Genomic DNA, 72,089 nt, shown 5'->3' with positions numbered 1-72,089 from the left:
GTGGACACTTTGCCAGGGGCCAAAGGTCTTGTCCGGAGCGTCATGGTTAAGACTAAGACTAATATCTTACAGAGACCTATCAATAAACTCTGTCTGCTCCTTGAGGCGACGAAGTGAAACACACGCGCGCGCACACACACACACACACACAGTGCTCCATCTTAGAATCACGTGCACCTCTGATTCGTTGATGTCGTACTCTTACATTCTTTGATGTCATACATTTTTGGACGTCAAACTCTTGACATTTTTCAACTCAGACTGAGATCTATGGACTATTTTCCTACATGGCACCTTGTATATTTGTATATAGCTGTGAACTGTAATAGTGCTCTGGTATAGAATGTTTTGTGTATTGGCTCTATGTTTGAATATTAAGTAATTGTTGTGCATTCATTGCAGTCAACAATTAGGGGCCGGTATGTTAGAGCCGATTTGGACATATTTGTATAAAAGACTGAACATACGGAGCTCCATGTATATTTGTGTAAATATATTAAATATGAATGTAAATGATGAAATATTAGGTACGTACCTTTTTATGATTTATATTTACCTGATTGAGTTACACTAACAACAAATGAATATAACTCAGTTTTTGCCCCCCCCCCTCTTGCCTATTCATTGTATTGTGGTAGGTGTGTTAGGATAAAGGCAGGAAGTTGGGCCTTCGGGAGAGGGAGTCCTTGCTAGATGCGGGAGCGGTATAGTTTTTTGACCATACAGACATACAGACCGGTCATAATATGTATTTTCCATATCAAGTATTCTATGCTTTAAGTTGATTGGAGAATCATTTATTTGTTAGATATAAGAAGAATAAACATTTTTGTTGCACCATATCCCTGGATGTCATTGAATGTTTGGAAACCTTGAGTGTGGACTGTATGCGTACCAAACAACCCCGCTTCAGGCTTGGGCAGTGGCTGTGGTAAAGACGAAAGGAAGCCACTACAACTGTATTTTTACCTGATCTACCTGTAACCTACCACCACAGTCCGATGCTGGCACCTTAACCTCACTCAACGAGCTGTATTCCGCTATAAGCAAACAGGAAAACGCTCATCCAGAGGCGGTGCTCCTAGTGGCCGGGGACTTTAATGCAGGGAAACTTAAATCAGTTCTACCTAATTTCTATCAGCATGTTAAATGTGCAACCAGAGGGAAAACAATTCTAGACCACCTTTACTCACAGAGACACATACAAATCTAACCCTCGCTCTCAATTTCGTAAATCTGACCATAATTATGTCCTCCTGATACCTGCTTACAAGCAAAAATTTAAGCAGGAAGCACCAGTGACTCGGTCTATAACAAAGTGGTCATATGAATCAGATGCTAAACTGTTTTGCTAGCACAGACTGGAATATGTTCCGGGATTCTTCCGATGGCAATGAGGATTACACCACATCAGTCACTGGCTTTATCAATGAGTGCATCGACGAAGTCATCCCCACAGTGACTGTACATACATACCCGAACCAGAAGCCATGGATTACAGGCAACATTCGCACTGAGCTAAAGGGTAGAGCTGCCACTTTCAAGGAGCGGGACTCTAACCCGGAAGCTTATAAGAAATCCCGCTATGCAATCCAAACCATCAAACAGGCAAAGCGTCAATACAGGACTAAAATCGTACAATACCGGCTCCGACGCTTGTCGGAGGTGGCAGTGCTTGCAAGCTATTACAGACTACAAAGGGATGCACAGCCAAGAGCTGCCCAGTGACACGAGTCTACCAGATGAGCTAAATAACTGCTATGCTCGCTTAGAGGCAAGTAACACTAAAACATGCATGAGAGCATCAGCTGTTCCGGACGACTGTGTGATCACACTCCGCAGCCGATATGAGTAAGACCTTTAAACAGGTCTCCATTCACAAGGCTGCAGGGACGGAGCGGAGCATAGGTTTGTATTACTAAAAGCACCATTAGACATACACCTGCATTAGGAGTGTGTGTGTCTGTTTCTTTTTGTGTCATTGCTATTGTTGGTGTTATTGTTACATATAGAGACAGATATGACACTATTGAGCAAAGAAAGGTGTACATTAGACCACAAGAGGAAGATACACTTAGTGCATTTGCCAATCTGGTAAAAACAGGAAACCAAGAAATAACAGACGTAATGGCCAAAGCCATAAAATGCATTATGTTTAGGGTAAAATGCATTGTCTATTGTATAGGACAGGACACCAAAGTAATGCCATGAGAGCATAGGACAGCTGGACATACCAAGGTCAGAGGGACACACAAAGGAGGGGGTCAGCCAAATGACCAACGGATGGACTATAGACATAGGACATATATTTTTAGGACAGGAAAAGACACATAGTCTACTAGTCCTAATAAGGACAGACATACCAAAGAACACACCAAGCTAAACATAAGGGGCCCATAGGTTAAGATGGGCATGTATTATTTTTGGGACATGAAGAGGTCCTGTCACCATTATAACGTGACTGAAAGCAGATTTGGGCGTGAACAAGCAGGAAGCACAGATTGAAAGATAATGGTGGCAGATGGACTGAGGGAAGTAACTTCATTTGCATGTGGGATGGACTCATCTGTTGTATGTGTATAAATACAGAGCCAGTGTTCTGGAAAAGGGTGTGTTCTGCGGACCATCTAGGTTTCTGATATGTTTGTATTAAAAGCCTATATTGAATTCACAAAGTTCTTGTAAGTGTTATATTTTGTAACGATCCTCCACGGCACTATGGTTACCTCACAAATAGAATCTATGCCCTAAGGTCTGTGCAAATAATCGCTTCTCGGCCTTTTTGCTCAGATCCTCATTTTTATTTCTACTTTGCACATTCTTCTTCCACTGCAAATCTACCATTCCAGTGTTTTACTTGCTATATTGTATGTACTTTGCCACCATGGCCTTTTTTTGCCTTTACCTCCCTTATCTCACCTCATTTGCTCACATCGTATATAAATTTGTTTATACTGTATTATTGACTGTATGTTTGTTTTACTCCATGTGTAACTCTGTCGTTGTATGTGTCGAACTGCTTTGCTTTATCTTGGCCAGGTCGCAATTGTAAATGAGAACTTGTTCTCAACTTGCCTACCTGGTTAAATTAAATAAAGGTGAAATAAATAAAAAGATTAAGCTCGGTACTGAGGTGCCCCAGAGCCCGCTGAGTCAAAGGTCGAAGACCGGAGGGCGTTGAGAGTTTTTTGAAATTTGCCGAAAATTTCTTAAAACAAATTTAGACTACAGCCATACAGATATGGCGGGTAGTGGGAACACAGGGTCGGCTCCGAGGGCCGGACTAAAGAACACGATAAGATTTGCATCGAAGCAAGTAGGAGAAGTAAGGATGCCGAGGGACACCTTCGCCAGGACCGTGTTGATGGGGGCGCTATCTCTGAAGGTCCCAGAGGTGATGTGCCTGCAGGGGAACTCAATGGAAGAGGCGTACGACGTAACTTTCTACACTGAAAGTAAGAGTGATGGAGTAATGGAGAAGGTAAAGGAGGCAAAGGGGGAAAGACCTTAGTCCTTTTTCAACATTGTGTGCCTGGCAAGAAGGAATTTCAGAACAATAAATATACATATGTATAATCCACACGTGACAGATATGGCGGTGGCGGCCTTTTTGGGTCGCTACTGCGGATGTAACATCGGGAGCCAGGTACGTAAAGGACTCGCTGGGCTTCTGGAACGGCCGCCGCCAATTCCGGGTGCTCCTAAGGGAAGATCCGGGTGGGTTCTCCGGTCCTTTCAGTAGGGGCGGTTAGAGGCATGCTGTTCTATGCACGTCAGCCACCTTTCTGCAGGAAATGCAGGGAGTACGGGCATGGAACAGCCTCATGTGGGCTGGTAAAATGCAGGTTTTGCATGTCGGAGGAGCATGAGGCCAAAAATTATACGGCACCAAAAGAATGTTACGGATGTGGCAGTAAACAGCACCTGTTTCGCGAGTGGGGTTGTGGATGTGGGTAAAAGGGAAGTCTGTGTGGAGTGTGCGGGGTGTCCACTCATCAGGGGTTGGGATTTTGTTTGGGACACGGGAGGTGAGGGTGGAAGGCACGTACGTTGCGATGCAGGGGAGGGTTTTGGGGGTGGACATAGCGTTAGGGGATTTTAGACTTAGGATTGTAGGGGTATACGGGCCACAGACGGTGCCAGAGAGAAGGAAGATGGTGGAGAGTCTGGCACCTCTGTGTGCCACAAACAGAGTTTTGGTAGTGGGAGGGGATTTTAATGTAGATTTAGGAGGGGTGGGAGATAGTAGCGCGGGGTCCTCCTTCGGCTCAAGGCGCCTGTCTGCCTTTTCGGTAGGGGGTACTGGAAGCTCGACCGGGACATCCTGGAGGAGCGGGCTTTTGTCAATGCTTTCTCTTTTTTTTCGGGGGCTTGAGGTTCTCCGGCCTATGTGCGGAGGGGTTTTGGAATAGTGGGAGGTAGTTAAAGTAAGAATTAGGGTATTTATTATTTATTTTTGTAAGAGGAAGGGGAGAGAGGAGAGAAGGGAGGTGGAGCAGCTCCAACGTTTACTCGATCTCGAGTACGAGGCAGGCAACCTCAGTACTTCGATGGACGTTGAGCGTGCTACTAGCCTCAAGGCTCAACTCGGGCCTTCCGCTCATGCACCTCCCTGTGCCTTCCTGCAGCGTGCACACTGAGTTTATAGAGCAGAATGAGACCTGCTCTGCAGTGTTCTTCAAATCAGTTAGGGAAAAGCAGATAAGACAGGTTTTTTATGGGGTGAGGGATGGACAGGGTAGGGTAGTTAGGGAGCCGGAGCAGATGGTCAGGGTGGCAACTGACCATTTCCGGGGGGTTTTCCAGGAGAGGGTAGTAGAAGAAGAACAGGGTACCGTGTTCTTAGAACACTTGTCCCGGCGTGTGCCGGAGGACATTAGAAAGGCGATGGATGCCCGATAACACTAGAGGAGGTGGAGAGCGCCCTCAAGAGGATGGGGTAAGGGAAGGTGCCTGGGATGGATGGGCTGCCAGCTGAGTTTTACCTCAAGTTTTGGGGTATGCTTGGACCGGTGGTCCTCGAAGTCCTGACGGCCGTTCTCGAGACTGGAGTCCCGGGCAGGTCAATGGCTGTAGGCGGGCTGTCCCTCTACAAGAAGGGAGACACTGTCGACCTTAGCAACTGGCGGCCGCTGACCATGCTGTGCGTAGATTATAAGATACTAGCTAAGGTCATGGCAGACCGTGTGCGCACAGCCCTTCCCTACGTTGTCCATGAGGATCAAACGTGTTAGGTGGAAGGCCGCTCCATTAGGTGGAACCTCCAACTGATCAGGGACTCCCTCACCTGGGTTGAGGATAGAAGTCTACCTCTGATGGTAGCGGCGCTTGATCAGGCCAAGGCTTTTGATCGCGTCAGTAGGGTTTTTCTTTTCAGAGTGTTGGGTAGATTTTGTATGTGGGAGTGGGGTGCCGGGTGAGCATAAACAGCCATCTGGGCAACGTGTTTAGCCTCTCCTCAGGGGTCAGGCAGGGATGCCCGCTCTCGGCACTCCTTTTCGTGCTCTATATGGAGCCCCTGGCGGCTGCCATTAGGGCTGACGCAGGGGTGGAGGGCTTGCTGGTCCCTGGTAGTGGCAGTTTGCGTGTTAAGGTGACACAGTACGCCGATGACACCACCTTGCTTTTGTGCAAGGACTCGTGCCTGCTAAGGTCTCTGGCCATAATTGGAGACTTTACAGGCGCGTCGGGAGTGGTCCTTAACCTCGCCAAGTCGTCTGTTAAGTATTTCTGCAGATGGCGGGGCAGGACGGACGTGCCCGGAGGACTATCTCTCTGTAATGGGGCCCTGGGGATTCTTGGGGTCCACTTTGAGACCTCCAGCTCCGCGACACTGAACTGGAACATGAGGGTTGCTGTGGTTCAGAGGAAGCTGGCAATGTGGAAGGTCAGATCCTTGTCTTTGTTGGGCAAGGTCCTGGTCCTAAAGGTGGATGTACTGCCTTCCCTTCTGTATTTGGCCTATATCTATCCATTGCCAGCGAGCATGAGGAGGGGGCTGGTAAGGCTCGTGTTTCAGTTCATGTGGGGGGGCAGGTATGAGTATGTCGCCAGGGCTCGCATGCTCTCAACCATCAGGGAGGGTGGGAGGGGAGTTCCACACTTCCCACTCAAGCTGGATTCGATATTTGTTTCGTTTTTGTTGAATGAGCTCGCTAATCCAGTGATTCATCCCTCCGGTTATTTACTGCGGGTGTCTTTCTCGTACCAGGCGAGAAGCATAATGGTGTGGTCCAACACGGGTCCTCGGGCTGAACAGCTGCCGTGGCACTTCAGCCATGCACATGTTTCGCGAGTGCCCGGCGAGGCAACAAATATATCCGGCAGCGGCTGTTGGGGGAAGAATGGACGGAAGAAAAGGCGTGGAGGAGAAGTGGGGAACTGGAGAAGCAAGCCTGTTCCTTGACCGCTCCAAACGTGAGAGCGATTGGGAACAGTGCCACAGAGGTGGCCCCCCCAGTCACCGCGAGTATCATCTCTCCCACTAATCCCAATGGACATAGATCTGGTGGCCCCTGCGCTGTGTATGCCCGATGGAGATGGGGTGTCTCAGGCTTTTTCTGGGACGCCGGGACCCACCATCCACAACCCCAACCCCTTCCCTGCATCTTGGGCTTCTCAGAAGGGGGATGCAGTGGATGGGGAGGCCTTAGAGGTTGGGGGTCAAGAGCCCTTGTCCGTGGATGTACGAGGGGTTGGGGAGATGGTCAGTACTACCGAGGTGTCTCCCCTGTCCTCACGGGGTCCATCTCTCCAGCTCTTCCAGATGGACAAGAACATGTCGTCCCCGGGGCTGTTTTTCCCAGATGGGGATGGGGTATCTCAGGCTAGTTCTGGGACGCCGGGACCCCCCCATCCCCAACCCCTTCCCCGCATCTTGGGGTTCTCAGGAGGGCAGTATGGGGGGTGGGAAGGTTGGGGGGGCCTCGGAGGCTGCTGGTCAAGTGTCCAAGTTCGATGAGGACCTTTATCCACCGGACAGAGTGAGTACTTATTTTTAAGTGTGCAACCATGGCAGAGATAAGGGACACTGTAAAAATAACTGCTGTCTTTAGTTGTTTATCAAACATGTTTTACCTTTTGTTTCTTGCAGGAGGTACATTTAAGGGATGGGGGGGACGTAGAGCAGTTTAAAAAAGAGTGGGTAAAAGGGACCACAGACGCCTGTACGAGGAGGTCAGACGGACCGTTTGTGCGCCCCCTGTGGTGGGTACCCCTGCTGTGGTCTGGGAGACCATACAGGCGCTGGGCCTAGACAATCGTCTTAAGGATCTAAATTGGTTAAGCCTCCACAAGTGCCTGCCGGTACCGGCATAGCTTGGCACGGTCCCCCCAGTGCCCGAGACCAACTTGTGGTGAGGAGGAGATGATACGCCACATGTACTGGGACTGTCCTTTCACAGGAGTAGTGTGGGTCAGGGCTCAGGGTTTGCTAGGGAGAGTGAAGGGAGATTTTGTTTTAACATGGGCGAGGGTGGAGAGAGGGGTAGGGAGAGCAGGGCGGGTAAGTAGGGACCGTTTTCTGTTGTGGCTCCTCCCCCACCGTCTTTTTAAGAAAGGGCTCTGGGATGCCAGGTATGGACTGGTTAAGTCGGGGGCAGACATGGGGGTGGAGGGCATAGTGAGGAGAGTGGAGGGAGATTTGAGGGTGAGGATAAGGAGGAAGTGGGGCCACCATGCCGCCTTAGAGCGGTGGAAAGGGGGATTGGGGCTTGTCAGGTAGGTAAGGTTTAGAAGGTAGGTTGGTAGGTTTTGTGGGATTTGGAATGCTTATGTTTATTAATGGCTTGTGATTTTTGTTAGTTTGCAGCAGCCCCCTGGAAAAGATTGGGTTGGTTGCCTATCTCTTACCAGAGAGAAAGGTGTTCAGTGTTTTTTGAAAACCGATGGGTTGTTTTTTGTGAAATGTTCACCGTGTAAATGTATGAAAAGTTAGAATAAAGGCTTTGAATCATCTGTTCTTGTCAGTTTAATATCTGATAGGTCCCCTATCTGGGGACCATATATTAAATAGATTTTTGGAACAGAGAGATGGAATAGGGACTTGCTCCGTCCACTCCACGCATCGAACTGGTATTGTAGTACCTCCAGGATCGGTGCACCCCCTATTCAACTTCCGGCGCCGACAGAGATGGCCGCCTCGCTTCGCGTTCCTAGGAAACTATGCAGTATTTTATTTTTTTACGTGTTATTTATTACATTGGTACTCCAGGTAATCTTAGGTTTTATTACATACAGTCGGGAGGAACTACTGGATATAAAAGCAAACATCAACTCACCATCATTACGAACAGGAATACGACTTTCCCGAATCGAATCCTGTGTTTTGCCCACCAGCCGGGACAATGGATCGGTTCCCAGCCGGCGAACCAAAACAAACGCGCCGTAAAAGGGGCAGACGAAGGGGTCTTCTGGTCAGGCTCCGTAGACGGTCACATCGTGCACCGCTCCCGGGTATACTACTCGCCATTGTCCAGTCTCTTGACAACAAGGTTGATGAAATCCGAGCAAGGGTAGCATTCCAGAGAGACATCAGAGACTGTAACGTTCTTTGCTTCAAGGAAACATGGCTCACTCGAGACACTCTATCAGAGTCGGTAGAGCCAGCTGGTTTCTTCACGCATCGAGCCGACAGAAACAAACATCTTTCTGGTAAGAAGAGGGGCGGGGGGGGGTATGCTTTATGATTAACGAGACGTGGTGTGATCATAACAACATACAGGAACTCAAGTCCTTCTGTTCACCTGACTTAGAATTCCTCACAATCAAATGTCGACCGCATTATCTACCAAGAGAAATCTCTTCGATTATAATCACAGCTGCATATATTCCCCCCCAAGCAGACACATCGATGGCCCTGAACAAACTTTATTTGACTCTATATAAACTGGAAACCACATATCTTGAGGCTGCATTCATTGAAGCTGGGGATTTTAACAAGGCTAATCTGAAAACAAGACTCCCTAAATTCTATCAGCATATCGATTGTGCTACCAGGGCTTGTAAAACCCTGGATCATGTTATTCTAACTTCCACGACGCATATAAGGCCCTCCCCCGCCCTCCTTTCGGAAAAGCTGACCACGACTCCATTTTGTTGCTTCCAACCTATAGACAGAAAAAACAGGAAGCTCTCACGCTCAGGTCTGTTCATCGCTGGTCCGATCAATCTGACTCCACGCTTCAAGATTGCTTCGATCACGTGGATTAGGATATGTTCCGCATTGCGTCAAATAACAGCATTGACGAATACGCTGATTCTGTGAGCGAGTTTATTCGCAAGTGCATTGGCGACGTCGTACCCACAGCAACTATTAAAACATTCCCAAAGCAGAAACCGCGGATTGATGGCAGTGTATAAGCGAAACTGAAAGCGCGAACCACTGCTTTTAACCAGCGCAAGGTGACTGGAAACATGACCGAATACAAACAGTGTAGCTATTCCCTCTGCAAGAAAATCAAACAAGCTAAGCGTCAGTATAGAGACAAAGTAGTGTCGCAATTCAACGGCTCAGACACACGAGGTATGTGGCAGGGTCTACAGTCAACCACGGATTACAAAAAGAAACCAGCCCAGTCGCGGACCAGGATGTCTTGCTCCCGGACAGACTAAACAACTTCTTTGCTCGCTTTGAGGACAATACAGTGCCACTGACACGGTCCGCTGCCAAAAACCTGCGGACTCTCCTTCACTGCAGCCGACGTGAGTAAAACATTTAATCGTGTTAAATCAAGGACCATATCACCTCCACCAATTTGCTTACCGCCCCAGTAGGTCCCCAGACGACGCAGTCGCAACCACACTGCACACTGCCCTAACCCATCTGGACAAGAGGAATACCTATGTGAGAATGCTGTTCATCGATTACAGCTCAGCATTTAATACCATAGTACCCTCCAAACTCGAGACCCTGGGTCTCGACCCTGCCCTGTGCAACTGGGTCCTGGACTTCCTGACGGGCCGCCCCCAGGTGGAGAGGGTAGGAAACAACATCGCCACCCCTCTGATCCTCAACACTGGGGCCCCACAAGGGTACGTTCTCAGCCCTCTCCTGTACCCCCTGTTCACCCATGACTGCGTGGCCATGCACGCCTCCAACTCAAACGTCAAGTTTGCAGACGACACTACAGTGGTAGGCTTGATTACCAACAATGACGAGACGGCCAACAGGGAGGAGGTGAGGGCCCTCGGAGTGTGGTGTCAGGAAAATAACCTCACACTCAACGTCAACAAAACAAGGAGATGATCGTGGACTTCAGGAAACAGCAGAGGGAGCACCCCCCTATCCACATCGACGGGAACAGCAGTGGAGAGGGTAGAAAGTTTTAAGTTCCTCGGCCTACACATCATGGACAAACTGAATTGGACCACCCACACAGACAGCGTGGTGAAGAAGGCACAGCAGCGCTTCTTCAACCTCAGGAGGCTGAAGAAATTCGGCTTGTCACCAAAAGCACTCACAAACTTTTACAGATGCACCTTCGAGAGCATCCTGTTGGGCTCACCGCCTGGTATGGCAACTGCTCCGCCCACAACCGTAAGGCTCTCCAGAAGGTAGTGAGGACTGCACAACGCATCACCGGGAGCAAACTACCTGCCCTCCAGGACACCTACACCCCCCGATGTCACAGGAAGGCCATAAAGATCATCAAGGACAACAACCACCCGAGCCACTGCCTATTCACCCCGTTATCATCCAGAAGGCGAGGTCAGTACAGGTGCATCAAAGCAGGGACCAAGAGACTGAAAAACAGCTTCTATCTCAAGGCCATCAGACTGTTAAACAGTGGCTGCTGCCAACATACTGACTCAACTCCAGCCACTTTAATAATGGAAAAATTGATGTAATTTTTTTTATCACTAGCCACTTTAAACAATGCCACTTAATATTTTTACACACCCTACATTACTCATCTCATATGTATATACTGTACTCAATACCATCTACTGCATCTTGCCTATGCCGTTCTGTACCATCACTCATTAATAGATCTTTATGAACATATTCTTCATCCCTTTACACTTGTGTGTATAAGGTAGCTGTTGTGAAATTGTTAGGTTAGTTGGTTATTACTGCATTGTCGGAATTAGAAGCACAAGCATTTCGCTACACTCGCATTAACATCTGCTAACCATGTGTATGTAGTTCTACCAATATGTTTCACGGCCTTTGCATATGATACATCATGACTGATCCTATATCTCTGAGCTTCTCTAGCCTCTCTCTTTACCTGGCATCCACCAAAAGCTGCACTGGGTTCTCCACCACAATTACAGCACTTCACATTGCTTCCACATTCACCCGTAATCATGTGCCCCTCCACACTTTGCACATCTTTTATTTCCTTTACACTGAGCAGGTACATGCCCCATTCTTTGTCATTTAAAACACTGGACAAATACTTTAACATTGAAACTAAGGAATCCTATCTGTACTTTTCCCAGCAAGAGTTTTGTCGAACTTCAGCATCACTGATACGCTTTCACTTATTTGACCCTCTTTCCTAATGATAAACCTTTTGTCACTCTGTCTCCCTTGACATTTTCTTTAATGTCATCAGTGGACATAGCTATTGGGACCTCAGTGATGGCTCCCTTCAATCTAACATAAGCACCAGTGACATGACTTTTAATCTTCTTCCCATTAAGCTTTTCCATTTTCAGAATCTTCTCTTGCTGAGCTTGGCAACCACACCATATTAACAATCTACCATTTCCAATGAACAAAGTTAATTTCACTTCACCTACCTCTTTCTCTATGGCATTAGTTAGTCGGATAGGGTGAAAGTGAGGCCCTGTGGTCTCATCAAAACTATCACCACTTTCCAATCGAACACATCATTACTCTTGCTTCCTACCTTGGCCCTCTTTATGCTTTCTTTACTAGATACTCCACTGCTTTCTGTATCATGATCTCTCTTCTTCCTATGTCTACCACTACCGACCTCCCGCTCCATACCATCAGAACTGACACCCATATTGTTCGCATTCCAGCACAGCTGTTGCTTCACAAACTTTTTATCCATTTCTTCCATTTCGTCCGCACTGCCAGCCGCCATTTCCAACCTCCAATCTTTTGTTTTGTTCCCCCTAGCAATACACAGCTGATTCAAATCTCCAAATCATCATCAAAATGTGCCCCAAGATCGAGTTTGGGACACCCTGTTCTAGACGGGTCATTCCTAGTTTGCCGTGCCTTTTGGACCTCATAACGTTTGGGGGGAAAAGTATATATATTTTTATTATTCTATCAGAAAAAGGACATGTTTGACTTTCAGACAAACATATTGGTCAAACTCAGGCACTATTGTTTTTTTAGGTGCATTTTTCAACCTGTTAGGTGCATAATCCTAACAGAGTGGCAATTCTGAGACCGAATTAGCCATAGCAAGATTTAGCTAGCATAATAATGAACACTTGACATGATTTTAACTTCTCTATCAAACAGGTAGAGGTGCTAAAGGAGCTCCTTAAACTTGACCCCCCAAAAAACATCTGGGTCAGATGGTTTAGACCCTTTCTTCTTTAAGGTTGCTTCCCCTATCATCGCCAATCCTATCTCCAACCTTTTTAACCTGTCTCTCATTTCTGGGGAGGAGCCCATTGATTGGAAGGCAGCCACGGTTCATCCTTTAATTAAAGGGGAGATCAAGCTGATCCTAACTGTTATAGACCTATTTATATTTTGCCCTGTTTATCAAAAGTGTTGGAAAAAACTTGTCAGTAATCAACTGACTGGCTGTCTTGATGTCTATAGTTTTCTCCCTGGTACGCAATCTGGTTTCCGCTCAGGTTATTGATGTGTCACTGTAACCTTAGATCCTCAATGATGTCACCATTGCCCTTGATTCTAAGCAATGTTGTGCTGATATTTTTATTGACATGGCCAAAGCTTTTGATATGGTAGACCATTCCATTCTTGTGGGCTGGCTAAGGAGTCTCTGAGGGGTCTTTGGCCTGGTTTGCTATCTACCTCTCTCAAAGTGCAGTGTATAAAGTCAGAAAATCTGCTGTTTCAGCCACTGCCTGTCACCAAGGGAGTACCCCAAGGCTCGATCCTAGGCCCCACGCTCTTCTCAATGTACATCAACAACATAGTTCAGGCAGTAGGAAGCTCTCTCTGCCATTTATATGCAGATGATACAGTCTCATACTCATACTCCCTGGTTTTTGTGTTAAATGCTCTACAACAAAGCTTTCTTAGTGTCCAACAAGCTTTCTCTACACTTAACTTTGTTCTGAACACCTCCAAAACAAACGTCATGTGGTTTGGTAAGAAGAATGCCCCTCTTATTACTACCTCTGAGGGTTTAGAGCTTGAGGTAGTCACCTCATACAAGTACTTGAGATTATGGCTAGACAGTGCACTGTCCTTCTCTCAGCACATATCAAAGCTGCAGGCTAAGTTTATTCTAGACATGGTTTCCTCTATCGTAATCGCTCATCTTTCACTCCAGCTGCCAAACTAACCCGGATTCAGATGACCATCCTACCCATGCTAGATTATGGAGACATAATTTATAGATCGCCAGGTAATGGTGCTCTCGAGCGGCTAGATGTTCTTTACCATTAGGCCATCAGATTTGCCACCAATGCTCCTTATAGGACACATCACTGCACTCTATACTCCTCTGTAAACCGGTCATCTCTGTATACCCGTCACAAGGACACTGGTTGATGCTTATTTATAAAACCCTCTTAGGCCTCACTCCCCCCTATCTGAGATATCTACTGCAGACCTCATCCTCCACATACAACACCCGTTCTGCCAGTCACATTCTGTTAAAGGTCCCTAAAGCACACACATCCTTGGGTCGCTTGTCTTTTGAGTTCACGGCACCTAGCAACTGGGACGAGCTGCAACAAACACTCAAACTGGACAGTTTTATCTCAATCTCTTCATTCAAAGACTCAATCATGGACACTCTTACTGACAGTTGTGGCTGCTTTGTGTGATGTATTATTTGCTGCCTTGCTATGTTGTTGTCTTTGGTCTCTCTTTATGTAGTGTTGTGTTGTCTCTCTTGTTGTGATGTGTGTTTTGTCCTGTATTTATTTATTTATTTAAATCCCAGGCCCTCTTCCCCGCAGGAGGCCCTTTGCCTTTTGGTAGGCCGTCATTGTAAATAAAGAATTTGTTCTTACCTGACTTGCCTAGTTAAATAAAGGTTAAATAAAATAAATAAATAAATACATTTAAAAAATTTGAAATGTTAATTTTCTCTAATTTAGCCTAACAAAATTCAAAAGGCACTCGCACATCTGAGCAATTGTCACGAATCCCGCCGAAGATGGTGCCTCTTCCTGTACGGGCAGTGCTCGGCGGTCGTCGTCGCCGGCCTACTAGCTGCCACCGATCCCCTTTTCTGTTTCATTTAGTTTTGTCTGATTAGTTGCACCTGTTTCTTGTTTAGGTTTTGGTTTTGGGCTGTTTAAACCCGGTAGGCCCGCCGGCTTTTGTGCGGGCTTCTTTTCTGTTATTTGATGTGTGTGATTTCTGTGGAAGTATTTTGTTCTCGAACCGTTTCGTCCTGTTGTTTTGGACTGTGTCTTATTGCGCCCCTGTGTGTGGCGTTGACCGACACTGTTGTTTTGGGAATAAAACATTCCACATATCAACTACCCTGCTCTCTGCGCCTGACTCCTCCACCCACTACTTCTAGAAGTACATGACAGCAATCTTATTTGCAGGCGCATAAGCGTACGTATCGGCCACACAGCCTTCGTCAGAGCTTTTTTTTTGCCTAACATGGTGGAAATGTCTGAGTGGGACATATAGACTAACAACATGAAACATGAAAAAATAGATCAAACTTAGTGTTTATACTGTATGTATGTACGTTTGCACCATTGTTTTCCCACAAAATAAATTATGACAATTCCTGGATGTGGTGTTATTTTAGAAAGGGGTTGTTTTCTTACATTGAGAATTACAACAAACTCACAGGGTGGGAAGTGAAATAGACAATCTTAAGTGAAATAATGGTAATTAATGAGAGAGAATTTAACTAGGGCTATAAAATAATGAAGAAAGATTTAAAAGTTGTTTTTATTTTAAGGCTTATATTTTGCTTCACCTGGGGACATGGCAAAAACGACTACAACAACACAAAGTGTTAAAATGCATACAATTTCCTTTCAAGATCCACATTTACATTAATAGCACTTGCTTGTCCTTATGGGTGTGTTCCTAAATTCACTCTGGAGTGCCAGAGTGCGCTTCATAAGTTCAGAGGGTTGTCAGATTGTCAGTTTGTAAATTCAGAACGGTTCACTTTTGGACTGTTCAGAGTGCACACTGGATGCTCTGGCCAAGGAGTAGATTAGATCAGAGTGTTCTGACATCACAATGGCAGTTAAGCACCCCAGCTAACTGGCTAAAGTTAGCTAGCTTGATACATTTAATAGTTAGTTATATGATAGTTACTTCCAGATACAAATGAGAGAACACCTCACTGATCATTTTACTCGCCCTAGCAGAGCTGGATAAGCCGTTTGCACGTTTGCATATTTTTTTGCTGACATACTGACATGGTCATATTCAACGTGTGTTGTGTGTTTGTAAGTGCATCAGTTATTTTGTGTTCTGGCGAATTTACGGACGCATCCTAATTTATCCTGAACATTTTTGTATTTTTTTAGATGGTTTGGTTTATTTGTGTGGTGGCAAGTAGCCTAGTGGTTAGAGCGTTGGGGCAGTAACCGAAAGGTTGCTGGATCAAATCCCCATCTGTTGTTCTGCCCCTGAACAAGGCAGTTAACCATCTGTTCCTTGGTAGGCCGTCATTGTAAATAAGAATTTGTTCTTAACTGACTTGCCTAGTTAAAGGTCAAATAAAAAAAATATTATGAAATATAAAGTGGAGCAAAAAAGTATTTAGGCAGCCACCAATTGTGCAAGTTCTCACACTTAAAAAAGATGAGAGAGGCCTGTAATTTTCATCATAGGTACACTTCAACTACGACAGACATAATGAGAAGAAAAATCCAGAAAATCCCATTGTAGGATTTTTAATGAATTTATTTGCAAATTATGGTGGAAAATAAGTATTTGGTCACCTACAAACAAGCAAGATTTTTGGCTCTCACAGACCTGTAACTTCTTTGAGGCTCCTCTGTCCTCCACTCGTTACCTGTATTAATGGCACCTGTTTGAACTTGTTATCAGTATAAAAGACACTTGTCCACAACCTCAGTCACACTCCAAAATCCACTATGGCCAAGACCAAAGAGATGTCAAAGGACACCAGAAACAAAATTGTAGACCTGCACCAGGCTGGGAAGACTGAATCTGCAATAGGTAAGCAGCTTGGTTTGAAGAAATCAACTGTGGGAGCAATTATTAGGAAATGGAAGACATACAAGACCACTGATAATCTCCCTCGATCTGGGGCTCCACGCAAGATCTCACCCCGTGGGGTCAAAATGATCACAAGAACGGTGAGCAAAAATCCCAGAACCACACGGGGGGACCTAGTGAATGACCTGCAGAGAGCTGGGACCAAAGTAACAAAGCCTAACATCAGTAACACACTACGCCGCCAGGGACTCAAATCCTGCAGTGCCAGACATGTCCCCCTGCTTAAGCCAGTACATGTCCAGGCCCATCTGAAATTTGCTAGAGAGGATTTGGATGATCCAGAAGAAGATTGGGAGAATGTCATATGGTCAGATGAAACCAAAATATAACTTTTGGGTAAAAACTCAACTCGTCGTGTTTGGAGGACAAAGAATGCTGAGTTGCATCCAAAGACACCATACCTACTGTGAAGCATGGGGGTGTAAACATCATGCTTTGGGGCTGTTTTTCTGCAAAGGGACCAGGACGACTGATCGGTGTAAAGGAAAGAATGAATGGGGCTGTGTATCGTGAGATTTTGAGTGAAAACCTCCTTCCATCAGCAAGGGCATTGAAGATGAAACGTGGCTGGGTCTTTCAGCATGACAATGATCCCAAACACACCGTCTGGGCAACGAAGGAGTGGCTTCGTAAGAAGGATTTCAAGGTCCTGGAGTGGCCTAGCCAGTCTCCAGATCTCAACCCCATAGAACATCTTTGGAGGGAGTTGAAAGTCCGTGTTGCCCAGCAACAGCCCCAAAACATCACTGCTCTAGAGGAGATCTGCATGGAGGAATGGGCCAAAATACCAGCAACAGTGTGTGAAAACCTTGTGAAGACTTACAGAAAACGTTTGACCTCTGTCATTGCCAACAAAGGGTATATAACAAAGTATTGAGATAAACTTTTGTTATTGACCAAATACTTATTTTCCACCATAATTTGCAAATAAATTCATAAAAAATCCTACAATGTGATTTTCTCATTTTGTCTGTCATATTTGAAGTGTACCTATGATGAAAAGTACAGGCCTCTCTCATCTTTTTAAGTGTGAGAACTTGCACAATTGGTGGCTGACTAAATACTTTTTTGCCCCACTGTACTAATCATCCTCATTCGATGTCCTGCACACACAAATAAATAATGAACCTGCTATACGACTTCAAATTAAGAACAGGCGCGGGGAGAGGAGAGGGAGGAAGGCGGATGCTTCGGTGGAAATGGAGTCCCTAAAGAAAACCAGAACAAGGTCGTTGTCAGGAGTAGTGCAGTATTATCATGTCACGCTCTGACCATAGAGAACCATTGTTTCTCTATGGTGTAGTAGGTCAGGGTGTCGCTAGGGGGTGATCTAGTATTTCTATGTCTATGTTGTGTTCTAGTTTTCCTAGTTCTATGTTGGTGAGCTTGGTATGGTTCCCAATTAGAGGCAGCTGATTATCGTTGTCTCTAATTGGGGATCATACTTGTTGTTCCCACATGGGTTGTAGGATATTTGGGTTGTGGGATATTGTTTTGTGTTTGTGCACCACATAGTCACGTTTCGTTGGTAGTTTATGTTTATTGTTTTGTTTTTGCTAAGTTTCACTATTAATAAATTATGTGGAACTCAACATTCGCTGCGCCTTGGTCCGTCTCTCCACACGTACGTGACACATAAGGAGACATATACTTGTAAAATGGAGGGAAAAAGAGGGAGAGGAGGTCTAAAAGAGAGAGGGAAGAAGAGGGTGAGCTTGAGTCAGATAAAAAGACTAAAATGGCAGGAAGAAATGGCAGCAGAAATGGCAGCAGTTTTACGGTTGCCCAACCAATTATGCAATTATGTAATTATGTGTTGTTGTTTTTTCGCGTTATTTGTAACTTATTTTGTACATAATGTTTCTGCAACCGTAGCTTACAGCAAAAAGTGCTTCTGGATGTCAGGACAGCGATCACTCACCTCGAATTAGACAAAGATATTTTTTACAACAAGCAGAACACAAGGCCAACATCCCAGTTATTTGCAAGAGGAAGAGATGCAGGTACAGAGGACACAGAGCAGGATGCCTTGTAAGGATACGCAGAAGGCGAGTGGGAAAGCTGCCATTACCATCAATATTACTCGCCAACGTGCAATCATTGGACAATAAATTAGATGATGTATGATCACGATTATCCTACCAACGGGACATCAAAAACTGTAATATCCTATGTTTCATGGAATCGTGAATGAATGATGACATGAATATTCAGATATCAGAATATATGCTGCACCGGCAAGATAGAACAGCAAACTCCGGTAAGAGGAGGGGGGGCGGTCTGTGCATATTTGTAAACGACAGCTGGTGCACGAAATATAAGGAAGTCTCTAGATTTTGCTCGCCTGAGGTAGAGTATCTTGTGATATATTGCAGACCACACTACTTGCCTAGAGAGTTTTCAGCTATACTTTCGTGGCTGTTTATTTACCACCACAGACGGATGCTGGCACTAAGACGCACTCAGTCAGCTGTACTACAGCCTGGAACATGTTCCAGGATTCTTCCGATGACATCGAGGAGTACACCACATCAGTCACTGGCTTTATCAATAAGTGCATCGAGGACGTCATCCCCAAAGTGACTGTATGTACATACCCCAACCAGAAGCCATGGATTATGGGCAACATTCGCACTGAGCTAAAGGGTAGAGCTGCCGCTTTCAAGGTGTGGGACTCTAACCCGGAAGCTTAAAAGAAATTCTGCTATGCCCTACTACAAACCATCAAACAGGCAAAGTGTCAATACAGGGCTTAAATTGAATCGTACTATACCGTTTCCGATGCTCCTCTTATGTGGCAGGGCTTGCAAACTATTACAGACTACAAAGGTAAGCACAGCCGCGAGCTGCCAAGTGACACGAGCCTACCAGACGAGCTAAATCACTTCTATGCTCGCTTCGAGGCAAGCAACACTGAGACATGCATGAGAGCATCAGCTGTTCTGGACAACTGTCTGATCACGCTCTCCGTAGCCAACGTGAGTAAGACCTTTAAACAGGTCAACATTCACAAGACTGCGGGCCAGACGGATTACCAGGACGTGTGCTCCGGGCATGTGCTGACCAACTGGCAGGTGTCTTCACTGACATTGTCAACATATCCCTGATTGAGTCTGTAATACCAACATGTTTCAAGCAGACCACCATAGTCCCTGTGCCCAAGAACACAAAGGCAACCTGCCTAAATGACTACAGACCCGTAGCACTCATGTCTGTAGCCATGAAGTGCTTTGAAATGCTGGTAATGGCTCACATCAACACCATTATCCCAGAAACCGGGGCAGCAGCGTAGCCTAGCGGTTAGAGCGTTGGACTAGTAACCGGAAGGTTGCAAGTTCAAATCCCCGAGCTGACAAGGTACAAATCTGTTGTTCTGCCCCTGAACAGGCAGTTAACCCACTGTTCCTAGGCCTTCATTGAAAATAAGAATTTGTTCTTAATAACTGACTTGCCTAGTTAAATAAAGGTTAAAAAAAACTAGACCTACTCCAATTTGCATACTGCCCAAATAGATGCACAGATGATGCAATCTCTATTGCACTCCACACTGCCCTTTCCCACCTGGACAAAAGGAACACTTCTGTGAGAATGCTATTCATTGACTACAGCTCAGCGTTCAACACCATAGTACCTTCAAAGCTCATCACTAAGCTAAGGATCCTGGGACTAAACACCTCCCTCTGCAACTGGATCCTGGACTTCCTGATGGGCAGCCCCCCAGGTGATGAGTGTAGGTAGCAACACATCTGCCACGCTGATCCTCAACACTGGAGCCCCTCAGGGGTGCGTGCCCAGTCCCTCCTGTTCACCCACGACTGCATGGCCAAGGCACGACTCCAACACCATCATTAAGTTTGCAGACACAATAGTGGTAGGCCTGATCACCGACAACGACGAGACAGCCTATAGGGAGGAGGTCAGAGACCTGGCCGGGTGGTGCCAGAATAGCAACCTATCCCTCAACGTAACCAAGACTAAGGAGATGATTGTGGACTACAGGAATTGGAGGACCGGGCACGCCCCCATTCTCCTCGTCAGGGCTGTAGTGGAGCAGGTTTAGAGCTTCAAGTTCCTTGCTGTCCACAACACCAACAAACTAGAATTGTCCAAACACACCAAGACATTCGTGAAGAGGGCACGACAAAGCCTATTCCCTCTCAGGAAACTAAAAAGATTTGTCATGGGTCCTGAGATCCTCAAAAGGTTCTACAGCTGCAACATCGAGAGCATCCTGACCGGTTGCATCACTGCCTGGTACGACAATTGCTCGGCCTCCGACCGCAAGGCACTACAAAGGGTAATGCGTACGGCCCAGTACATCACTGGGGCTAAGCTGCCTGCCATCCAGGACCTCTACACCAGGCGGTGTCAGAGGAAGGCCCTAAAAATGGTCAAAGACCCCAGTCACCCCAATCATAGACTGTTCTCTCTACTACCACATGGCAAGCGGTACCGGAGTACCAAGTCTAGGACAACAAGGCTTCTCAACAGTTTTTACCCCCAAGCTATAAGACTCCTGAACAGGTAATCAAATGGCTACCCGGACTATTTGCAGTGTGTTCCCCCCCAACCCATCTGTTACGCTGCTGCTACTCTCTGTTTATCATAAATGCATAGTCACTTTAACCATATCTATATGTACATACTTCCTCAATCAGCCCGACTAACCACTGCCTGTATGTAGCCTCGCTACTCTTATAGCCTCGCTACTTTATATAGCCTCGCTACTGTAATTTTTAACTGTCTTTTTACTGTGGTTTTTATTTCTTTACTTACCTATTGTTCATCTAATACCTTTTTTGCACTGTTGGTTAGAACCTGTAAGTAATTTCACTGTAAGGTCTACCCCTGTTGTATTCGGCGCACATGACAAATAAACTTTAATTTGATTTGAAATGGTGGAAAAAAGGGATATGGTTTGTTAAAGAAGAATGGTAGAAAGTGTAAGCAGAGGGAGCTGAAGACAGGAGGAGAAATGGAAGTGAATGAGGGTGAATTATCGGAGGTGGTAGGTGTGGTATAGATATCGGAGACCTAGGTATGAACCGTGGATCAGGAAAAAGATGAGTCTGTGAAAGTAGGAGTGAAGTTTATGGAAAAAGTGGACTCTTTCCTTTTGGCTGATCCATTTGTGGTTTCACGTCGGTGAAAAAAAGAGTTGGGTAATGTGGAATCAGTGAGGGTAACCAGAAATGGTCCAGTGATAATTGCTTGTGTTTCTGTTGGTCAGAGGGAGCTCGAAGTAAAACGAATTTGGCCAAGAAAAGTTAATTGTTTCGTTCTCAAGTAAAGGGCACCAATGAAAGGAGTGATAACTGGGGTACCAGTAAATAGAAAAGTTGACCAGCTGAGGGGAAAGATTCCCTGTGTATGTGATGCTCGTCGTTTGATGCGGCGCAAACAGGGTGGCAAGAGTGAGGAAACAGAAGAGTCATTGTCTGTTCTTCTGAGTTTTGAAGTTGAGTCTTTGATATTTAAGTTAACCTGTACGAGCGTATATGCCGAATACATTATGATGTTACAGGTGTCAAGCTTACGGGCATGTGGCAGCAGTGTGTAGGAGGGAGGGTGTGAGAAATGTGCAGAAAGGAATGATACAAAGGAATGTGTAGTATTGGGGAAAGTAGTGAAATGTGTTAATTGTAGGGGTGTCCATGGAGCTGGGTGTAATATTCATATGTGTAAACATACTGAATTGTAATTGGATGCATTTTACCGCCATGACTCACCTGTTTACTGTGCTATGATTGGTTAAGACCACCCAAATGGTTAGGTCATGGGCAGTTTGATCCTGGTTGGCGATACCTGAACATGCCAGTTATAGCTAGCTAATAAAGAGCTACGTTAAGAAATATCCTGTAGTACTGCATTTTATTATTTTGTACAAAGTGTGCAAAACAAGACACTGGGGATCAGAAATGTCCCGTGTGAGAGTGGCAGGTGAGGATTCCAGGGTTAGAGTAGTGCAGACGTTGTCATATGCTGAGGCAGTGAAGAAAGTAGAGGAAGTTGTGTTAAGGGGGAGGAGTGGTGAGAGTAGTAGAGATATACCAGTACAGAGGGACAGGCCAAAAAGTGATATAGGTTTCAATAAGATTGGATTTTTAGCATTTATAGCAATGGTTATCAGCTGTGCTGCAGGGATGGAACGGAAGTTGCAGAAAATGGAGGTTGTGGTGGCAGATGCAGAGAGGTATTTGGGTGTGCAAGACTTGACATCAGAAGAGTTACAGGGTGTGTTAAGTGGTGATGTCCCATCCTTTCAGGATGTTGGCATGAGGTAGGAATAAATACATTTAATTAGTGGAGAAGGGTGGTGTTAATTTTATTTGATATAATTTAGAAATTAGTGAGTGTAGTGTTAGATGGTAGGGTATTTATTTAGTACATTTTAATTTTTCAAGCAAAGTATAAGGGAGTTGTACTCCAGTCTAGTAGGTGGCGGCAATGCAACAAATTGGATGCCAACCGCCGGTAAATCGCATAGAAGAAGAAGAAGAAGACCTCCAATTAAAAGCGAGTGTATTTTGTTCTTACTAGGGAACCGTAGGCATTTGTCTCATTCTCCCATCCGACCTGTGGTTTGTGCTATCTGACGTGAGATAAGCACCGGTGGAAAGCTAGCAGTCTGAACTATGGAGCAGATACATGATATCCAGGTCGTTCCGTGCACCAATTCCAATTATCTGAAACCATTCAGGGTGCACTATAACCAGGTGAGTCAAAATAGCTCACTCGCGTCTGAATCTAGTCTGAATTCCCGGACTCATTCATTTCTATTGCTAGTAGCCCAACCCCCATTCTTTTCCCCATTGCTTTATTGTGCTGCTTCAACGGCACAACCTTCATAAAAATACAGTACACCATATTTCAGTGACACTTATGGACTTAGCTATCTTAACTTTGCTTCACCCCTGCCACCAAATGTTTTCTCTTAGCATGAAATGTAAATTTTCAGGCAAGTAGCTAACATATCAGTTACTGTCTCATGAGCATATGCTTTACATTAACGTTAGCTAACTAGCAACCTGGCTAAGTAACTGGCTAGCTTGTTGGAAATGTACAACCTGATGCTTAGCTACAATATCTACATTTCTCCTGTGGTTGTTGTTGCACGTTGAGCGTTAGCTAGCCTAGTCATGTAATGTCAGGCCTTGTTGGGATGTGTCAAACTAGAGATGGCCTTGCTAGTTTGATAGTGATTTTTATGAGGTCGGATGTTGAGCATTTGGTGCTGTGCTGAGCTTGCAAACCCATTTTACTTTCAGTGATATATTTTAATATATCTAGGGAACCCACACAAGTCCACTTATGTATAGAACCCACCAGTATTTTATGGCCCACAAATCATCTTGTGAAAATGTTCATCTACCTGAGTCTTTAATCTAAAGGGCAGCTAGCCCCTCGGGAGATAAAATGCATGTTAGGATAGCTTTCTAGTTAGCTACATTGATTCCACTAGTAACTATCCTCTTAGGTACGTACAGTAGCTAGTTGTTTGGAAGATGGATACACTTTAACTAATTGCTATTAGCAATGTGATGTTCAAGACGACCATACTTTTATGGTTGATTGTATGTTTGTTGATTAGGAAATAGGTCTGGTCACAGGCAATTAGGCTATTCATATTTAGCTACTCATAACACAATTGGAACCAGGATTTGTGGTCGTTGTTTCAGTATGATATGTTGGATAAAGGAATACTAGACTCCGTAACAGTCGTTGCCATTCTTGAATTAGGCTGTTACCACTTTCTGGATCGAAAGCTATGCTCAGGTCAATCAATAACATACATGTAGGCTTCTAGAGGCTGGGCAAAGGCTGTGCCATTGCCTCCTTTGACACTTTCCTTCAGGAAATGTGGAAATGTTCTGCTGTGATTTCTTTGGCAGTGAGACTCTTTGGGGCGGGCAACGCTTCATCACATTCACTCAACCTTTCCTGAGATAATGACATTTCTCCTTCTGTGGATTTCATGAAGGGCATTAGGCACTGTTTTGGCAGGAGGGCACCTGTAGATATTTCCGTCCCAAGTGTTCTCCCCCTCTGGGCTTGTGGTCCTGGCCTAACGCTTCCTGTCATTGAGTGTGGAAGTGTTCTGCTTCTCTGGCCCATTGTTGCTCTTTAGGTGTTTGTGAGTCATAGGCTGAATGACCACTGTTGAGCCCTATTGGTATGGCATTTCTTCCCCATCCGCTGTGTTATAGCAGAGACTTGATACTTTAAGTAGGGCTTTAAAGGACAAAATGAAACTTTGGTTCTGGTGTTATACTTTGTATTGTTATAGAGAAACTTCTCATGAACACAATACTTTTTTTTGATTTCATGAAGATGGGACTTGCCATTGCTGAGATCTTATTTTCAAGTTATCTGAAAAGATCAACAAGGTTGCAGATTTTTTAAATTCAACATGTTTTGTCCAATATCTCGAGAGGGGGGTCATATTGTAATTAAATTGATTAAAAGTAAAGTACAACTTATGAAATAGAAATGCTATATTAGGCACTACAGAATATATATTTACAGTAATTTAAGCCCAATAATTTGAAGTAGGGTGGTCATATTAACAGATGTGCATGCTTTATACAAAACTGAGTTACAATTCATTAAATTTGATTAACTTGTTATACAACTTTGCAAATGATATACGTAATATGCTAATTAGTCTGTACGGAATAAAAAGAGATACAGCATGTTAAACCCATTCATTTAAAGTAAGGTGGTCATATCATTAACATATATTTGTGTGTGTGTGCGTGCGCGCGCACACCAGGGGTACTAGCAGTGTACATATAATTGCCAGGGCTCTAGAAGCACCTTTTTATACAGGGAGCCCGTGGGTGTCTGTAAGCCGGTAATAGACGGCTTTTGACTGTAAAAATAAATAGAAAATTGGCACCAGCCAAGTGTCCAGGATGAGAGGGAAAATCCCATTGTGAAATAATGCTTTTTTTTTAGCCTATTCATTGAAGGAAATACCAGTTGATGTAAATACATTTGACTGGTTATGCTTATCGTTCTATTGGTTCATTTGCATCATTTAGTGGAATTAAATTGGCCTGTTTGTATATTCTTTATGCATCTTATTTATCAGATGTGCATAGCGTACAGAGAGCCTTTGAGCAGAAAATGAAGGCCAATGGTGACTTTAAAACAGTTTAATGGCTGTGATAGAAAACCTGAGCATGAATCAACAACATTGTAGGTACTCCGCAACACTAACTTCAGGGTAATAAAGAAACGGAATGGAGGTAAGCACCAGCCAAATCCTAGAGGAAAACCTGTTTGTCTGCTGGAAGATGAATACACCTTTCAGCAGGACAAACACCTAAATTACAAGGCCAAATATACTTGAGTTGCTTACAAAGAAAACGTTGAATGTTCCTGAGTGGCCTAGTTACAATGTTGACTGGCAATGATCAACAACCATCTTGACAAAGATTGAAGGAAGGCCAATTTGCTTGTGTGAATTTGATCACTTGGCAAAGTCACAGACCCGTATACTGCGTTTAGAGGATGTTTCTATCTCATCGGCTAAGGGTTGCAAGCTATCATCCTCAGTGGCAAGGGTCTCCTGCTGGGTCTCTGTCACTATTGCTCTGAAATTCGTAATGCTCCTACGGACCAGAGTCACTAGTTCTAGATTCCTGCTCGCTTTCAGAATCTCCCATTGACTCGGTTTCTCCATTACACTCTTGTCCTATCAACATGGACCCGGAGGCAGCCTCATCGACTACTTTTGAACTTAGACTGTGGAGGATCCAGACTGCAGTTCTCTGGTCATCACTGCCCCCATCCACATCTGGTAGTGGGTTTGGTTTCATTGTTCTGGCATCTGCAAAACTATCCTCTGAAAGGATGGAGGGAACAGTTGTATGCTCTTCAGCCTCTCCAATCGGAAGAAAGTTCACAGGAAGTAAAAGTTGCGGTATACAGCCTTGCCCTTGTCTGTGGAAGGGTTGGCTACACTGTAGATGTGCAGATCTGGGTTGCTCCAGCTGAAGACATAGACTGTAGATTCTCCCACACCTGCCAATTTCCGTTTGTCCCGTTCTTTCTTGTTTGTTAAGAGAATTTTGTCACTGACTTCCAGGGTACATCCTCTCACCTTGTCATATTTTCTTGCCTGCTTTTTTCTGTGCCTTCGATGTGTTTATTTGTTTGATATGCATGGCCTCCTGAAGATCTCTTTTGCAAGGAGTCTACAAATTTGCTGTAACCCAAAACGGTCTCGTCTCTCAGAACACTTCCAAACATGGTGTCGACCGGTAGCTGTGGGGTCCTCCCAAACATTAAGTAAAAAGGGGCGAACCCCGTCATCTCATGTACGGTACAGTTATATGCGAACGTGATAGTTAACTGTAAGGTTGCAAGATTGAATCCCCGAGCTGACAAGGTGAAAATCTGTCCTTCTGCTCCTGAACGAGGCAGTTAACCCGCATGTTCCTAGGCCGTCATTGAAAATAAGAATGTTTTCTTAACGGACTTGCCTAGTTAAATAAAGATTAAATTAAAGATGTAAAAAAAAAAGGCCAAATCGGTGTCCAAAAATACCGATTTCCGATTAATTATGGCCGATTTCAAGTTTTCATAACAATCGGCCATTCCGATTAATCAATCAACCTCTAGTTACTACTAGTACGTCAATACTCGCTCCTCCTTCGACTGAACATAAATCGATACAGACCAACTCTAGTGGCGCACTTGTCTTAATCGCTTCAAGAGGAGCTCTTACCTCAAGTCATCTTGACTTGCTCACAACACATCGTCTACATCTCATGACCTAGTCTTTAACTTGTTCATCCATACCAACCCAAAATAACCTCTGTCTGAGGTGTAAGGTTCTTGCATGATCTTGGTGTGCAGCATCATCATGTGTTCCTTTCAACACATCTGCCTTCAAGGACGAAGTTACAATGAACTGATAGCTCTTATTTCCAGTTTTATCCTTTGATTTCCTGTACAGTTTTCCATTCTTGTTTTCCAACTTTTTTCTGCACGTCCACTGTTTCATGTTCTCTTTCTCAATGTATTGGTCTCTATTTCCTTTCCACATAATAGGTAGCACGAGCCAATGTCTCATCTGCTTGTCTGCTTCTCTTTGAGATCTCCTAGTCAAAAAGTGTGTAGTGCTGGGTAACCTCCCTGCAGCAGATGTTGGGATGGCTGCATCAGAGGGACAGTGCACATGGATATGATCCCCTTTCGGGACAAGCGGTTGTCTAGGTGTGCCTTCACTTCATCAGAGATCTCAGCAGACTTTGTACCTTGATGCGACCCTCTCATGCAACTGTTTGGTGAGGCTTGGCAATTCACAGACAGCCGGAGTGTCTCTTGGACGTTCTCTGCTGTGACGGGTTGAGTGGTACCACCCCAGACGAACGGTACACGGCTGAGTAAGTCTGCGGGTATGTTCTTTGGCCCAGGTATGTATTTCAGATCAAAGTCATACGGGGCTAGCTTCGCCACCCACCTCTGCTCACAGGCATCACGTTTAGGCTTTGTCAGTATGTGAGGGAGTGGGTTATGATCTGTCAGGACTGTAAACTGGGCTCCTTTTAGCCAGTGACAAAATGTTTCACATACGGCCCATTTCAATGCAAGAAACACTAGACGGTGGGCTGGATATCTTGCTTGGGATTTGTTGAGGGATTTACTAGCAAACTCAATGGGTCTACTTTTACTCTCACCCTCTGGGATCTGGCTCAGAACAGCACCTAGGCCGTCAATTGAAGCATCAGTCGAAAGTATGAAGGGTTTACTCAAATCTGGGTGAGCTAAAACTACAGCATTTATTACAGCTGCTTTTAACTCATCAAATGCATGTTGACACTCACTCGCCCAGTCTTCAGGTGTCAGCCTCTGGGACGGCCTACTCGGAGTCTTGCCATTTATCTTTTCGTTTGGTTTTCTGTCCCGCTGTTAAACAGTACAGAACCTTGGCAATTTTGAAAACCCTTTGAGTGGGAGTAATAGTTCATCATTCAGAGAAATCTCTGGACCCTCTTCAGTCCAGGAGTTTTTCAATCAATCTCCATGAGATCAGTGGCTGTCATCTCACTGATGGCTGTCACTTTTCCCACATCAGTCTGGATCCCTTTTTCAGATATCACATGGCCCAAGAATATCACAGATCGCCTAAGGAAGTGGCACTTTGGAGCAAGCTTCAAGTTGTTGTTTGAGAGTCTACATTAAACCAACTCCAACCATTCAAGTGCTTCTTGTTCACTTTTACCAAAGACCAGTAAGTCCTCTAGATTGACATCATCATCCTGGCAAACATAGCTGGGCTGTTGTAGAGGCCCTTAGCCCATCTGTTATATTCGAAAAGGCCAACTGGTGTGGTAACGGCTGTGTATTTACAATCTTCTTCGTGTATGGGAATATTGTAAAATCCCGACGTCAGATCCATTGTGCTGAAAAGGCAGTTTCGGCCCAATGACGCCAGTGCTTCGGCTTGATTTGGTAGGGGCTAAGCATCCTTCTCAGTTCTCGTGTTGAGCCATCGGAAATCTGTACTGATTCTGAGTTCACCATTTGGTTTCCAGACAAGAACGAGTGGGGATGCACACTCACTCTTCGATTTCCTGAGCATTTCATGTTCTTCCATTTCCTCCAAGGTTTGTTTCAGTTTTTTGGAAGTCACATGATGGCACTCTGCTGTAAGGAAGTCTGAAAGGCCTCTCATCTTTCAGTCTTATTCTATGCACGGTCCAATTTCCCTCTGGAAAATATGTTGTCATATTTCACAACCAGGTCTGCCATCTTGTTTTTCCATTCATTTGATACTCCACAGGGGTATCAGTCAGACCCATGTCTTTCAATACATCAGCATATGAGCGTTTCTCTGCCTGTTCAGTCGTGGTTCCAATGACGTTCTGTGCAACATCTTGTTAGTCATCACATTGACTGCAGCTGCTGTTTAACTCCAGGTCTTCCAATGCTATACAGGGGTATACATCTGCCAGCGTTGCATTACACTTCAATGTAACTGGGCGATCTTGGACATTAACCACCTTCATGTGGATCCATTTGTCACCCCACAGTGGGCATACAGTACGACCCACTAACACACTCCTCTGTGCTGCTCGGGACATTGTGGGCTCTACAATAACATTACTGCCAATGGAAAATTGCCCTTTTCCTTTGTCTACCTCAGACGAAGTGTTGATGTTTTGGGGATAGTGTCACACACTGGCTGAGAACAACAGTGGCAACTTTTTTCCCCCGGCATTTTACGTATTTGCCAGTATTCTTATAAGTGTATCTGATTCATCAGAAAGGCCATTGGCTGGTTGTGATATTGATTCCAATATCTCTCTACTTTTTTGAGTTGGAGGACATGTTTCAGTACATTTGTTCCAATGATCACTTCATCAGTTTTCCCTGGCACAGTGAATACTGCCACCAGCATCTTGCAGTTCATTCATTTGATATGGAGCTCATATTCACATTTTGGATTGACCTGTTGCCCTCCACATCCAATGAGTACTACAGGAGTGGACATTTTCGAGCTTTCAGTTAAGACATGTTTTCGAAGCAATGTATGATCAGCAGATTCAGTAACGTACAGGCCATTGAACCACTATCAACGAGTCCTCTTAGTTCTACTGAACCCTGCACGGTCACTCGTGCATAGAACAGACTTTCATTGCCGGTTATTCTCAGAGTAGGTTGATATCACATTTTTGTTGCCTTGATTTTTCTCTTTGTATGAAGACAGTTATATTTCAGTTTCATTTATAGGGGCTGAGTTTTTAGCTGCACCTTTCCCCTCAAGGTTCAGACCTATTAGTTTAACGCTGCACCTTGATTTTGTGGCCGCTGCCCGACTGGTGTCTCTTCTAACCTACTGCTTTTGTGGTCTATGGTTTGATGGCCATGATTGTGACATTTGAAGAACATCTTTTACATATAGCACATGGGAAGGAGGGAGACAGCGGTGCAGTTCTGCTGGGCCCTCTTGCGTTGCGAGCAACGTTCTGGTTCATAATAAACCGGTCTAGCAGTGTTACAGGTTTTGTCATTGCCACTCTGAACTCCTTGAACCGCTGAGGTAAGGATGGGGTGCTCTGAGCTCACCTCCTGTTTTTTGAATGTCTTCCTGGGGTGTCAATATGTTTTGTTTCCTCCTCGTAGCACATCTGTCATTTTGGTGGTTGTCTATCAATTTCTGAACTTCACCCACTGTCCATTTCTCCCTAGGCTTGCATCCGAATGCTGTGTACAGGTCATGATTGGGGCAGTGCTTCACAAACATCATGGTGACCGCATGACCCACGTCATCCATCTGTCTGCCCTGTCTTTGTAGACATTCATTAGCTAGATCTGCTACTCGGTTAAGGCACACCCAGTAGTCTAAGCTACTCTCCCCCTGATAAGGTTTGGTTTCATAATCTTGAAGTGGCATAGTAGAGGAGATGGCCTCACCAAAATGCTCTTTGAATGTACTGAAAATAACCTCAGGGTCTCTGCTGATGTTTACAGGGGGATTGCTGTAATTTTTATCTTGATTAAATCTTTTCCCCAGTAACATTTCTATGATTTTATTACCTTGCTCTGGCGTTTTGTAACCTTTCTTTACCAAGTAAGTCTTCATCATTTCCTGCCACTCATACACATTACATTGATCTGTTCCATCACCTCTGAAAGTGGATGGCTCACACATATCAGATTTCATGACAGTTTACCTTGTACCAGTCTGGCATGCACAATGGGACGGTGTTGGCGGCTACCTTGGATGGAGTGGTATTACTTGCTGACAGACTGGTCACAGTATTGTTTCAAATCTCTTGACCCATCTGTTTGACTAAATCAAACATAACACTGCTGCGTATGGTATTCATCATCATTGGAGTGATTATCATCTCCATCACTCTGACCTGTTGTTTGATCAATAACATCCTCTTGTTCATTTACTGACGTTACACCAGACTCCCGGTTAAAGTATGCTCTAACATTCTAGCTATCTGAGCCCCCCTACCAATACTGGGGTTTACAGTATCACAGTTAACTCCCCTAGGTAAGTCCTCACCAGTGTTGGAATTGGCTAAACTTTGAACATTTAGATTAGAGGTCGACCGATTAGGATTTTTCAACGCCGATACCGATTGCAGGACCAAAAAAAGCCGACACGATTAATCAATACTGAATGAACACTTATTTTAAATTATTATAATAAATCAATAAAAATCTATTTAGCCTCAAATAAAATGAAACCTGTTCAATTTGGTTTAAATAATGCAAAAACAAAGTGTTGGAGAAGAAAGTAAAAGTGCAATATGTGCCATGTAAAAAAGCTAATGTTTAAGTTCCTTGTTCAGAACATGAGAACATATGAAAGCTGGTGGTTCCTTTTAACATGAGACATATTCCAAGTTAAGAGGTTGTAGTTAATATAGTATTTATATGACTATTTCTCTCTATACCATTTGTATTCCATATACCTTTGACTATTGGATGTTCTTATAGGCACTTCGGTATTGCCAGTTTAACAGTATAGCTTCCGTCCCTCTCCTCGCTCGAACCAGGAACACAACCACCCTCGAAGCAGCATTACCCATGCAGAGCAAGGGGAACAACTACTCCAAGCCTCAGAGCGAGTGACGTTTGAAACGCTATTAGCGCGCACCCCGCCAACTAGCTAGCCATTTCACATCGGTTACACCAGCCTAATCTCGGGAGTTAATAGGCTTTAAGTCATAAACCGCTCAATGCTTGAAGCACAGGAAAGAGCTGCTGGCAAAATGCACGAAAGTGCTGTTTGAATGAATGCTTACGAGCATGCTGGTGTCTACCATCGCTCGGTCAGACTGCTCTATCAAATCATAGACTTAATTATAACATAATAAGAGCCTTTGGTCATTAATATGGTCGAAACCGGAAACTATAATTTCGAAAACAAAACGTTTATTATCGCATATACCCTGACTCTGCGTGCAATGAACGCAATAGAAGTGACACAATTTCACCTGGTTAATATTGCCTGCTAACCTGGATTTCTATTAGCTAAATATGCAAGTTTAAAAATACATACTTCTGTGTAATTTTAAGAAAGGTATTGATGTTTATGGTTAGGTACACGTTGGAGCAACGACAGTCTTTTTTCCGCGAATGCACACCGCATCGATTATATGCAACGCAGGACATGCTAGATAAACTAGTAATATCATCATCCATGTGTAGTTAACTAGTGATTGATTTATTGTTTTTTTTATAAGATCGGTTTAATGCTAGCTAGTAACTTTGGCTTCTTACTGCATTCGTGTAACCGGTAGGCTCCTCGTGGAGTGCAATGAGAGGTAGGTGGTTAGAGCGTTGGACTAGTTAACCAAAAGGTTGCAAGATTGAATCCCCGAGCTGACAATGTAAAAATATGTCATTCTGCCCCTGAACAAGGCAGTTAACCCCCACCAGAATGTGTTCTTAACTGACATGTCTAGTTAAATAAAGGTACAAAAAATAAAATATCTGCCAAATCGGTGTCCAAAAATACAGATTTCCGATTTGGCTATTCCGATTAATCGGTCGACCTCTAATTTAGATGTTTTATTTTTTTATTTCACCTTTATTTAACCATGTACGCTAGTTGAGAACAAGTTCTCATTTGCAACTGCGACCTGGCCAAGATAAAGCAAAGCAGTGTGACACAGACAACAGTTACACATGGAGTAAATGATAAAAAAGCCAATAACACAATAAACAAGCCAATAACACAGTAGAAAAATAGAAAGTCTATATACAGTGTGTGCAAAAGGCATGAGGGGATGGGCAATAAATAGGCCATAGGAGTGAATAATTACAATTTAGCAGATTAACACGAGTGATAAATGAGCCGATAATGATGTGCAAATAGAGATACTAGTGTGCAAAAGAGCAGAAAAGTAAATAAAAACAGTGAGGTAGATTGGGTGGGCTATTTACAGATGGACTATGTACAGCTGCAGCGATCAGTTAGCTGCTCAGATAGTTGGTGAGGGGGGAAAGAAAGTCTCCAACCGAAAGCGATTTTTACAATTTGTTCCAGTCACTGGCAGCAGAGAACTGGAAGATAAGGTGACCAAATGAGGTGTTTGTTTTGGGGATGATCAGTGAGATATACCTGCTGGAACATGTGCTACGGGTGGGTGTTGTTATCGTGACCAGTGAACTGAGAAGGCGGAGCTTTACCTAGCAAAGAATTATAGATGACCTGGAGCCAGTGGGTCTGGCGACGAATATGTAGCGAGGGCCAGCCGACTAGAGCATACAGGTCGCAGTGGTAGGTGATATTAAGTAAATGATGCATCAGAAGCATAGAATATAAGGAGTGAAAGAGACTGGGTTTTATGTCTGAAGTTAATGGTTCTCTGAAGAAAGACAGATGGCTTTGGAATGTGTTGGATGGACGGGAGGAAGTCACAGGATTGCTATAGGGGAAGCAGATGGACATCTGATAATTAGGTGAAGGAGGAGTTGAGGTCAGGTCAGATCCCCTGAAGGAAGTAATAAGGGTTTATTACTCTATTACCCTCTTACAGTGGAACCATAAGATGAGAGGAGTGTCTAAAGTGGGATATATATCTATCTGTGATGGTGAGATGTTTTTTGTTGTCTGAATACAGCTGTGTCAACCCTTTGGGAAGAATTCAACTTGGTTAAACTTCTCTAGTGTCCTTGAGTTATTTACTCTGAAAAATAAGAACCTAACACCAGTAAAAGTGGTGGATCACCATTGTGCTTGACCAGAGTACCTGGATTCTTTGGTGTGGACATGTTATTCATGACGAATATTCAAATTGACTGTCTCCTTGAAGTTGACGGCAGGTGTAGTTCTCTTCTCTGGAGCACTGCTGTTTTCCCGGTGATCTTGTAGATCCGGGTCACTGCACCAATTTTGTAACCAACTTCATACAGCCCCCACCCAGAAGAAAGGCACACAGACACCCACACTTCAGGTTGAATCGGGTTTTCATCTGCAGTAAAATATATCAAACCGTGATGACAGGCATTGACAGGACGGTCACATTCACATGTTCACTGGTTAGGTAGGACACGAGACATCTTTTAGATCGGAGCAACAGTAATGATACATGCCCTCAACGTGAAGTGATATTATCTATAAATACAGAGCACAACTACAACACTTTTTATATTTATTAAGTGAATGTTTATATGAAAATAAACATTCACTTAATATTTCAATAAATCACCTGCTAGCAATAGCTATCGTGACATTGAAGTGCAGTGGCCAAGTTAGCTCATTAACATGGCTAGCTAAGCCAGTAAAAATTTGGTTAACTTGCCGAATTAGGTGTTAAATACATTAACGGCAAAATAAATATATACAGTTGAAGTTGGAAGTTCACATGCATGTTGCAAAATACATTTAAACTCAGTTTTTCACCATTTCTGACATTTTATAGTAGTAAAAATTCCCTGTCTTAGGTCAGCTAGCATCTCCACTTTATTTTAAGAATGTGAAATGTCTTATTTCTTTCATCAAATTCCCAGTGGGCCAGAAGTTTACATACACTCAATTAGTAGCATTGTCTAACTTGGGTCAGATGTTTCAGGTAGCCTTCCACAAGCTTCTCACAATAAGTTGGGTGAATTTTGGCCCATTACTCCTGACCGGGCTGGTGTAACTGAGTCAGGCTTGCACACGCTTCTTCAGTTCTGCCCACAAATCTTCTATAGGATTGAGGTCAGGGCTTTGTGATGGCCACTCCAATACCTTGACTTTGTTGTCCTTAAAGCCATTTTTGCCACAACTTTGGAAGTATGCTTGGGGTCATTGTCCATTTGGAAGACCCATTTGCGACCAAGCTTTAACTTCCTGAATGATGTCTTGAGATGTTGCTACAATATCTCCAAATAATTGTCATTCCTCATGATGCCACTTACTTTGTGAAGTGCACCAGTCCCTCCTGCAGCAAAGCACCCCCACAACATGCTGCCACCCCCTTGCTTCACGGTTGGGATGGTGTTCTTTGGCTTGCAGGCCTCCCCTTTTTCCTCCAAACATAACGATGGTCATTATGGCCAATGATTTCTATTTTTGTTTCATCAGTCCAGAGGACATTTCTCCAAAAAGTACTATCTTGTCTCCTTTTGCAGTTGCGAACCGTAGCTTCTTCCTTGCTGAGCGGCCTTTCAGGTTGTGTCGATATAGGACTCGTTTTACTGTGGATATAGATACTTTTGTACTTGTTTCCCCCAACATCTTCACAAGGTCCTTTGCTGTTGTTCTAGGATTGATTTGAACTTTTTGCACCAAAGTACGTTCATCTCTAGGAAACACAATGCGTCTCCCTCCTGAGCGGTATGACAGCTGCTTGGTCCCATGGTGTTTATACTTGCGTACGATTGTTTGTACAGATGAACGTGGTACCTTCAGGTGTTTGGAAACTTCTCCCAAGGATGAACCAGACTTGTGGAGGTCCACAATCTTTGCTGATTTCTTTTGATTTTCCCATGATGTCAAGCAAGGAGGCACTGAGTTTGAAGATAGGCCTTGAAATGCATCTAGAGGTACACCTCCAATTGACTCAAATTATGTCAATTAGTCTGTCAGATTCTGAAGCCCTGACATAATTTTTGGGAATTTCCCAAGCTGTTTAAAGGTACAGTCAACTTAGTGTATTTTAATTTCTGACCCACTGGAATTATGATACTGTGAATTATAAGTCAAATCTTTCTGTGAAAAATTACTTGTCATGCACAAAGTAGATGGCCTAACCGACTTGCCAAAACTATAGTTTAACAAGAAATTTGTGGAGTGGTTTAAAAACAAGTTTTAATGACTCCAGCCTATGTAAACTTCCGACTTCAACTGTACATAGTCACATTCGCTATTTAATTTAGGATATATGAACCTGTTTTCCAACAACACTTTTTATGCAGTTTTTATATACAGAGGAAGGAGACACGATCCTGCTCTCAGAATATCTCTCTGACTGAGGAGCAGGCAGACTAACTTCCCAAATAGGGGAGAAGCACTCAAAACCCACTAGTTGTTCTTTCAAAGAAAATAATAAGTCCGAAGACCTCTTCTATTAACAACCTTAATACAATGGCAGCAAATATTCTTATGAATTCAGCAACACATAATGAAAGGTAACTTTATTTATTTCACCCCTTTTCCTGAAGTGAATGGTTTCACCCACTACTCTACTCGCGAACTGCGGCATTCTTTGATATCTACATTGCGTGCGAGGTTGATGGAAACTCTACATTTTCATTTTGTCACACTAAGCTAGACAGAAAATGCTACCTGCTCCCAAAGTATCAATTGCTGATCGCCTATTAACTTCAATCTACTAGCCCTATAATGAATTTTATTTTGAAATTTCATCTGATGGTTTCTTTGAATCAGTACACCACACACTATATCTAGCGGCAAACAGTATCTGACAGCTACCTAGCTAGAATTGACATGCACCCCTACTGAAATCTCAAAAGCTCAGAACGTATTCATACCTCTTGACTTATTCCACATTTTGTGGTGTTACAGCCTGATTAAATAAAATGTAAATCTCACTCGTCTGCACATAATACCCAATAATGACAAAGTGAAAATATATTTTTAGACATTTTAATTGTTTTTTTTTTCTTCCCCATTTGATTTACCCAACATTCGTAGCACTTTGAAGGTGCGTAATATATGTTTATTAGCACCCCTTGTTGGATGGGGATTTGATTTGAACAGACCTCCAGGCTGTGTAAGGGCTATTTGACCAAGAATGAGAGCTGGAGTGCTGCATCAGAGGACCTGGCCTCAACCCAATTCAAATCAAATGTTATTTGTCACATACACTTGGTTAGCAGATGTTAATGCGAGTGTAGCGAAATGCTTGTGCGTCTAGTTCCGACAATGCAGTAATAACCAACGAGTAATCTAACCTAACAATTTCACAACAGCTACCTTATACACACAAGTGTAAAGGGATGAAGAAAATGTTCATAAAGATATATGAATGAGTGATGGTGCAGAATGGCATAGGCAAGATGCAGTAGATGGTATTGAGTACAGTATATACATATGAGATGAGTAATGTAGAGTATGTAAACATTATATTAAGTGGCATTGTTTAAAGTGGCTAGTGATACATTTTTTACATGTATTGCAGCAGCCACTCAATGTTAGTGATGGCTGTTTAACAGTCTGATGGCCTTGAGATATAAGCTGTTTTTCAGTCTCGGTCCCTGCTTTGGTGCACCTGTACTGACCTCACCTTCTGGATGATAGCAGGGTGAACAGGCAGTGGCTCGGGTGGTTGTTGTCCTTGATGATCTTTATGGGTGGTGTAAGTGTCTACCCTCTCCACTACTGTCCCGTCGATGTGGATAGGGGGGTGCTCCCTCTGCTGTTTCCTGAAGTCCACGATCATCTCCTTTGTTTTGTTGTTATTTTCCTGACACCACACTCCGAGGGCCCTCGCCTCCTCCCTGTAGGCAGTCTCGTCATTGTTGGTAATCAAGCCCACTGCTGTAGAGTCGTCTGCAAACTTGATGATTGAGTTGGATGCGTGCATTGCCACGCAGTCGTGGGTGAACAGGGAGTATAGGAGAGGGCTCAGAACGGACCCTTGTGGGGCCCCAGTGTTGAGGATCAGCGGGGTGGAGATGTTACGTACCCTCACCACCTGGGTGCGGCCCGTCAGGAAGTCCAGTACCCAGTTGCACAGGGCGGGGTCGAGACCCAGGGTATCGAGCTTGATTAGTTTGGAGAGTACTATGGTGTTAAATGCTGAGCTGTAGTCTATGAACAGCATTTTCACATAGGTATTCCTCTTGTCCAGATGGGTTAGGGAAGTGTGCAGTGTGGTTGAGATTGCATCGTCTGTGGACCTATTTGGGCGGTAAGCAAATTGGAGTGGGTCTAGGGTGTCAGGTTGGGTAGAGGTGATATGGTCCTTGACTAGTCTCTCAAAGCACTTCATGATGACAGAAGTGAGTGCCACGGGGCGGTAGTCGTTTAGCTCAGTTACCTTAGCTTTCTTGGGAACAGGAACAATTGAGATGGTTTGGGATGAGTTGGACTGCAGAGTGAAGGAAAAGCAGAGGGAACTCTGGGAACTCCTTCAAGATTGTTGAAAAAGTATTCCAGATACAGCTGATTGAGAGAATTCCAAGAGTGTGCACAGCTGTCATCAAGGCAAGGCAAAGGTTGGCTACTTTGAAGAACCTCAAATATAAAATATATTTTGATTGAACACTTTTTAGTTTCTACATGATTCCGTATGTGTTATATCATAGTTTGTCTTCACTATTCTTCTACAATGTAGAAAATAGTCAAAATAAAAAATTGAATGAGTAGGTGTCCAAACTTTTTTTTTTTTGACCGGTACTGTATATAAAATGCTTCTTATTGTAGTCTTTGCTCGGCATCAGACAAATGTTGTGCTTCAGTTGCACTTCTAAACTCTGAGAATTCACCAACAGGCATTCCATTAGTAGACGGCGCTCTTACTGTGTAGCTACTTTTCTCCAGTACGTTTTGCTTGTAAATGTCCAAACTCACCAAAAATTACTTTAAGTAGCTACTACTTGTATAACTTTTTGAGCTAGATTGCTAGTCTTTGTAATTTGTTTTTCATTTGCGCTCGCTAGCAGTCTTCATATTGAAATCTGCTATTAGTTTGTGCAAATGTTGTTAGCAATCTGGTAACTGATGCCCAATTAGCTTATTTTTTTGCCCCTTGTGTACTAAGACGGCAATACTGTAAATCCCGCGATGAAAGGCCGGCATGACTATATGAAAATGTGGATACCGTCCTAGTTAATGGATGATTTGATATCCATCCGAGCCCACCAACATGTAGGACAATTAACTAGATCCTAGCACAGTTCTTTCAGAATGTGAATGTCATTCATGTATTGTTTTTGTGTCGTTCACAGAATGGGACAAAGAAATCGTGGGACTTCATGCGAACTCATGACAGGTGAGCTTTTATCTGCCATTGACCCGTTTTGTTGTTAAGAGAAACTCCGTGCTAGAGATGGGGTGTATTCACATGAACACACTCAAACACACACTCTTTCAACTACCTCGCTGTCAGCTGAGAAGAGTCTTCAGATGTGAAGACCTTCAAAACCCCACATGCCCATCCCCCCCTTCCCAACGCATTCCTATACCCTTCACTTTGACTTGTTACCTAATAAACTAACAAAATATAATATTGAGGCCATGTCCTTGGGAAAGCCCAGACAACTTCTCTCTTCAGTCAGTATAAGCTCTTGGCATTTCTTGTGGAGATTTTAAAATCTGAGGTATGAGGGGACATTTTTGGCCGATGCCGATATTTTCCTTGCCAAAAAACCTTTACCGTTTAACATTTAGCGGCCTTTTAAGCACTCTAGTACAGTTAAATAGTTGAAACGCACAAACTGACAAAGTTAGTTTGTTGGCATTTACGTATATCCCCATTACCAGTAAAACATAAAACCTATTTATTTCATTTGCTGTGCTGTTTCGTTGTTCATTTAAGTAGTTTCATTCTCAACCAAGATTTCATCATACATTTCAAGCAGTGAGGTTTCAGCGCTGTGTCAGTGGCCTCTTCCTCGGTGCGCACTGTCAATGTGTCCATTTCCATCTTGTCCAGTAGTATCTGTAACATTTCACGTAAACCCTGTTTCTTGTCTGCATCGAAGTAGCGGTCCTTGTACCTAGCATCGAGCATGGGGGCGACACAGTAAAGTGGCTCAGAGAGAATGCCTGTTAACGAAGTAGTGGTCTTTGTACCTAGCATCGAGCATGGTGGCGACACAGTAAAGCGGCTCGGAGAGAATGCCACCGACTCGCTTGTTCACAGCCTCTAGTAGAGTACATTCGGCAGTTTTGTTGAGCAGGCGTTTCGTGAAGCTAATAGCAGTGACACCCATAGCAAGTAGCTCATGGGTGAACAGGGAGTATAGGAGAGGGCTCAACTCCGTGTAACTCCGGTATGGCTACATCTGAAAAATAGAGCCTACTTGGTAGTGTGTACCGGGGCCCGAGGTGCTCGACCAGTCGGCAAAAGCCAACATCATCCACGACAGAGAGCGGTTGATTGTCAAGGGCAATGAATTCCATTATCTTGGCGTTAATGAATTTCGCGTTTTGAGTTGTCTCACTAAAATTCATTGCAAATTACAAAAAGTTTAAGAACAAATTTACTCACATAGTTTGGATATCCAAAAAAACACATTCCAAGAATTATTAAATAATATGAAGTCAACTTGGAAAATCATTAATCAACTGTTATAGTTGTAGATGGAGTTCTTATTCATCTCAATTGTTGGAAATAAGACCTATCGTGTTCCTGATGTTATTTCATGTGACTTTTCTGTAACTTTTTTGGTGAATGTGGGTTCCTCTGTTAAAGAAAATTGAGAATACTTCTGGAAATCCCTTGTCTGCTTCCTTTTGATCTTCCTGATGTTATGGAGGTGATGGCCGTAACTGGTAACTTAAAGATTTCATCATGTTATTAGTCACTACCCTAAACCATACTTTGACATTCAGAGTCCTGTACTTTGCTTAATTTATCTTTGCCTCGATCCTGGCTAGTCTCCCACAGTCCCTGCCACTGGAGAACATCCCCACAGCATGATGCTGCCACCACCATCCTTCACTGTAGGGATGGTACCAGGTTTCCTCCAGATGTGACACTTGGCATTCAGGCCAAATAGTTCAATCTTGGTTTCATCAGACCAGAGAATCTTGTTTCTTATGTTCAGTCCTTTAGGTGCATTTTTGGCCAATTCCAAGGGGGCTGTCTTGTACCTTTCTTAAAATGTATTTTGTATAAAACAAATTTTACTGAGTGAATTCCATCTAGCCACACTACAATAAAGGCCTGATTGGTGGAGTGCTGCAGAGATGGTTTTCCTTCTGGAAGGTTCTCCCATCTCCACAGAGTAACTCTAGAGCTCTGTCAGAGTGACCATTGGGTCCTTGGTCACCTCCCTGACCAAGACCCTTCTCCCCCGATTGCTCAGTTTGACAGCTCTGTGAAGTCTTGGTGGTTCCCAACTTTTTCCATTTTAAGAATAATGGAGGCCACTGTGTTCTTGGACCTTCAATGCTGTCAAACAAATGTTGGTACCCTTCCCCAGATCTGTGCCTCGATACAATCCTGTCTTGGAGCTCTTCTGACAATTCCTTTTACCTCATTGCTTGGTTTTTGATCTGACTGTCAACTGTCAACTGTGGGACCATATATAGACCGGTGTGTGTGTGTGCCTTTCCAAGTCATGTCCAATGAATTAAATCTACCACAGGTGGACTACAATCAAGTTGTAGAAACATCTCAAGGATGATCAATGGAAACAGGATACAGTTGAGCTCACATCAAAGGGTCTAAATACTTATGTAAATGTATTTCTGTTATTTTTAATACATTTGCTTATATATATATATATATATATATATATATATATATCACACACACTACCATTCAAATGTTTGGGGTCGCTTAGAAATGTCTATTTTTTTGTCTATTAAAATAACATCAACTTGATCAGAAATACAGTGTAGACATGGTTAATGTTGTAAATGGCTATTGTAGCTGGAAACGGACAATTTTTATTAGATTTTTTTAATGGAATATCTACATGGGCGTACAGAGGCCCATTATCAGCAACCATCACTTCTGTGTTCAATGGCAGGATGTGTTAGCTTATCCAACTTTATAATTCTGTTAGCACAGCTGAAAACTGTTGTCCTGATTTAAAGAAGCAATAAAACTGGCCTTCTTTTAGACTAGTTGAGTATCTGGAGCATCAGCATTTATGGGTTTGATTACAGGCTCAAAATGGCCAGAAACAAAGAACTCTATTCTGAAAGTCGTCAGTCTATTGTAACGAAAAATGAAGGCTATTCCATGCGAGAAATTGCCAAGAAACTGAAGATCTCGTCCAACGCTGCATTCTACTCCCTTCACAGAACAGCGCAAACTGGCTCTAACCAGTACATTAGTGTTTCGCAAACTCCTTTAAAACAGAGTTTAATGGCTGTGATAGGAAAAAATTGAGGGTGGATCATCAACATTGTAGTTACTCCACAATACTAACCTAATTGACAGTGAAAATGACGCCTGTACAAAATAAAACAAATTCCAAAACATGCATCCTGTTTTTGCCGTAAGGCCCTACAGTAAAACTGCAACAAATGTGACACAATCATCGCCGTTACAACATTAAATTCTCTAAACCCTTAGAATATTGTTAGGTGTGTCTTTTTCAAAAATAAAGATGTTAAGAAGTTAATAATTTTTTTCTAAATGGAAGGACTGCATCTCAATTTCATTTTACGCTCAACGTGCGTTTTCTGTCCTGTAAGAAGTTATACAATTACTATGTTCAAAACCATTACATTCACTTCAACAGGCAAGTTCCAAAACTATATTCTGGTATCCAGGCTGGCTCACATCTGGCCATGATTGGGAGTCCCATAGAGCGGCGCACAATTGGCCCAGCGTTGTCCGGGTTTGGCTGGGGGGGTGGGCCGTCATTGTAAATAAGAATTTTTCTTAACTGACTTGGCTAGTTAAATAAAGGTTAAATGTAAAAATAATAAAAAATAAAAAGTTAATATTCGATGTCTTTTTGCACTTTACTGACCTCCCAGATTTGGGACTGCTGCAGCAGATAATTTATCCTGTGTTACAGGAATTTATGAAACGAGAGAACCATAGTCCCAGATCACATATAGTGCCAAGCAAACACGTCTCACTGCCTCCTACTGGCCAACAGTAGTATAAATTCATCGCAATGGCGAGAACTTGGACTGACATTTCGGTAAAAGCATTCTTCCCCAATGAAAAGAAACACAACTAACTGTACATTTAGTGTGCGTCACACTAATCTCTCTTGCAAAGATAATAGTAACTTCAGGCCAGTTAATATTCTACCTCTGGTGTTGAAGGTTGTTAGTGTGTAGCAGAGTAACTGATTGCCCACCTCAACAACAGCCCCTTCACATTACACTCCATGCAGTTTGGCTTCAGAGCGAAACACTCCACAGAAACGGCCAACTGCTTTCTAATGGAAAATGTGAAGTCCAAGATGGACAAAGGGTGCGTTGTTGGGGCTGTGTTTCTGGACCTAAGGAAGGCTTTTGATACTGTTAACCATGAGATTCTCATCACAAAATTGTCCAAGTTCAACTTTTCCCCTGATGCCCTGAGATGGATGAAATCATACCTTGAAGGCAGAACTCAGTATGTCAGAGTGAGCAATAAGCTGTCGCCCACTCTTAGCTATGATGTGGGCGTGCCCCAAGGGTCAATACTGGGGCCCCTCCTGTTCAGCTCGTACATTAATGACCTGCCTTCTGTCTGTACTTGGTCTGAAGTTCAAATGTATGCAGATGATGCGGTGATATATGTGCATACAAACAACAAGCTGCACACTAACTCACTAATGTAATGGTCCAGGTTACAAGGTGGCTCAGTGACTCATGTTAGCATCTCAATGTGAAAAAAAACTGTCTGCATGTTGTTCAAAGCAGGCAACTGATGCTACTGAGCCAGATGTCTGTGTCAGGGGAGAAACTCCAGGTGGTATCTGATTTCATACTTATCATACTTGATTCCAACCTCTCTCTGTAAAAGCAGGTGAAAAAGTTAACTCTAACCAAATTCAACTTAGCTCATTTCCGATGTATACGAAATTGTTTGACTACAGAAGTAGCTAAACTGTACTTAAAATCTATGACACTCCCCCACTTAACATATTACTTGACTAGTTGGGACCAAGATTGTTGTACAACAATAAAACCCATTCAGTCGGTCTACAAACAGACTCTCAAAGTGCTTGATAGAAAGCCCAATAGCCATCATCACTGTTACATCCTCAGAAAGCATGAGCTCCTGAGTTGGAAAAATCATGTGCAATACACCAACGCGTGTCTTTTATTCAAGATCCTAAATGGCCTGGCTCCCCCTCCACTCAGTATTTTTGTTAAACAGAAAACCCAAACATATATGGCAGCATATCCACAAGGTCTGCCATGAGAGGTGACTGTATATATAAGCAACTTTAGTCAATCTGTTTTCTCTGAGGGCTTCCCATGTTTGGAACATCCGACACATCTTGCACCACCTATCACACTTTCACAAAAAACATGAAGACATGGCTAAAGGCCAATTATACTTGTGAACATAATCCCTAGTTGTGTATGGCCACTTTCCATGTTGTTTGTAGCTTGTGGAAACACTTTGGTGATATTTATTTTGTCTTGTTGCTTTTTTGTCCTATGTTGCTTTGCATGTGCTCACTGCTCATTGATTGTCTGTATTGTAATAGTTTTTAATAACCTGCCCAGGGACTGTGGTTGAAAATTAGCCGGCTGGCTAAAACAGGAACTTTTTACTGAAACGTTGATTTAATTTGCACTGTCCCTGTAAAAAATAAACCCGAAGGTAAGTGTTTTGGAAACCTCAATCTGTTCTTTCTGATACTGTATAGAAATCAAAATTCCTTACCTGCATGTGACTGTAGGAAGATTTGAAAAAGTCACTTTTCTGTGCTAAAATGTCCTCCTCAAAACTGCTAATAACACATTTTCATCGTTTCCCGGACCCTGTCTGTAATACCTACATGTTGTAAGCAGACCACCATAGTCCCTGTGCCCAAGAACACCAATGTAACCTCTTGTTGCAGGAATTTAATTCCTCTGTTTTAATTCCCAATTAAAATTACACTCTGTTAATTCATAAGAATTTGTAAGACCCTTATTTTATAGGTATGGACAGAGCCCGGTCTTAAAAGTCAAGTAACAGCCTTTATTCAAGAGAGTACTGCCACAATACAGGTTACCACAGGTTATAAACTGAAAATGACGTCATTAGTTCTAACACTACCCCGTGCCATCTCTGTTCCAGTACCAAGGCTGTGTCTCAAGCCTTCCCACATCTGTCTCCCTACCAATTTAATATAATTTACCAGTCAAGGTTTTCTTGTGTAGATAAGCATTTTAGCCAGTCTGATTCATTTGTACCAAGGAACAGACCGTCATTGTTACTAAACTCTTGACCACATTCACACACATTATTTTCAGTACTGGGATCAGATAAGAAAATTCATACATATACAGTAACATAATAGTATTCTGATTAGTACATCCTGATTGAGATTTATAGATAGTCATTTAGACAGGTGTTAAGGGAATTTTTATCGCCCCGTAGTACTCACATCTGTAGCCAGGAAATCCTTTGAATGGCTGGTCATGGCTCACATCAACATTATCCCAGACACCCTGGACCCACTAATTTGCTTACTGCCCCAACAGGTCCACAGATGAGACAATCTCTATTGCACTCCACACTGCCCTTTCCCACTTTTGCAAAAGGAACACCTACGTGAGAATAATGTTGACTCCGCGTTCAATACCATAGTGCCCTCCAAGCTCATTACTAAGCTAAGGATCCTAGGACTGAACACCTCCCTCTGCAACTGGATAATGGACTTCCTGACGGGCCACCCACAGGTGGGGAGGGCAGGCAACAACACATCTGCCACGCTGACCATCAACACGGGGCCCCGGTGGTGCGTGCTTAGTCCCCTCCTGTACTCCCTGTTCACCCATGACCGTGCATGTCTCCAACACCATTACCTTTGCAGAAGACACCACAGTGGTAGGCCTGATCACTAGAGGTCGACCAATTATTTATCAGAATGGACGATTTAATTAGGGCCGATTTCAACTTTTCATAATAATCTGTATTTTTGGACACCGATTGTGGATAATTATTATTTTATTTTTTCTCCACCTTTATCTAACTAGGCAAGTCAGTTAAGAACACATTCTTATTTTCATGGTGGGTTAACTGCCTTGTTCAGGGGCCGAACGACAGATTTTTACATGGTCAGCTCGGGGATTTGTTTCAACCTTCCGGTTACTAGTCCAACGCTCTAACCACCTGCCTTACATTGCACTCCACGAGGAACCTGCGTGGTAGGCTGACTACCTGTTATGCGAAGGCAGCAAGAAGCAAAGGTAAGTTGCTAGCTTGCATTAAACATATCTTATAAAGAAAACAATCAGTCTTAACATAATCACTAGTTAACTACACATGGTTGATATTACTAGTTTATCTAGCGCATCCTGCGTTGCGTATAATCAATGCGGTGCCTGTTCATTTCTCATCGAATAACAGCCTACTTTGCCAAACGGGTGATGATTTAACAAGCGCATTCGCGAAAAAGGCACTGTCGTTGCACCAATGTGTACCTAAACATCCATGCCTTTCTTTAAAATCAATACACAAGTATATATTTTTAATCCTACATATTTAGTTAATATTGCCTACTAACATGAATTTCTTATAACTAGAGAAATTGTGTCACTTGCGTTCCGTACAAGCAGTCAGGGTATATGCAGCAGTTTTGGGCCATTTATTCCTAACGAAGACTAATTCATTTGCCAGAATTGTACATAATTATGACATAACATTGAAGGTTGTACAATGTAACAGCAGTATTTAGACTTGGGGATGCCATCCGTTTGATAAAATATGGAAAGGTTCCGTATTTCACTGAAAGAATAAACGTTTTGTTTTTGAAATGATAGTTTCTGGATTTGACCATATTAATGACCAAAGGCTCTTATTTCTGTGTTATAATTAAGTCTATGATAGAGCCGTCTGACTGAGCGATGGTAGGCAGCAGCAGGCTCGTACGTATTCATTCAAACAGCACTTTTGTGCGTTTTGCCAGAAGCTCTTTGCAATGCTTCAAGCATTGAGCTGTTTATGACTTCAAGCCTATCAACTCCCGAGATTAGGCTGGTGTAACCGATGTGAAATGCCTAGCTAGTTAGCGGGTTGAGCGCTAATAGTTGTTCCCCTTGCTCTGCAAGGGCCGCGGCTTTTGTGGAGCGATGGGTAACGATGCTTCGAGGGTGGATGTCGTCGATGTGTTCCTGGTTCGAGCCCAGGTAGGGGCGAGGAGAGGGACGTAAAAGCTATACTGTTACACTGGCAATACTAAAGTGCCTATAAGAACATCCAATAGTCAAAGGTATATGAAATACAAATGGTATAGAGAAATAGTCCTATAATAACCTCAACCTAAAACTTCTTACCAGGGAATATTGAAGACTCATGTTAAAAGGAACCACCAGCTTTCATATGTTCTCATGTTCTGAGCAAGGAACTTAAATATTAGCTTTTTTACATGGCACATACTGCACTTTTACTTTCTTCTCCAACACTTTGTTTTTGCATTATTTAAACCAAATTGAACGTGTTTCATTATTTTTGAGGCTAAATTGATTTGATGAATTATATGAAGTTAAAATAAGTGTTCATTCAGTGTTGTAATTGTTATTATTATAAATAAATACATGTAAATAAAATCTGCAGATTTAATCGGTATCGGCTTTTTTTGGTCCTCCAATAAATCGGTATCGGCGTTGAAAAATCATAATCGGTCAACCTCCACTGATCACCGGCGAAGATGAGACAGCCTATAGGGAGGTCGTCAGTGACCTGGCAGTGTAGTGCCAGGACAACAACCTCTCAAAAGTCGGCAAGACGAGCTGATCATGGACTACAGGAAACTGAGGGCCAAGCACGCCCCCATTCGACAGGGCTGTAGTGAAGTGGGTTAAGTTCCTCGTTGTCCACATCACTAAGGATCTATGATGGTCCAAACACCAGCAGTCGTGAAGAGGGCACGACAACGCCTCTTCCTCCTCAGGAGGCTGAAATTATTTGCTATTGGCCCTCAGGTCCTAAAAATTCTGCACCTGCACCATTGAGAGCATCTTGACTGGCTGCATCACCGCTTGGTATGGCAACTGCTTGGCATCCGACCGCAAGGTGCTACAGAAGGTAGTCCAGACGGCCCACTGCGTCACTGGGGCTGAGCTACCTGCCATCAATGACCTCTGTACCATGCAGTGTCAGAGGAAGGCCCTAAAAATTGTCAGACTCCAGCCACCCAAGTTAGACTGTTCTGTCTGCTACTGCACAGAAAACGGTACCGAACCCTAAACAGCTTCTACCCTCCCAAGACATAAGACTGCTAAATAGTTAGTCTGGGTAGCCATTTGGTTAACTATTTAACTAACTTTTTTGACTCATCACATACTCTGCTGCTACTGTTTAATTACCATCTGTCACTTTTTTCCTAGTTACAGTTGAATTTGGAAGTTGACATACACCTTAGCCAAATACATTTAAACTCAGTTTTTCATAATTCCTGAAGTTTACATACACTAAGTTGACTGTGCCTTTAAACAGCTTGGAAAATTCCAGAAAATTATGTCATGACTTTAAAAGCTTCTGATAGGCTAATTGACATCATTTAAGTCAGTTGGAGGTGTACCTGTGGATGTATTGCAAGGCCTACCTTCAAACTCAGTGCCTCTTTGCTGACATCATGGGAATATCAAAAGAAATCAGCCAAGACCTCAGAAAAAACATTGTAGACCTCCACAAGTTTGGTTCATCCTTGGGAGAAATTTCCAAATGTCTGGAGGTACCACTTTCATCTGTACAAACAATAGTACGCAAGTATAAACACCATGTGCCCACGCAGCCATCATACTGCTCAGGAAGGAGATGCGTTCTGTGTCCTAGAGATGAACGTACTTTGGTGCGAAAAGTGCAATTCAATCCCAGAACAACAGCAAAGGACCTTGTGAAGATGCTGGAGGAAACATAGACAAAAGTATCTATATCCACAGTCAAACTAGTCCTATATCGACATAACCTGAAAGGCCACTCAGCAAGGAAGAAGCCACTGCGCAAAAACCACCATAAAAAAGCAAGACTGCGGTTTGCAATTGCACATGGGGACAAAGATAATTATTTTTGGAGAAATGTCCTCTGGTCTGATGAAACATAATGGAACTGTTTGGCCATAATGACCATCGTTAAGTTTGGAGGTTAAAGGGGGAGGCTTGCATGCCGAAGAACACCATCCCAACCGTGAAGCGTGGGGGTGCTTTGCTGCAGGAGGGACTGGTGCACTTCACAAAATAGATGGCATCATGAGGATTGACAATTATGTGGATATATTGAAGCAACACCAAGACATCAGTCAGGAAGTTAAAGCTTGGTCACAAATGCGTTTTCCAAATGGACAATGACCCCAAGCATAGTTCCAAAGTTGTGTAAAAATGGCTTAAGGACAACAAAGTCAAGGTATTGGAGTGGCCATCACAAAGCCCTGACCTCAATACTATAGAAAATTTGTGGGCAGAACGGAAAAAGCGTCTGCGAGCAAGGAGGCCTACAAACCTGACTCAGTTACACCAGCTCTATCAGGAGGAATGGGACAAAATTCACCCAACTTATTGTGGGAAGCTTGTTGAAGGCTACCCAAAACATTTGACCCAAGTTAAACAATTTAAAGGCAATGCTACCAAATACTAATTGAGTGTATAAACTTCTGACCCACTGGGAATGTGATGAAAGAAATAAAAGCTGAAATAAATCATTCTCTCTACTATTATTCTGACATTTCACATACTTAAAATAAAGTGGTGATCCTAACTGACCTAAGACAGGGAATTTTTACTAGGATTAAATGTCAGGAATTGTTAAACTGAGTTTAAATGTATTGGACTAAGGTGTATGTTAACTTCCGACTTCAACTGTACACATGTTCCTCAATTACCTCGTACCCCTGAACATCAACTCGGTACTGGTACCCCTTGTATGTAGGAAAGTTGTTGTTGTAACTATACTGAACAAAAATATAAACGCAACATGCAACATTTTCAGGGATTTTACTCTGTTACAGTTCATATAAGAAAATCAGTCTTGAAAGAAAGAAATTATGCTCTATTCTATGGATTTCACATGACTGGGCAGAGGGACACAGTCATGGTTGGGCCTGGGTATCCCACTGGGTAGCCAGGTCCAGCCAATTAGAATGAGTTTATCTCCATAAATTAGTATTACAGACATAAATACTCCCCTGTTACATCAGGTGGCTGGTCTCAGTCGACCCCGCAGGTGAAGAAGCCAGAGATCCTGGATTACATGTGGTCTGGGGGGTAAACGCTCAACTCATCAACGCAACAGGGCGACTTCCTGCTTAAACTTGAACAATGTAATTCAATTTAGCATATTTTCAAGTTTGTGACGTTCTGTAGCTACATTAGGAAGAAGGAATGATGGCAGTCTGGGCAGGTATGTATTTTGTAGTGGATTTCTGTAAGCAGGAAATTGGTGCACTGTGCGTGATGTCATGTAATATAGTTAATTTAGTTTAACAGTATTATTACTTCACTGTTGCTTGTCCACTGAAAAATTCTGAATGAAACAAACTGAATTAATTATTTTTCTCTACTCCCCCTTTTATTTCCAGTGTTTCGGTGCTGATCTTCAACACCACCTCACACTGCTTCATCTTGGTCAAGCAGTTCCGCCCAGGTAAAAATTCCTACTCCCCATTTCTCCTCGACCAATCAAATCATGTTTCCTCCGTAAGAACAACCTTTTTTCTAAGGACTGGGAATTCACATTCCTTTTCATATTTTTCGTAGTTATTAGACAATGAAGAGGGACAGGAAATTAAAGTAAGGTGGAGAAAGTGTGTTAGAAGGGCGTGGGTCAGAATCAACCCACCACAACCTTTCTTCATCCCTGTCACATTGCAAGATTCTTAGCCAGCACCTGTGTATTATATAGGATTTTGCTGAACTGCCACTTGAGCCTGTAAAGTGGAACAATATCACCCCTAACACGTGGCCTGGGATCTGTCTGGCACATGCTCTCTCCTCCCGGCCTCCAGCCACCTTTACCCCTGTGGTGTTAACCAGGGTTCGGGTCAATTTTGTATCTGCCAAAGCAGCAGCTATTCTTCCTGGGGTCCAGCAAAATTAAGGTAGTTATACAAATTTAAAAATATTACTATACATTCACAACAGATTTCACAATCCTTTAAGTGTGTGCCCTCAGGCCCATACTCAACTACCACAAATCTACAACACAATATAGTGTTTATGTTATCATGTGTGTGTATGCATGTGTCTGTGCCTATGTTTGTTGCTTCACAGTCCCGCTGTTCCATAAGGTGTATTTTTACCTGCTTTTAAAATCTGATTCTACTGCTTGCATCAGTTACTTAATATAGTAGAGTTCCATTTAGTCATGGCTCTATGTAGTACTGTGCGCCTCCCGTAGTCTGTTCAGGATTTGGGGATTGTGAAGAGACCTCTGGTGGCATGTGATGTTGGGTATACATGGGTGTCCAAGCTGTGTGCTAATAGTTTAAACAGACAGCTCGGTACATTCAGCTTGTCAACACTTGACGTCAGTCTCTCTTCCACTTTGAGCCATGAGAGATTGACTTGCATATCATTAATGTTAGCTCTCCATGTACTTTTAAGGGCCAGCCGTGCACACCATCTTAGCTACTATATTCCATGGCTACTTCAAGCTTGTGACTTTACGAACTTGTTGGATGCATTTCGTTTTTTTTTGGTTGTGTTTTGTATTATGTTTAGCCCAATAGGAAGGGAACGATGTATTGTTATTTTGGAGTCACTTTTATTGTAAGTAAGAATAGAAGATGTTTCTGAACATGTCTACATTAATGTGGATGCAACAGTGATTATGGATCATCATGAATGAATTGTGAATGATAACTGAGAAAGTTAGAGGGACCACGATCATATCCCCCCTAAAATAAAATGCTCATCTCCTCTGCTATTGATAATATGTCAGAGGTTTATTATGTTTTGTTGTAGCCTCAACTTTCTCACTCATTATTCATGATTTTTATCGCATTCAGGGTTATTTTAGACTGGTGTTCAGAAACAGCTCATCTACTAACTTATACAGAAAGTTACTCCAGTCATTTTTCACCATTCAGTTATTATTGGGCGTAACCTGAAACCCAACCAAAACCAGCTGCAAATACATCCAGCAAGTGCGTATAGTCACAAGCTTGATGTAGTCATTGCGTGTTAGGAATATGGGACCAAATACTAAACTCTGGACTACTTTAATACACAAAGTGATTTTTGTCCAAATAGTGACGTTTTCAAATTTGGGACTAGATATATAAAGTGCTTTAATTTCAGAGCAGTAAAACATGAATGAAAATACCCTCAAATGAAAGGTGACATTCTGTACTGTCGCCTCATATGAAACATTTGATCTCAAATCCAAGTGCTGGAGTATAGGATTTTAGCTTCAATGTCAATGCATACGGAGGGAAGTGTATCTGTGTCCTCAATTGTATGTATTTTATTTTTTCAATAAAATAATAATTCTTTTTTTTTTTACCAGTCTCTTATTACGGTGTTGACTTCCACCAGCAATGTTTTTACAAGTTCAGGGGTGTGTAGAGGTATGCGTGTAATGATTTTTTTATAGGGGTACGACTTTACTATACAAAGTTTGTCAGACACTTATTATATCATTTCAATTGTGGCATATTTGAAGAATAAAAACAGACTTTGTTTTGAACTGTGCAATCCCTATTGTTGAGAATTGAAAGGAATGATACATCAACGAGAAAAAGCTGGGTCCCCAGGTCACTATAGTGTAACACGTTGAGATCTCGCTCTTCCCCATTCACTCTCCCTCCACCCTGTCGCATCCTGCAGCCGTGTACATGTGTGAGTGGGAGAGGACCAAGGAGCCAGCCGTGCAGGCAGCGGCGGGGGAGGAGGAAGGGGCTGCAGCCACTGCTATCCCGGAGACACCCATCGGCGAGACTCCCCAGGAGGAGGCTGTTGCTACGGCTGGGGGCGTCAAGACCCACCAGCCCCCGGGCTCGGCGGGTATGACCTACGAGCTGTGTGCAGGCCTGGTGGACAAGGCCGACCTGTCGCTGGAGGAGATTGCCAGGCAGGAGGTGCTGGAGGAGTGTGGCTACGACGTGCCAGTCGCCAAGCTGCGGAGGATCACCTCGTACAGGTGTGTGTGTGCACGTATGGCTCCGGGCTGAAGTTTCCCCTAGGTACAAATCTAGGAGTAGCTTCCCCTCCTGCAATCCTAACCGTATTCATTAGCTGGGAAAATGCAAAACTGACCCAAGATTAGCGTCTAGCTTCACAAACACACACCCACCCATAACTTCATACAGGCACACACACATGCGCGCACACACACTGTCGTGAATAATTGATTTGCTCAAGGTGTGTAAAATGCTGAAACCAAAGATGAGGCGAATGATTTCTATATTTAAAGGTTTAATAGACCCATATGTATATGGGGAGATTGCTACGAACCTCTCAGGAATGTGTCTTATCTGCCAACCTCAAGGGCAGGCAGGCATAAAATACTCTTGCTTATCTGTTCGTTCTCCAAGTGTTCCGGTACCCTGGTTGAACATTTAAATCAGAGCTGAGACCACTTAAGTAAAAGTAGGCTATACATTTGAACATCTCAATTGCTTGTGAGTAACCCTGGCTGGATTACAGGTAATGGCTGGGATATCAAGTTTTTTTCACACTCATGAATGATTCATGAATAATGTTTTTTTTTTTATCGCATTATCAGGGTTATTTTAGAAGTGTTCAGAAACATATTTTCTACTCACTTATAAAGTTCCCTTTAGAAAGTATTCACACCCCTTGACTTTCCACATTTGGTTGTTTTACAGACATAATTTAAAATGGATTAAATTGAGATTTGTTTCACTGGCCTACACACACACAACACCATAATGTCAAAGGGGAATTGTTTTTATTATGTAATTTTGACATGAATTAAGAATGAAAAGCTGAAATGTCTTGTCAAGTATTAAACTCCTTTGTTATGGCAAGCCTAAATAAGTTAATGTGCTTAACAAGTCACATAAGGTGAATGGACTCCCTCTCTGTGCAACAATAGTGTTTAACATTTTTTTTAATGACTAGCCCAAACATACAATCACACTACATGACCAAAAGAATGTGGACACCTGCTTGTTGAGCATCTCATTCCAAAATCATGGGCATTAATTTACTGCTGTAACAGCCTCTACTCTTCTGGGAAGGCTTTCCACTAGATGTTGAAACATTGCTGTGGGGACTTGATTCCATACAACCACAAGCATTAGTGAGGTCAGGCACTGATGTTGGGCGATTAGGCCTGGCTCGCAGTCGGCGTTCCAATTCATTCCAAACGTGTTAGATGGGGTTGAGGTCAGTGCTCTGTGCAGGCCAGTTAAGTTCTTCCACATCGACCTCAATAAGCCAGTTATGTATGGACCTCACTTTGTGCACGGGGGCATTGTCATGCTGAAAAAGAAAAGGGCCTTCCCCAAACTGTTGCCACAAAGTTGGAAGCACAGAATTGTCTAATGTAATTGTTTTATGCTGTGGCATTAAGATTTCACTTCACTGGATCTAAGGGGCCTAGCCCGAACTATGAAAAACACCCCTAGACCATTATTCCTCCTCCACCAAACTTTACAGTTGGCAGTATTCATTTGGGCAGGTAGCGTTCTCCTGGTATCCTCCAAACCCAGATTTGTCCGTCGGACTGCCAGATGGTGAAAGCGTGATTCATCACTCCAGAGAACATGTTTCCATTGCTCCAGAGTCCAATGCCGGCCAGCATTTACAGCAATCCAGCCGATGCTTGTCATTGCACATTGTGATCTTAGGCTTGTATGCGACTGCTCGGCCATGGAAACTCATTTCATGAAGCTCCCGGCCAACAGTTCTTGTATTGACATTGCTTCCAGAGACCGTTTGGAACTCTGCAATGAGTGTTACAACCAAGGACAGATGTTTTTTTCTGCGCTACGCTCTTCAGCACTCGCCAGTCCTGTTCTGTGAGCTTGTGTGGCCTACCACTTTGCGACTGAGCCGTTGTTGCTCCTAGATGTTTCCACTTCACAATAACTGCACTCACAGTTGACCGGGACAGCTCCAGCAGGGCATAAATTTGATTAACATACTTGCTGGAAAGGTGTCGTCCTATAACGGTGTCACATTGAAAGTCACTTAGCTGTTCAGCTAGGCCATTCTTCTGCCAGTGTTTTTCTATTGCATGGCTGTGTGCTCAATTTTATTTACCTGTTGGCAATGGTTGTGGCTGAAATAACCAAATCATCTACTAATTTGTGGGTGGGTGGATAGGTGTGTGTTTCTAAAGCAGACATTGAATATCCATTTGAGCGTGGTGATGTTAATTATACTTTGGATGGTGTATCAATATACCTGGTCACCAAAGATTCAGGCATCCTTCCTAACTCAGTTGCCGTAGAGGAATGAAACTGGTCAGGGATTTCACTGAGCCCAATGGTGACTTTAAAACAGTAAGAGTTTTTGAAGGCTGTGATGGGAGAACATTGAGGATGGATCAACAACAATATAGTTACCCCACAATACTAACCTAATTGACAGAGTGGAAAGAAGGAAGCCTGTACAGAATAAACATATTCCAAAACATGCATCCTGTTTGCAGTAATGCTGAACATTTTTTTTTTTTTTTTTTACAAAGCCATTAACTTTTTGTCCTGAATACAAAGTGTTATGTTTGGGACAAATTTGAATACAACATATTACTGAGTACCACTCCATGTTTTCAAACATAGTGGTGGCTGCATCCATGAGTATGCTTGTAATTGTTATTCAGAATAAAGAAAATAAATGGGATGGAGCTAAGCACAGGCAAAATCCTAGAGGAAAACCTGGTTTCCACCAGACACTGGGAGATTAATTCACATTTCAGCATGACAATAACCTAAAACACAAGGCCAAATCTACACTGGAGTTGCTTACCAAGAAGACTGAATGTTCCTGAGTGTCCGCGTTGATCTATGGCAAGACCTGAAATTGGTTGTTTAGCAATGATCGACAACCAGTGGCAATTTTAGCATGTAAATCTTGGTGCAGCAAAAAAAAAAAAAAAGATTCATGCCATCAAAGCCACAACACTAAACAATACATTAATTGCACTATAATGGCGACAAGCAGTGCCCACATACTGTTAGAGCCTAGGGGGTCACATTCGGGCATTCGGAGAGGGGGTATATTAATTTGGCCCTGGTGGCACAAAATCAAACGTCTGACTGCATGGAGATGCTTGGGAATATGGTCAATACGGGGGACCGTGTTGTGGGTGTTTCAGGGAAAACGGGTACATTTGACCTCCATCTAGGACGTGACAATAGTTAATCAAATCTCCCCGTTTCTGCCCTTTCAAAAATAAAATCTTGCCAGCCTTCTCATACAGCTGCATATATGCATTCATAAATCAAGACCTTTCTTGAGTTGGGCTCTGAGCTGGTGCAACTGTTGAGAATGTGAGCCTATAGTTGTGTGGTGGAAAGGGTTGAGTGTGTGTATGTGCGTATCCCACAACTGTTGCGAAGGAGTAAAATATGTTAGGGACAATATAGGATGATTCACAATTGTTTGCTAATATAATAATTGCTTGCAATGTCATTTTGGTAATGGCGAGACTGGTGAGAGAAAATCCTTTGCAAAATATGCCTACATTACTACAAATATTAATAGCTAATTATGGAAAATTAACAGTTTAAAAAAATAATGTTTTTTTTGATTGCTATATATAACGCAAATCGAGGTGAGGGCGATGGAAATGCATTTGGCGGTTGATCTACTTCTGTTCTGTAAATGGCACTGTGTGCTCTTTTCGAAGGATGGATCCCAGTCTTTTCAGGGATACGGGGGGTCGGGGGTGGTCTGCCGGGCATTGGGATGACAACCCAACTCGATGAGGGCTTTTAGCGGGTGGAATAGTGGGGACCAATTGGAGGTTTACTTAGTAGCAATGCAAATATCATGGTACAGCTATATAGACACTCAATCATTGTTACTTTTTAATGGTATGTTTATTAAACATATATTTTGATAAATATAATTGAAAGTTGTCTCATGGTAAGTGGTGAAATAAGTATAGCTAGTTACAATTGTAATGGCTTAGCAGATAATAAGAAAAGACCATCAGTATTTACCTGGCTAAAAGAAATATAATATTGTTTACAGGAAACCCATTCAATCATTTTAGATTATGTTTTGTGGAAAAAGGACTGGGGGGTGAAATATTTCTCCCATGGGCAAAGAAATTCAAAAGGGGTGATGGTTTTAAATAACAGTAATTTTGATGCAAATGTACAAATTGTCCAAACAAAACAAGGTAGATGGATTATTTTAAATATGTTATTGGACAATAAACAGATATGGCTTATTAACCTATACGGTCCAAATAATAATGATGAACCAAGCTTCTTTGAAAATATATAAGAATTGATCAACTCTACAAGCAACACTAGAGACTATTATTATGATGGGAGATTTTAATGCAGTCTTCAATACCTCTATGGACCGGAAAGGAAATAACACTACACTACTAACACTACTATCACCCTCAGGTACTTAAGGAATGTCATGGATATATTGGAATTAGTGGATACATGGAGGCTTAAATACCTAGTGAGATATACAGTCATGGCCAAGAGTTTTGAAAATGACACAAATATTAAAATACAAATACAAAGTCTGCTGCCTCAGTTTGTATGATGGCAATTTGCAGATACTCTAGAATGTTATGAGTGATCAGATGAAATGCAATTAATTGCAAAGTCCCTCTTTGCCATGCAAATGAACTGAATCTCCAAAAAACATTTCCACTGCATTTCAGCCCTGCCACAAAAGGACCAGCTGACATCATGTCAGTGATTATCTCGTTAACACAGGTGTGAGTGTTGACGAGGACAAGGCTGGAGATCACTGTCATGCTGATTGAGTTCGAATAACAGACTGGAAGCTTCAAAAGGAGGATGGTGCTTGGAATCATTGTTCTTCCTCTGTCAACCATTGTTACCTGTAAGGAAACACGTGCCGTCATCATTGCTTTGCACAAAAAGGGCTTCACAGGCAAGGATATTGCTACCAGTAACATGGCACCTAAATCAACCATTTATCGGATCAAGAACTTCAAGGCGAGGGGTAAAATTTGTTGTGAAGAAGGCTTCAGGGCGCCCAAGAAAGTCCAGCAAGCGCCAGGACCGTCTCCTAAAGTTGATTCAGGTGTGTGATTTGGGCACCACTAGTACAGAGCTTGCTCAGGAAGGGCAGCAGGCCAGTGTGAGTGCATCTGCACACACAGTGAGGCGAATACTTTTGGAGGATGGCCTGGTGTCAAGAAGGGCAGCAAAGAAGCCACTTCTCTCCAGGAAAAACATCAAGGACAGACTGATATTCTTCAAAAGTTACAGGGATTGGACTGCTGAGGATTGGGGTAAAGTCATTTTCTCTGGTGAATACCCTTTCCGAATGTTTGGGGCATCCGGAAAAAAACTTGTCCGGAGAAGACAAGGTGAGCGCTACCGTCAGTCCTGTGTCATGCCAACAGTAAAGCAACCTGATACCATTCATGTGTGTGGTTGCTTCTCAGCCAAGGGAGTGGGCTCACTCACAATTTTGCCTAAGAACACAGCCATGAATAAAGAATGGTACCAACACATCCTTTGAGAGCAACTTTTCCCAACCATCCAGGAACAGTTTGGTGATGACCAATACCTTTTCCAGCATGATGGAGCACCTTGCCATAAGGCAAAGGTGATAACAAAGTGGATCGGGGAACAAAACATCGATATTTTGGGTCCATGGCCAGGAAACTCCCCAGACCTTAATCCCATTGAGAACTTGTGGTCAATCCTCAAGAGACGGGTGGACAAACATTAACCCACAAATTCTGACGTACTCCAAGCATTGATTATGCAAGAATGGGCTGCCATCAGTCAGGATGTGGCCCAGAAGTTATTTGACAGCATGCCAGGGTGAATTGTCTTGAAAAAGAAGGGTCAACACTGCAAATATTGACTCTTTGCATCAACTTCATGTAATTGTCAATAAAAGCCTTGGACACTTATGAAATCCTTGTAATTATACTTCAGTATTCCATAGTAACATCTGACAAAAATATCTAGACACTGAAGCAGCAAACTTTGGAAATTAATATTTGTGTCATTCTCTCAACTTTTGGCCAAGACTGTACATGGCGGAGACTTAATCAAGCTAGTCGTCTTGACTACTTTCTTATGCCATTCTCTCTGGCACCTCAAGTTTTTTTTGTAACTTAAAATATTTGTAAATATTTTCCTAATTCTGTTTTCTTAACTGTATTGTTGGTTAAGGGCTTGTAGGTAAGGATTTCACTGTAAGGTACACCTGTTGTATTCTCCATATGTGACAAATATAAAATATGATTTACCTAGTGCATTCAGAAAATATTCACACCCCATGACTTTTTCCACATTTTGTTACAAAATGGGATTTAATTGTCCTTTTTTGTCAACGATCTACACAAAATACTTTGTCAAAGTAAAAAAAACAAATCTACCTTTACAATATGCCCAAGAGACCCTCATTAACCGCTCTGGGATAGGTGGGACGGTAGCGTCCCACCTGGCCAAAAGCCAATGAAAATGCAGAGCTCCAAATTCATGACTACGAAAATCAAACTTTCATGAAATCACACATGCAAGATGGCAAATTAAAGCTACAGTTGTTGTGAATCCAGCCAACATGTCAGATTTAAAAAAGGCTTTTCGGCAAAAGCAAACGATGCTATTATCTGAGGATAGCACCATAGTAAACAAAGAGAGCGAAGCATATTTCAACCCTGCAGGCGCAACACAAAACACAGAAATAAAAATATAATTCATGCCTTACTTTTGGCGAGCTTCTTTTGTTGGCACTCCAATATGTCCCATAAACATCACAAATGGTCCTTTTGTTCGATTAATTCCGTCTATATATCCAAAATGTCAATTTATTTGGCGCGTTTGATCCAGAAAAACACCGGTTCCAACTTGCGCAACGTGACTACAAAATATCTCAAAAGTTACGTGTAAACTTTGCCAAAACATTTCAAACTACTTTTGTAATACAACTTTAGGTATTTTTTTTTACGTAAATCATTGATAAAATTGAAGACTGGATGATCTGTGTTCAATACAGGAGGAAAACAAACTAGCTAGATCTGGTCACGCGCCTCTAACAGTACACTTCAAGTTACCCTCGTTCAAGATGGCCGTAATTCTTCATTACACAAAGGAAAAACCTCAATCAACTTCTAAAGACTTGACATCCAGTGGAAGTGATAGGAACTGCAAGAAGGTCCCTTAGAAGTCTGATTTCTCAATGAAAACCCATTGAGGGACCTAAAAAAAAAATCTGAATGGTTTCGCCTGCTAAATAAGTTCTGTTGTACTCAGACATGATTCAAACCGTTTTTAGAAACTTCAGTGTTTTCTATCCAAATCTACTAATAATATGCATATCTTATCTTCTGGGGGTGAATAGCAGGCAGTTGATTTTGGGCATGCATTTAATCCGGATGTGAAAATACTGCCCCCTGTCACCAAGAAGTTAAGTAGATATCGTAAGCCCATGACTCAATAACTATGTTTAAAGTCTTTCAAATGGTGTTTGCTCGAGCATGCCTGGAGTGCCCGATGGACGGGGATTACACTTTTGCTTCAGCACCTCTCACTAATCAAATGGGCCACATGGTCGAGTGGTAAGACTCTTGGCTCCATGCACATGTGGCTCCCGCTGGAGCATGTGGTTCAGTCCCTGTGTGCTCCCTTTTGACTCTCTCCGATCTCCCACTCTGGTTCACTATCTGTCAATAAAGCACTAAAAACAATACATGGAGAGTGACTCTCCTTCGGGGTGGGGAGAACAGCCCTGCAGGAAGCCTGAGCATTTGCCCTACGTTTCCCTGTAAAAAAAAATCCTCAGCAATATACACACAATACCCCACAATGATAAAGCGAAAACAGATTTTTGCAAATGTATTAAAAATAAACACACACCTTAACTCCTCCTGAGTGGCGCAGCGGTCTAAGACACTGCATTCAAATCAAATTTGATTAGTCACATACCCATAATAACATCTACAGTGAAATGCTTGTGTTCCTACTCCAACAGTGCAGTAGTATCTAACTCCACACATCTGTGGCGGAGAAGTCCGTCACTGGCCGCGGGCAGCGTTTGGTACATGAACACACACACATTCATCGTGCCTCCCTGCTCCGTTGTCACCTACTTTAACAATGTGGGTCGACACACAAGTTAACGTCCCTATCTTAGTACATACATTACACACTTTATTCTTACCTCTCGTCAGTAGCGGTTTAAGGTATAAAGAATATACAGACAAGCGTTCATGTTTAATTTAAGCAACATTTATTGTACTTATCAATGTTATGGATGAGTGCGTTTGGTTCTGTTCCCATCTCCATCTCTGTAGCTTCCAGGTATGCTGGGATAAGGACCAGAGCTACGGTAATCGGGCTGGCTTTGTAGTGCCTGTCCTGAATGGCTCTCTCATATGAATGAGCATATTGGAAGACTTCATGTCAGTAGGGGTGGGATTTTGTAAATGTGTTATTGGTATATTGTATCATGAGAAACGTTTTGCAATATCTGCAATTCATTATGTTTAGCTGAGTGGAAAATGTAGGCTTTGATGAAGGTAATTGCTTAATTAATTACTGCTGGGTATGTTCTGATGGGAGTGGCTTCCCCTACAAAAGGAGCCTCTCTTTCAGTTCAAGGGGGGAACCATTTTGGATTGAGCTGTTGATGTGGCAGCGTTGTTTTTAGCTGTCCCATAATGGATACTTTGGATGGCAGTACTGTTGTTTTTCTTCCGGATTCACTATGTAAATAAACTATGTAAATAAACACCCACACGCACAGAAGTACTTTTGCAGCTCCGCCATATTTTTATTTGATAGAGGTTAGGTTTTTCAGTTTAGCCTTCTGGCCTACTCTATGTGACAAATCTAATTTTATTGGTCACCTACACATGGTTAGCAGATGTTAATGCGAGTGTGGCAAAATGCTTGTGCTTCTAGTTCCAACCATGCAGTAATATCTAACAAGTAATCTAACAATTTCACATCAACTACCTTATACACACGTGTAAAGGAATGAATAAGAATATGTACATATAAATATATTGATGAGCGATGGCCGAACGGCATAGGCAAGATGGTATAGAGGTCGACCGATTTATGATTTTTCAATACTGATTTATTGGAGGACCAAAAAAAAGCTGATACCGATTAATCGACCGCTTTTAAAAAATGTATTTATTTATCATATATATATCTATATATCTATAATAATGACAATTACAACAATACTGAATGAACACTTATTTTAACTTAATATAATACATCAAAATCAATTTAGCCTCAAATAAATAATGAAACATGTTCAATTTGGTTTAAATAATGCAAAAACAAAGTGTTGGAGGAGAAAGTAGAAGTACAGTATGTGCCATGTAAAAAAAGCTAACGTGAGAACATATGAAAGCTGGTGGTTCCTTTTAACATGAGTCTTCAATATTCCAAGGTAAGAAGTTTTAGATTGTAGTTATTATAGGACTAATTATCTCTATTCCATTTGTATTCCATATACCTTTTGACTATTGGATGTTGTTATAGACACTATAGTATTGCCAGTGTAACAGTATAGCTTCCGTCCCGATCCTCGCCCCTACCTGGGCTCGAACCAGGGACACATCGACAACAGCCACCCTCGAAGCATTGTTACCCATCGCTCCACAAAAGCCCTTGCAGAGCAAGGGGAACAACCATTTCAAGTCTCAGAGCGAGTGACGTTTGAAACGCTATTAGCGTGCACCCCGCTAACTAGCTTGCCTTTTCATATCGGTTACACCAGCCTAATCTCAATGCTTGAAGCGCAGCGAAGAGCTGCTGGCAAATGCAGGAAAGTGCTGTTTGAAAGATGCTTACGAGTCTGCTGCTAGAATGCTCTATCATAGACTTAATTAAAACATAACACACAGAAATATGAGCCTTAGGTCATTAATATGGTCAAATCCAGAAACTATCATTTCGAAAACAAAACGTTTATTCGTTCAGTGAAAAATGGAACGTTTCCGTATTTTATCTTTAACGGGTGGCATGCCTAAGTCTAAATATTGCTGTTACATTGCACAAACTCAGATGTTCTGTCATAATTATGTACAATTCTGGCAAATGAATTACGGTCTTTGTTAGGAAGAAATGGTCTTCACACAGTTCGCAACAAGCCAGGCGGCCCAAACTGCTGCATATTCCCTGACTCTGCTTGCACAGAACGCAAGAGAAGTGACACAATTTCCCTAGTTAAAAGAAATTAATCTTAGTAGGCAATATTAACTAAATATGCAGGTTTAAAAATATGTACTTGTGTATTGATTTTAAAGAAAGGCATTGATGTTTATGGTTAGGTACACATTGGCGCAACGACAGTGCTTTTTTTCATGAATGCGCTTGTTAACTCATCACCCGTTTTGGAGAAGTAGACTGTGATTTGATGAAAAATTAACAGGCACCGCATTGATTATATGCAACGCAGGAGAAGCTAGTGTCGTGTCTTTACTATCATTAAATTGAAGACTTAGTTTTTATCAAAGATTCTCTAATTAGTATTACGCGATCAAACTGATTAATCATGTAACTGTAATTAACTAGGAAGTCGGGGCACCAAGGAAAATATTGATTGCAAAGTTATAATTTCCCAATATAACCTTTCAGATATTTAATATCTGATCAATTAGTCTTCAAATTAATGAATGATTTACTTTACCTCACGTTAGTCTCATTCCAAACATCGTAAATTTTCTGTACGAACCCAGTCTTCACTGAGTCATCCATACATCAATTGTCTTAAATCATTTATTTATTACTAAGTAATTCACAGAAATGCATAACAAAACAAGGTAAATGTGGTTACAAGAAATGATAGGAGAATGTGCCCTTGTGGTCTAAACCGGCATGGCGGCTTGTTAGACAAAAGGGAAGTGGGGGTCGACTAAAGTCACGAGTTAATAATTATAACAATTGAAATGCTAATCCTTTACACATGAACGCTCACTCATTCGGGAACAATTGCAATCAATATATTTACGCTCAGTGTGTCGTCTTGATCGCTGTTGAGAAGTTTGTTTATTTTGTAGAATTGTCCGTCTCTCTGTCTGCCGTGGTTAGAGGGGATAGTTCAGAGCGACATTCATTCATGTTGTTGTAAAATGGATGTTTCGGCAGTTGTCATTCTTTGCGTTCAATGATACCGAATTCCTAGCTGCAGACTAGTAATTAATATCAAAGTTATTCGGTCGGTATCAATAGTCTAAGAGTTTAAAAGATTCAGCAATGGTCTGCAACCTTCGTCCTCCCGTGATTGAGAGAAACATGGTCTACTTGAGGAATTCTCAAGATTGGGGTTTTATTCGGAATTGCAGAAGAGGGGCTGTCCCAGCATGCCTGACCATAACTGGGCTCATGGGCGGTCCTCTGATTTAGTTCAACTCAAAAGGGAATTGGAGTTTCCTTCATTAAACTATCCAAAATCACATTACACCATTTTACAATGTGGATAGGGGGGTGCTCCCTCTGCTGTTTCCTGAAGTCCATGATCATCTCCTTTGTTTTGTTGACTTTGATTGTGAGGTTTTTATCCTGACACCACACACACGAGGGCCCTCGCCTCCTTCCTGTAGGCCGTCTCGTCGTTGTTGGTAATCAAGCCCACCGCTGTAGTGTATGGCCACACAGTCGTGGGTGAACAGGGAGTACAGGAGAGGGCTCAGAACGCACCCTTGTGGTGCCCCAGTGTTGAGGATCAGCGGAGTGGAGATGTTGTTACCTACCCTCACCACCTGGGTGTGGCCTGTCAAAGTCCTGGATCCAGTTGCACAGGGCGGGGTCGAGACCCAGGGTCTCGAGCTTAATGATGAGTTTGGAGGGTACTATGGTGTTGAATGCTGAGCTGTAGTCAATGAACAGCATTCTTACATAGGTATTCCTCTTGTCCAGATTGGTTAGGGCAGTGTGATTGCGTCGTCTGTGGACCTATTATAGCGGTAAGCAAATTGGAGTGGGTGGAGGTGATATGATCCTTGACTAGTCTCTCAAAGCACTTCATGATGATGATGGAAGTGAGTGCTACAGGGCGATAGTTGTTTAGCTCAGTTACCTTAGCTTTCTTGGGAACAGGAACAATGGTGGCCCTCTTGAAGCATGTGGGAACAGCAGACTGGGATAGGGATTGATTGAATAAACACACCAGCCAGCTGGTCTGCGCATGCTCTGAGAACGCTGCTAGGGATTTCGTCTGGGCCGGCAGCCTTGCAAGTGTTAACACGTTTCAATGTTTTACTCACGTCGGCCACGGAGGAGATCTTTTTGTTTTTTTCTTTTTGTAATCCGTGGTTGACTGTAGACCCTGCCACATACCTCTCGTGTCTGAGCTGTTGAATTGCGACTCCACTTTGTCTCTATACTGACACTTTGCTTGTTTGATTGACTTACGGAGGGAATAACTACACTTTTTGTATTCGGCCATGTTTCCAGTTGCCTTGCCATAATTAAATGCAGTGGTACGTGCTTTCAGTTTTGCTCACATGCTGCCATCAATCCACAGTTTCTGGTTAGGGAAGGTTTTAATAGTCATAGTGGGTACAACATTTCATACACTTCTTTATAAACTCGTTCACCGAGTCAACGTATACGTCAATGTTATTGTCTGAGGCTACCCGGAACATATCCTAGTCCACGTGATCGACGCAATCTTGAAGCGTGGAATCTGATTTCGTCAGACCAGCGTTGGATAGACTTAAGAATAGGGGTGACCTGTTTTTAGTTTCTGCCTATAGGAGGGGAGCAACAAAATGGAGTCATGGTCAGATTTGCCAAAAGGAGGGCAGGGGAGGGCCTTGTGTTCACCGCAGAAGTTAGAGTAGCAGTAGTCGAGTGTTTCTCGCTCGTGTACTGCAATTGATATGCAGATTAGAATTTAGGTAGCCTTGTTCTCAGATTAGCTTTGTTAAAATCCCCAGCTACAATAAATGCATCCTCAGGATATATGGTTTCCAGTTTTTGTAAAACTCCAGTGAAGTTCCTTGATGGCCATTGGTATCCGCTTGCGGGGGGATATACACCGCTGTGACGATAACCGAGGAGAGTTGGGAGATAATACGGTCGGCATTTGATTGTGAGGAATTATAAATCAGGTGAACAAAAGGACTTGATCTCTTGTTTGTTTTAGCTGCCTGTGGATGGTGTTCAACTGATGTGCTGTCTTCGGTAGCAGAAGCAATGGCTGTTGGAACACTTGGATCCCAGCCAGTGTCTGGGGTGAGTGTTCCCATAGGTGCAGGTCTAGGATCAGCTTTCCCTCCCCAATTCAGATCAGCGTCTAGGCGCAACGTCACCCTACACCTCCCACCAAACCTTTTACAGGATGATTTCCTGGATTCCTTGATCATGATTAAGGGACCTTACGTGGCCTCTAGCTGTGGGTTAATTTTAGCTGCCTGTGGATGGTGCTTTGATATGGCTGTCATGTGGGGAGAATTGAGGAATCTAAGTGTAGAGGGGAAGCCTGTCATGGGGATCCTCTATCCCCAGAGAGGATCATCATCATCGCCCTATAGACACACTACACTCACCACCTCCTCTCCACCAACTCCACGCTGGTGGTGTTTCACCTGGGATTGTCATGGCGATCTTTCAAAAGCTTTGGCATTGGTTTGGGAAAATCTTTGATTTTGAACTGACTGCTAAAACCCTCCAAATTTAGCTGGATAACATTTTGACCTTGTGTGTGTCACCTCTCTCTCCGCAGCTCCGGCGTAGGTGTGACAGGAGCCAAGCAGACCATGTTCTACGCCGAGGTGTCGGACGAGAACCGCGTGGGCGAGGGCGGAGGCGTGCCTCAGGAGGGGGAGCTGATCGAAGTGGTCAAAGTGCCCCTCCATGAGGCCATGACCTTTGCCTATGACGAGAGCATCCCCAAGACCATGGGCGTCATCTTCAGCTTCATCTGGTTCCACAACAACATGTCGCCCAAGTACAAGATTTCCACCAACGTGTAACCCACCCAACCCTGTCCTTGCACTCTTGAGCCTGAGGTAGAAGTTGCAGTTAACAACAGATCTGGGATCAGAAGACCCTAACCCCAAGCCTAATCTTTACTATTAAGGGTATGGAGAAAAATATCTGACCCTGTGTCAGTGGTTAGAGACAACTTCAAACTACTCCCAACACCTTGCCTCTGACCATTTCCATATAAAAAGGCCCCGTGGTAACCATTTTTGTCTTGTTACTAACCATCTTCTTTTTTGGGGGTTTGTCAAATTTTTGATCTTAATTACTTTTCCTCTAAAACTTGCCATATTCACTTTTTGTTGTTTGTAACCTTTTCCTCACAGAGGTCACGAAGATGGCGACATCACTCTTGTTCAGAGCTGCTCGTCTGTAGTTGATTTGATCACGTTCCAGGAATGCGAAAATGTTGTTTCTTATTCAGTGCCAGAGTTTATCACATATGACGGTCGTTGCTGAGTCTGTTAAATTGCCACAGCTGTTCCAGGCACGCCTTGCTTACTTTCTCTATGATCTACACAGCCTCAAAGCCAGTGTTTCTCATTCTTGTGTCTTGGGGGGGGGGGGGGGCATTTTTATCCCAGCCAAGCACTAACACTCCTAATTTAACAAATTAATGAGTTGAGTAACTGCTGGGCTAGAAAAAGAATATGGGTCCCCTCACATCCAGGACTGGGAGACACTTCTCTAAGCAATAGTTTGATAGTTGGTTGTTTGATCATGTCTAGAAACAAATCAACATTTCAGTTTGCTTAGGCGTTTAGATATGTTGTAAGCATTGCATTGAATCCAGGGCTGTCACTACAGTAGTGTGTGCTCTGAGGTCACAAGATATTGTACTTTTGCTAGAGGCTTCTTTTAACTACCACAGGAATATCACCTACCTCTACACTGATAAGCTTTATTTCAGTTACTAATGTCACAATACCAGTACCACAACACTCCGTATCACAATACTCAAGAGGTATTGTAAAATCGTGATACTACAATACTCATCACGATAATGCGATAATTGTGAGTATCGTGATACTGCGCATTGTGATAACACTAGTAAACACCATATGATTAATTGTGATATTGTGAGAACCTTCTGGTGGACAATTGCTCTCACACTTATACATGTGTGTTAACAGGAAGGCTTCACCGATACTGGCTGAGAACAACCGCGTTTTTATATGTCTCAGACAGTGTTTTGTTTTTTTCCTAATGAAGGAAAGTGATGTCGAGCCCCTATGAGCCTCCGTAGAATGGAGCAGGGTCAATGGGAGTTTTGTTTTGGGAAATTGAAAACCTAGCTTGTAACATGTCTGAGTAATTTTAGCATGCTACTTAACCCAGCTATCTGGGATAGCACCGTGAGCCCATAGTGCTGTTTTGTGATCCCTTTTTGTTTTTTAACCTGACGCGGGGGGAAAGTTTGGTTGATACCTGCACTGTGTGGGGCTCGAAGGAAAATGGTTGCTCTTTTTAACTTGGGCCATGTCTCAGCTTCACAACAGTTTAATCCTCCCTTTCCCCCATGGCTGTTTTGGCCAGACCACTTCAAGACACCCAGATTTCCACAGAAATCAACAACAGCAGCTATTCAAGTCTATAGTGGTTTGAAACTAGGGTTGCAAAACGTTCCCAGGTTTTTCAGTAAACCCGGATGGAGGATTCCATCCTCAATTATTCCCTCCAGTTTTACTAGAATTCTTTCAAGCGGAATTTCTGAAAAACCTAGGAAATTGGGGAAAGGTTCCGGAATTGTGCAACCCTATTTGGGAAAGAAAGAGCTTAAGACAACAATCACAATCACTTGCTTAACGTCTTAGGTCGAACCGTTTTCCCCCTCTCGATGAGGTGACATTCAGGGATCACCATTCTGCACCTTTTAGCCATAGGCTTTTTAACCCTTGGGTATTGTGCTGATGACATATGTCGTAACATTTCGATGTAGTTTGCCAATATCACAAACTGTCAAAGTCTTAAATGGTTAATTGACAAATCTTCTCAAGAAAACTTTTTGGCAACATATTAATGTGTGGATTCATGGCCCCTTTCACTAAAACTTGGTAAAAAATCAGTGGTAATATACTGAACAAAAATATAAACGCAACATGCAATCATTTCAGATTTTACTGAGTTACAATTCATATAAAGAATTCCGACACTTGAAATTAATTCATTAAGCCCTAATCTATGGATTTCACATGATTGGGAATACAAATATGCATTTGTTGGTTATACATACCTTTAGTACCAGTTAGTACCTGGTGTGACCACCATTTGACTCATGCAGCGTGACACATCTCCTTCGCATAGAGTTGATCAGGCTGTGGAATGTTGTCCCACTACTCTTCAAGGGTTGTGCGAAGTTGCTGGATACTGGAACACGCTGTCTTGCAGGTCGATCCCAAACATGCTCAATGGACAAACATGCCCATGGACAAACTGGGACATTTTCAGCTTCCAGGAATTGTATACAGATCCTTGCAACATGAGGCTGTGTATTATGCTTATTGCGACAGATGAATGGCACGACAATGGGCCTCCAGGATTTGGTATGCATTCAAATTGCCATCGGGTTAAATGTAAATGGCTTATGCCTACCCATAACTTGTATTCTCCCTAACACAAGGTGTGCCTGTGTAATTGTTTTATTTGATTTAACTTGGCAAGTCAGTTAAGTACAAATTCTTGTTTACAATGACTGCCTACCGGGGAACAGTGTTTTGTTTTTTTTTGCTTGGGGATTCGATCTAGCAACCTTTTGATTACTGGCCCAACGCACTAACCACTACCTGCTGTCCCGTAATTATTATGCTGTCAGCTTCTTGATATGCTATCAGGTGGATGGATTATCTTGGCAAATGAGAAATGCTCACTAACAGGGATGTAAACAAATATTTGTAAAAAACATTTGAGAGATATAAGGTTTTTGTGCAAATGGAACTTTTCTGGGATGTTTTATTTTAGCTCATGGGACCAGCACTTTACATGTTGTGTTTATATTTTTGGTGTGTACACACAGTGCACTTGGAAAGTATTCAGACCCCTTCACTTTTTCCACATTTTGTTATTAAATCATTTTTTGTCCCTCATCGATCTACACACAATACCCTTTACATAAGTATTCAGACTCTGTACTCTAGGACGTCTTGATGGTTCCGAAAGTCTAAAATGTAAGAATGATGGAGGCAACTGTGTTCTTGGGGACCTTCAATGTTGCAGAAATGTTTTAGTGCCCTTCCCCAGATCTGTGCCTCGACACAATCCTCTTTCAGAACTTTACAGAAAATTCCTTCGACCTCATGGCTTGGTTTTTGCTCTGACATGCACTGTCAACTATAGGATCTTATCTAGACCAGTAAGATGTGTGCCTTTCCAAATCATGTCCAATCAAGTTGTAGAAACATCTCAAGGATGATCAATGGAAACAGGATGAGCTCAAGTTAGTCTCATAGCAAAAGGTCTGAATACTTAAGTAAATAAGTTATTTGTTTTTTATTTTTAATAAATTTGCAAAAACCTGTTTGCGCTTTGTCATTATGGGCTTTGTGTATAGATTGCTGAGAATTGCTTTTAGAATAAGGCTTCAATGTAACAATGTGCAAAAAGTCAAGGTGTATGTATGTATGTATGTATGTGATTGTTAAACAAATACGTATATTTTATATTTGAGATTCTTCGAAGTAGCTACCCTTTACCTTGACGGCTTTGCACACTTTTCGCATTCTCTCAACCAGCTTCACCTAGAATGCTTTACCAAAAGTCTTGAAGGAGTTCCCACATATGCTGAGCACTTGTTTGCTGCAATCCAACTCATCCCAAACCATCTCAATTGGGATGAGGTCGGGTGATTGTGGAGGCCATGTCATCTGATGCAGCGCTCCATCACTCTCCTTGGTCAAATAGCCCTTACACAGCCTGGAGGTGTGTTCGGTCATTGTCCTGTTGAAAAACAAGTGATAGTCCCCACTAAGCGCCAACCAGATGGGATGGCCTATTGCTGCAGAATGCTGTGGTAGCCATGCTGGTTAAGTGTGCCTTGAATTCTAAATAAATCACTGTCACCAGCAAAGCACCATCACACCTCTTCCTCCATCCTTCATGGTGGGAACCACACATTTTATTTATTTTTATTTCACCTTTATTTAACCAGGTAGGCAAGTTGAGAACAAGTTCTCATTTACAATTGCGACCTGGCCAAGATAAAGCAAAGCAGTTCAACATATACAACGACACAGAGTTACACATGGAGTAAAACAAACATAGTCAATAATACAGTATAAACAAGTCTATATACAATGTGAGCAAATGAGGTGAGATAAGGGAGGTAAAGGCAAAAAAAGGCCATGGTGGCAAAGTAAATACAATATAGCAAGTAAAACACTGGAATGGTAGATTTGCAGTGGAAGAATGTGCAAAGTAGAAATAAAAATAATGGGGTGCAAAGGAGCAAAATAAATACAGTAGGGAAAGAGGTAGTTGTTTGGGCTAAATTATAGGTGGGCTATGTACAGGTGCAGTAATCTGTGAGCTGCTCTGACAGTTGGTGCTTAAAGCTAGTGAGGGAGATAAGTGTTTCCAGTTTCAGAGATTTTTGTAGTTCGTTCCAGTCATTGGCAGAGAAACTGGAAGGAGAGGCACCAAAGAAAGAATTGGTTTTGGGGGTGACCAGAGAGATATACCTGCTGGAGCGCATGCTACAGGTGGGTGATGCTATGGTGACCAGCGATCTGAGATAAGGAGGACTTTACCTAGCAGGGTCTTGTAGATGACATGGAGCCAGTGGGTTTGGCTACTATGAAGCCCAGCCAACGAGAGCGTACAGGTCGCAATGGTGGGTAGTATATGGGGCTTTGGTGACAAAACGGATTGCACTGTGATAGACTGCATCCAATTTGTTGAGTAGGGTATTGGAGGCTATTTTGTA

The 72,089-nt window shown here is 42.8% G+C and overlaps 1 protein-coding gene and 1 pseudogene across 1 annotated transcript; both read left to right on the top strand.

The window, feature by feature from the left end:
- Positions 1 to 7,940: 7,940 nt before the first annotated feature.
- On the top strand, positions 7,941 to 8,107 carry LOC115140731 (U2 spliceosomal RNA; annotated as a pseudogene).
- A 14,812-nt stretch (positions 8,108 to 22,919) lies between these two features.
- LOC115139581 (uridine diphosphate glucose pyrophosphatase NUDT14-like) lies at positions 22,920 to 70,685 on the top strand. The gene is made up of 5 exons (XM_029677130.2): positions 22,920 to 23,076; positions 39,242 to 39,285; positions 50,654 to 50,718; positions 52,902 to 53,214; positions 66,912 to 70,685. Exons 1-5 carry the CDS (start codon positions 22,996 to 22,998, stop codon positions 67,159 to 67,161), a joined length of 753 nt encoding a protein of 250 aa, XP_029532990.2. The 5' UTR covers positions 22,920 to 22,995; the 3' UTR covers positions 67,162 to 70,685.
- Positions 70,686 to 72,089: the final 1,404 nt, after the last annotated feature.

The sequence above is a fragment of the Oncorhynchus nerka genome, linkage group LG13 (assembly GCF_034236695.1).
Source record: "Oncorhynchus nerka isolate Pitt River linkage group LG13, Oner_Uvic_2.0, whole genome shotgun sequence".
NCBI classification, from domain to species: Eukaryota; Metazoa; Chordata; class Actinopteri; order Salmoniformes; family Salmonidae; genus Oncorhynchus; species Oncorhynchus nerka.
The sequence above is the reverse complement of the archived record's forward strand: the minus strand, read 5'-3'. Positions and strand labels throughout refer to the sequence as shown.

Bases quoted from the DNA above. Each gene is read 5' to 3' on its own strand.
- LOC115139581 (XM_029677130.2), top strand. From the start codon at position 22,996: ATGGAGCAGATACATGATATCCAGGTCGTTCCGTGCACCAATTCCAAT. The intron at 23,077-39,241 runs GTGAGTCAAAAT...TGTCGTTCACAG, and splicing joins TCAGGGTGCACTATAACCAG to AATGGGACAAAGAAATCGTG. The intron at 39,286-50,653 runs GTGAGCTTTTAT...TTTTATTTCCAG, and splicing joins TTCATGCGAACTCATGACAG to TGTTTCGGTGCTGATCTTCA.